General features: G+C 33.3%; 1 protein-coding gene across 3 annotated transcripts; it reads left to right on the top strand.

Moving 5' to 3' along the window:
* The first annotated feature begins 54,603 nt into the window (after positions 1 to 54,603).
* On the top strand, positions 54,604 to 70,324 carry LOC129307239 (uncharacterized protein YNL011C). 3 transcript variants are annotated; one of them, XM_054948138.1, is made up of 14 exons: positions 54,604 to 55,154; positions 55,262 to 55,378; positions 55,547 to 55,679; positions 56,530 to 56,626; positions 57,185 to 57,228; positions 58,086 to 58,242; positions 58,416 to 58,487; positions 59,951 to 60,034; positions 65,016 to 65,117; positions 67,403 to 67,450; positions 68,501 to 68,626; positions 68,925 to 69,017; positions 69,561 to 69,737; positions 69,833 to 70,324. In XM_054948138.1, the coding sequence occupies exons 1-13, from the start codon at positions 54,962 to 54,964 to the stop codon at positions 69,699 to 69,701; spliced, it is 1,407 nt and encodes a 468-aa protein (XP_054804113.1). In that variant the 5' UTR covers positions 54,604 to 54,961; the 3' UTR covers positions 69,702 to 69,737; positions 69,833 to 70,324. The 3 variants fall into 3 exon arrangements, 2 of the variants coding, with proteins under 2 accessions (XP_054804113.1, XP_054804112.1); XR_008592325.1 differs by having other exon boundaries at positions 54,606 to 55,154; positions 69,561 to 69,832; positions 69,924 to 70,324; XM_054948137.1 differs by having other exon boundaries at positions 54,605 to 55,154; positions 69,561 to 70,015.
* The last annotated feature ends 1,765 nt before the right edge of the window (positions 70,325 to 72,089 follow it).

Raw genomic sequence — 72,089 nt, 5'->3', positions numbered from 1 at the left:
ACATATGCCAAAAGTAATTTCTACCACCCAAAACACATTTGATGGACTTAGGGCTACCTGTATAACACATCACATGCATATAATCCTAATCATATCAAATTTTCATTGTCTAACTTCTTTAATACCAAAAATAAAGGGGGAGGTTTTAATATTTCATTTAACTATAAATATTCATAAGTATGATTAGATTAACTTTCCTATGCTTCCACTAGTATTTTGATCTTATCCACATTTACAAATCATATAAACAACAATCTAAGGCCTAAAATACATTCTAAAGATCATAAACCTCTATAAGTGCAAGTGTATGCAAAATATGACCTAATTGGCAATATACAACACATTCATAAGAAAAGGAGGTTTTACATTAGGAATTCCACGCATTCTTAAGCCTCCAGAGTCCTTTCCCTTTCTATATCAGAGTTAGAGCTTGTATAATATTGAAAGAGTAGAGTGAGTCTAGCCACTCAATAACCAAGATACATGTATCTTGTGACATCCTAAATTTCAATTCAAGAAACTAGTTGCTAATTAGAAGTAAATTAATAATTAGCAAATTGATTATAGTTTGGATGTTAGGTTGATATTTTGTATCTATGATTAATATGTTGATAGGATAGAATGGTAGAATAGTAAGTTGGGATGAAATGCACAAGTACTAGTGAGAATAAAAGATGGATACCTGAACCCAAATGATCATCCGTTAAAAAGATGGATACCTAAACCCAAAATGGTTCATTTCCACCTCAAAACACTTTCAAAGGTGTCCAACTCACAATACCAAATGCTATTAGACTTAGAAATACTTTGACCACATCAAATGGACCACACACAACATGAAAAATTATTCATATCACACAATAAGAATTCATACTCAAAATGACCACCAAACTCCTAATTCGCAACAACATAAAGGGGTGGATAAAACTTTACACACATATCAATTTGGTCATGTTAACACATAAATCACTTTAAATATATCATTTGTAATTGTATCTTGGCTAAGCACACTTATTCAATTACAATAGTATTAACCTTAAGCCAAGATATATACACATATCACAAATTTATACAGGTGATAACAAAACAATGTCATGTTTCTAAGTTGGCATAATAATATAGCATATTTATTACAAACCAAAAAAGGAAAAGGAAGAGTTGTACAACTATTGTTCTTCACTCTTCAGTCGCCCCTTCCTTCCCTTGCCTTTACCAGAGCCCTCACCTGTAAAATATAACCACATAAGGGAGTAAAGCTTTTAAACACTAAAATATACTTTTAGCATATAACAACTTACCCTTTTCCATGAACATAAGTTATTTACTACTAGGATGATCATTTTACTATCCAAGCCTCCACATCACCCCGATTGAAACCATAGGCTATTAGACTAAGTGCACATTCATAATGGTCCGAGCTCACCTTCAGTTGTAGGATCACCCAGCCAAAGGTGTCTTATCTCACTTCTGGACTATAGTCTCCCCTTATCGTGGGGTGTCATTAATCCAACATTGCATCACTAATACTTAGGAGTATCACTTTCTAATGCCATATCTCGTATGGATACTAAGGAGAAAATCTTCAACACCATGTCTCACGAGATACTAAAGAGATACATATCATATGGACTTCCACTACTCCTTCTTATGGGTGAACTGCTACTCCTTAACATGATCATACTCATTTTGTCACATATTTCACACATGCTTATGAAAAAAATCACTATTTTTTTTCACTTAAGAACTTAAAAATCTTTATTGTTTCAAAAGTAATTTATAATGCACAAGTAAAATCATCTTTTACAACATGCCAAGCTCTTGAAACATATGTAAACAAATATGTTTATCTACTCACAAATAGTTAAGCAATATAATCAATTAGTATAAATTATTTTATTACCTCAACCCTTTGTCACAAAAGGGTTACTGTGGCTCAACGTTAGCTCCACACGCTTTATATGCATGATATATCTCAAGCAACATTTAATCTACACAATCAAGTGATAATTGTCAATTATCACTTTAGATAACCCTGAATTCACTAGGTTTTAAGTACCTATAACATCTAAATTCCTTATCTAACCAAACCAACCATTTTCAAACACTCTAACCATTATATTAAATATCCCCACATACCAAAATCACTAGCCAATTTCCCACATTGTCTCAAAATCTTTAAATTATGCCTAGGGTTCGTTCAAACCCTCAATGAAAATTTTGAATCATCAAAAACTCATAAACCTAGGGTTAGAGGCTTGATTTAACTTTTCAAGACCTCAAATAAACTAATGGGTTCGATCAAAACCTAAGAAAACCAAATCAAAGCCCCTATTACCTTAAAAGTCAGAATTTTCACATGAAAGAGGGAGAAGAGGAAATGTGAAACTTACCTAATGATGATTCAAGCTCTAAATGCTTCTAATATGGTCTAAGAATCGTGCCCTAGCAAATATTGGTTGTTTCCTATTGCCTCCTCACGATATCTCTCTTTCTTTCTCTAATTCTAGTCTATTTTTCATGAACTAATAAGTGTAAATTTTGCATGAGCGCCATAGCATATTGACACACTCACTGCGGTGTATGGCACAGAGAGTCCCATCAAAATTTAAACTCCCTTCCATGCTATAGCCCTCTCAAACATGACCTAACCTTCTTTTAAGGCTATCCAAGGATCTAAAAACTATATTAGTCTCCCATAAACATCATTAATCACTAACTTATCTTGATTAACTAAAATGCCCTTGTAAATATTGCTAATTCCTAACTTGAAAACTTAGGATGTTACATGTAAGGCTTGGAATTCCTAAAGGTCTTAAGCGTAAAGCTTGATCCACTGGGAAAGACTTAAGAGAATGATCTATGAGTATACTCTAGACTATGGTAAGGGGTTATGGTCCACTCTGTGTAAGGCTAGTGAGGACTCAGAAGACCACCCATATTGATGATTCCCAAACTGAGACAGTAGTTTGGTAGGCCCTATTTCATGTAAGGCTAGAAGTCCTAGTTCAAGCATAGAGCCTTCTCCATTAGGGGAAACTGGAAGTGCATAAGCATAGCATAAATTGTGAATAATAACTTGTGGTTGCATGCATATATTATTTTATTAAAGAATGCTACTTTATTTCTTATTTATGAGTTTTCTTACTAATAGGTAAATAGGGTTTGTCCAAGTTACTGGGACATATATCTCACTTTATCACCTTTGTATATAGGTGAAAAGAGCACGAGAAGGTCAAAAAAGGAAACAAGAAAAGAGTACCCTTAGTTGCTAGTAATATGACTACTTTTATGTAGTGAATGTATAAAATGTGTTGTTAGAAATTTAAGTTACCAACTAGGATGCATAAATGTATATAAATGTGAATATGTGATTATGTTGTTGAAAACTTGTTTGTATATTTTGCAAGCATCTCACTGAGTGTATCATAATGGTGGATATATAGGTAGGCCTAGATGCTAATCAAACAAGTGTATTTTATATTGTATAATTTATTCCACTAGTATTCAATATGAAGTTATTGTGAAAACATATGTATGTATGGGAAGCTTGACCAAATGGTGAGGCTTGACCCCATTTATTTTAGTCAAGTATATTTGTGATTCCTAACTATATCATGAGACTTGGCTCCATATCTATGAGTCGGATGATTGGAAATGGAACAAGTGTATTTATGTATGTGTTTATGCGTTTGTGCCTCATATAATTTCACAAGTATAAAATGTGGCATTAAGAAGTCAAAATGAGTAATTTGATGTGATATATGTGATTTGATGTGTTAATCAACTGTATGTAGTTATCTTGGACTTAGTTCAAGGCCTAAAGTGGTCTAATAAGACAAGAAATGAGAATTGAACACTTAAGGTGCCATTTTTAAAAGAAAAATGATTTTTTGCACTCGAGTATCTAATTTTAAATTGGACTATTGGATCGTATCCCAACTTATCTCATTAGATAGAATGTGTTGGAAGCTTCATGTAGGCACTTGAATCACTTCAATCAGATATCGAATGTGGAATTGGCATGAAGTGAAAGTTTGCTCCTGCTAACTGTCATTTAACAACAAAATTGCTGTCATATATACCATGGCACATTATGTGTCATGCCATAATGTATGCTACAAAGAAGAGAGCTTGTGGCTCTGTGCCACATGTTTTGGTGTATAGTGGTGTATGCCACAATGCATGGCTCATTTTTTTAGAAAAATAATTATTTCTTTGTATCATGAAATTATGTTTACGTTTCTATTAGCCCTCTTATTTAAACTTACTTTTACAAAGTTAAGATCCTGCAATTTAAAAATAATTTAAGGGCTATTACTCTGATATTGTATTGTGAATGTTTGTTTGGGATGGTAAAGTTCAGATGAGTTAAAGGGCTTTACATATTTATAAAGTTGTATATCAATTTAATTAAACACGCAAGAGTAAGTTGATTAATCAAAAATATTCAATTACATGTGACACAAGTTATAATTTCACAATTTAGCTCATTTTCATATTTCTAATTTCAAATCATAGAGTACATTGCCACAATACACACAAACATGTGACAACTACCCAACCCATCAATTCTATGCACATTATCACTGTACAATCAACTATGACAATGACACATTCACTATCACAACTTGCCACAGACTTAACAACCATGCAATGTATTAGAAAACCACATATACATAATCAATTCCTTCTTATACCCTCCTTATATCTTCCAATTGAAACTGTAGGCTATAATATCAATCAAGGCTCCGTTCGTATGATTGGACTACTCAAGCTCACCAATTTTGAGATGCAACTTGGCTAAAGATTATATCACTCACTCTTAAACTATAGTTTCCCCCACTTTTAAATTTTTAAGGTGTCGTATATCTTAAGCTATTCTCCTCGATAAATAGGTGGAGATAGCTAGGTCTTAGTCTCTTGACAAACTTTGGGATAATCCTTTAACAAATAGTAGAATAAGGCTATGCCTCCATGCACCGAAAGGAAGCCATATATACCATGTGGATTTTTTACTCCTTTTTATAGGTGAACTCCCACCAAATGATCATGTAATATAATATGCTAACTCATTTCACAAATTCATTTACTTGTTTTCTACACATTGGGTTTACGATGTTATGCTACCTAAGTGAGCATTCATACTATTTTAATAAACATTCTCCACTTCAATTTTCAATTTCATAACATGTTTCACATTCTCATTTAACCACACATGTATTATTCAATGCTAATGCAACCACATTATATCATCCATTTGACAATTTTCATGTTTCAATACATAATGATGAACTATGCACATTTTCCAATTCAAATCAAGGTTAATGTACTATTATATGGTTTATGGCATGCTTTCATATTCATGAATTCAATCTTATATGCAACTAAACTCTTTTACACATTAAAACTCAACTAACAAACAACTACCTAAAATAAGATTCCTTCAGTTACGTTAAACCTTTGAGAAGTTAAAGGTTTACTATTTAATATATGCTTTTAAACTTACTTTCCAAGCCCAATATGGTGCATGGGGTGATTAATCTACAATTAATCAAACTCACAATCATTCACATTACAATACATACAATATAACCTCTTTTTCTATTATCTCCAAAATACCCAAAACCCTTATTCCTCACATTTAGGCTTACACATTGGGTATATTAATTCTCTTTGGCTCTCATTAGCTTCAGTAAATATCTCTAGCATCATTAATGTCTGACCAACCCTCATGAATTTGAAGTTTATGTCTATTTTCAAACATTAATGTGTCTCACCAAACAACAACATGTAAAAACCTTAATCATTAGTTTAAATACCTCAAATAATTCTCATTAGCTCCATTTAAGTTAATAGGTTTGGACCTATAACCTATATGGATCAAAAATGGCCTTCCATTATCAAATCCTAACCAAAAAATTCAAGAAAATGGGTTGGGAAGGAAGAAGAAGAGGTTAGGAGATTTACTCTTGAGGTTTGGTGGCTTCAAAATGCCTCTAACCTCCTCAAAATTGAAGACCTAGTAGAGCTCTAAACCTCCTCATCCTCTTTCTCTCATTTTCTCTTTTCTTTCCTCTATTTTTCACATTAGTTTTGAGTTTAATTTTACAGAAAGTATACCATACACCACACGTTTATACCACGCACCGCAGCATGTGGTATAGAGAGGGATCATCATGTTTTGATTGGCTTGTGCACTGTGGCACGCCATGCATGCACTGCGACATATGACACAAAGCCATATCTCCTTGTTTTTCTCACTTTTTCATGCTCGGGAAGCTTAACTTCACTCTAAACTCAATCTTAGGGCTAAAATCACAACCCAAAATATTTGTTGGATCTCCATAACCATACACCACATAAATTTACTTAATTACCCTCATTTACTTAGCTAATTTAAGGTTAAATTCTCCTGAATGTTAAATCAATGGTCTCCTTTAACTAACCTCTTATAAAATTATTGATGGTTTAAATAACTTAAATAACTCTCATTAACTCCATTTTAGTCAATGGGTTTGGACTATAACCATTATGGATCAAAAATTACTTTTTCAATTTAAACCTTAACTGAACTCTTCAAGAAAATGGAAGAGAAAGAGAGGAAAGAAGTTTAAGAACATTACCTTAGATGTTTAATGGCTTTAAATTGCTCCCAAACCTCTAATGTAGCAAGCCCTGGTAGAAAATTTTGCTTGCTCTTCGTTTTCCTCATTTCTTTCTTCTGATTTCGCTAACTAACACAGATTAGTTTAAGTAGAAATTTGACCAAGCACCACGGCACATGTACCATGTCCCATAGCACATAGTACAAAGAGGTTCTTCCTTCTCAACTTGCCACACATGCATCGTGGTAAAGATGCTGCATGCTACGACACGTGGCATAAAATCATTCCTTCATATTTTCTCCTTCTTTGATGCCTAAGTGGCCCAACTTTACTTTAGCTGTAACATCTAGATTTTTTAATCCTGTAATTAGTTATTAATTAGGGGTGAATTAGTAATTAGTAAATGATTAGAAATTTGAATGATTGTTGGTGAATTGACATATTAGAGTATTGAATAAATAGAACTATGACTTAAAGCAAAGTGTTTGCACGCGGTGAGGATTTTCCTCATTATGTCGTGTGCTATGGCATAAGTTGCCTGGGCCATGATGCATGGCATAGAAAATAACTTCTTAAGTTATAAATTAGCTTGGAATTCAGAAGGGAAAAGAAAGAAAATCACAAGAGAAGAAGAGAAGAGAGAGGAGATCAGTTAGGGCAAGAAAGTTTGGGAGCTTGGAAGAGATTTTCAACTAGTTGCTTATCGAGGTAAGCTTCATATAGCCTTTACCTTTGATTAGACTATAATTTTTCTTAATATAAGTTATAGAGAAATTGAATCGAGAAAATTTGAGGGTTTAGTTTTTTACTTTATTGTAATAAAAAAGTTGTCGAGAGTTAAATTAAAGTTTTGTGACTGGTTTGGGGTTAAAAGATAGAGCTTTAAAGCTATAAGCTCCAATTGGCCCTAAATTAAAGGGGAAATGAGGTGGAAATAGAGTAAAAGTAGAATGGGATCACTGGAAGTGATAGAAAGGGGTCATTGAAGGATAATGAACTTAGATTGACTATTTGGAAAGAGATGGATGATTAAATGTAGCTTTAAGCAATAATTAACTAGTTTTAGTCAATTAAATCAATTGACTAATTACATCAATTGTGTGTAGATTGGTATATTGCATGTGTGAGCTGAGAATGGGAGATTTTAGAGACAAGTTAGTGGTTGTGAAAGTCCACGAGTAACCTTTCTAGTGACAAAAGGGTTGAGATAATTGAATAATTTCCTCTATTCAATTATCTATTATAACTATTTAAAAGTGTGAATATTAATGCATGGAAATATTTTAGAATAAGTATGTTTCCTAAATGAGTGTTAATGCATAAAAATGATTTCTAAAGAATTGACTTTATGGAACTATATGTTTTGCAAATATATATATATATATATATATATTTATATAATTATATGTGTATATATGGTTTTATATACATATGGAAATGTGATTTATATGAATGCATAATCATAGGAGTGAGAGTTAACCTATAGGGAGAAGTAGTAAAAGACTATATGGGATATTCTCCTTAGTGCTCGACAAGGTGCGCTATTAGAGAATTGTATCTCCTTAGTACCTATTGAGGTGTGGTTCATGTTGGAGATTATCTCCTTAGTACTTATTATGGTGTAGTATTGGAGATTTGGACTCCTTAGTATTGATGTGATATAGTGTAGGAGTTAACGACATCCCATTATGTATAATGGGGGAAACTATAATCCAAAAGTGAGATAGAACATCCTTGGTTGGGTGATTCTACTACTGAAGGTGATCTCAAGTGCTAGTCTAAGACGAGCCTATAGTTTCAAGTTGGGCTGATTCAGAGGTTCGATTGGTAGTAATCATGCTATATGCTATATTAGTGGTGAATTATTGTGAAATGACTTGTGAAAGTGGTGAAATAATATGTTGCTACGATTTGAGGTGAACTTTGCATTATATTTCCTATGTTCAAATGTATATTGTATAATACTTGCTTATGGTTGTATGTGATAGTGAGTAGTAGAGAGTTATTTTGTTACTGAGATTATTATCTCTTCCCAGTGGTTACATTTTTATAGGTTAGAGTTGTGAGCTAGATAAGGGGAAAAAGTCAGGACTAGCATAGTTGTGCTATTGCCATGAAAATTCTTGAATTTGTGTAATGAACTCAAATTTAATGTAAGTATAGTGTATATAATTTGCCATAGAATTTGCATGCATGTTTTGAGTTATGATTTGATGAGAGATATAGTGATTTTGTAAATCCTAGCCTTTATGTGTGAATATATGGTGAAATGAGCATTTAGGGCTAAGATTTAGTTATAAACATATTGTAAATATGCTAGTGGTGAATATGAAGTGGATTTGTTGTAATATTGTAGTGAAAATGACTAAATTGTTTGTTTATGCTAAATTGTCAAAATTGAGATGAACTGTTGAACAGTTAAATCTTAATTTATGTGTATATATAATATAAAATATGGTCAATCAGGTGCATTAGGTCCTTTTGGACTTGGTTTAAGGCCTAGAATGGTCAAATTAAAGTTGCTTGTGAAAAGTTGTGTAGTTTTTTAGGTTTGATTTCTATTAAAAAATTGTCACTGTTGCTAATAGGGGTGTTCACGGGATGAGATGGAATCGAGACACCCCTATCTTGTGTCCTATCTTGAAAAAAGATCAAGATCCGTGTCTCATCTCGTCCTAAAAGTCATCATGTCTCGTTAGAAATTGGGACAAGATAGAGACATCCTACCATCTTAATATAAATTAGATATTGTGCAAAAAAATTTTGGATAATAACATTCATTAAAATTTTAAATTACATAATTTATTAAGTTTAAAATTAAAACAAGATGAATATATAAATCACAACAATTTAAAATTAATGATTGAATTACATGAATTACAACTACAAGTGTAAAACACATTATGATAACAATTATAAGTGATCTCTAGGCTATAAAAGCAATAACAACAGACAAGCTAGTCACAACATCAAGTTGTTATTCTTCTTCTTTAGTTGAAATATGCTAAGTTAGTTACTCTTTTTTTAAAAAAAGCAAGAAATATGATATAAATAGAAATTATTAAATATATAGATATAAAAATAAATTTATCAATATTATTAATATATTGTAAAGAAAGATATTACCATGTATTGCTTACTTTATGTCATTAAAGTTATCAATATAAAAATATTTTAGTTTTAGATAATAATTACACGTTTTGAAATTATAATTGATAGAATTAATATAAGTATAAATTATATTAATATAATTAATGTATTTAATGTATATTTTTAAATAAAAAATAATATATATATATATATATATATAATATTCGGGACGGGATGGGACGTTCTGAGGGCAATTCTATGTCTCATCCCATCCTAAACCCCTTTCCCGTTCTATCCTGCAAGGCCCTGTCCTGATTGTTTTTGAGTTAGGATAAGACTCGTCCTGATATGATCGAAATAAGATCAAGTCAATCGAGATAAGTACAAGTTGAACACATCTAGTCTTGCTAATACACTTTATGCTATATGGCACATTGCTATTGCTTGCCACGGTGCATGATGCTTTGTCAGTAGTGGCACCATGTTGTGTTGTGGCTAACATGTTAGTTTGCCCCATTTTGCCGTCATTTGAAAATTACTTTCCAGAATGATCCCTTTTGACCATTTTACCCTTTTGTAACTTAATGTTGGACAAATTAGCCCCTTGGAAACCATACTTCACTTTTCATTCAATTACAAAATGTTTTATTAATAATTCATTACTTCTTTTTAATGGGATCTCATTAAGTACTCCTTGATATGGACAATTCTTAATTGATCATGTTAGAGTTATTTTATTATATTTGATTCTTTCTATCATGGTAGATCTTTCTCTACTATGGTAGTCTAAGTGTGAAATGTTTTAATGTACGAAAATCCTTTTCTACCATGGTATGTTTTTATGATAAATGGTTTATTTCTTAATTTACCATGGTAGCCCCTTTTCTACCATGGTAGGATTTGAAATTTACAATCCAAAGTTCTTTCTACCATGGGTAGGGTTTTGAAAAGGAAGTTTTAAGTTCTTTCTACCATGGGTAGGGTTTTGAAAAAGGAAGTTTTACTCTTTATTACTATAGTATATTTTTTTTTACCATAGTAAGGGTTCAAAGTTATTGAAATGGCTTATTCAATTGTTAATTTGTAAAAAATCGGTATGAAAATTTGGAGTATTACACTACAACTGAACATATACACAACATGCTTTCATTGAAATAATATAATCATTTACATTAGATATAGATAATTTTAGTCACAAAAAAAAAAAAAAGATATGGATAACTTCATGTTGGTACTAGCCATTCTACTAAAACAAGTATAGACATGAAATTTTACATCGCATTTCATGTCTGATATATACAAAAAGTGAGCAACTATATCCAAATCAATATTCCAGTGCTTGAAGGTAAAGAACTTCCATATATGAATGCCAATAAATGGTCTATCCTATAGTATTAAATTATTACCACATAATCAGTGCTTTGTATTGCATAATTGAACATTCAATATAAACAAGCTAATGTTTATGTTTTCATATCATGTAATCCAATATTTTTGGATATGGCATTTTTTTCATATTGAAAAGGTCATGAATTCCTCAATTCACATATGAAAATCCAATATGAACAAGTAAATAATCATTATTTTACAACAAATATTCCAATCCAAAACTTTTACAACCAACTTGTAGTTCAGCAACTAAGTCATATTATCAACAATTAAATGACAATAGATTGTTCAATTTCAATACTGTTACATTGCATTTTGCACAACAAATAATCCATCCCATATGCACCCTACTACCGTAGGTAAAACCCCTATGGAAATTCCTGGTGAAATTTACAATAGAATATTTGTAAATAACATTAAAAGGTTCACATATTAACGACACAAGGTTCATACTTTATACATTGTCCATGTGATTTAGTGGAAGGTGGAATTTACACCAAAACATTTACAAATAACATGACAAGGTCCATATATTAATAACAAAATGTTCAACTATATAGCACACCTAAACATCTGCCCAAGTTAATCATAAAAATTTATACAATATAAACTTTGTAAACAACATCAACACAAGAATGTAACATCCTAAAAAAGATTAAACTCCCGAATTAATTATATTAATAAGGGGTAATTAGGTGAATTTAAGTGAAATTGTGTTTGAGAATGGTTAGAGAGGGTTAATTGACCTATTGGGCTTTATCTATAGCCTTTTGATCATTTTGGAGTTGTATCAAGTCATTTGGGCCCAATTAAAGAACTAAAGTGGAGCAACCTTCTTTATACTATCTACTATGGTAGACGCTACATGCATTGCAGTGGATGGTCAATTTTTAACTTAAGAGGACACAAAAAAGAGAAAACAAAAGGCTAAGGTTGAGCTTTGCTAAGGTAAGATTGTTAGACCATTTTGAAGAGATTTAGGTCTAACTTCAAGGTAATCATCTATCCTTCTTCCCTCTTTATCTTTACTCCATTTTTGAGTTGGTGTTAGTAGTGGGAGGTTAATTTTTGTATCTACATGAATATGAATCTAAACTCTTTAACTTAAATAAAGTTAATCGAAATTGTTTAAGCTATCTAAGCCTAAGTTTGACGGTTTTACAAGTCCTTAAGATTGGAATCTCATAAATGGACAAAAATGAGTGGTTGGGTTTTATAAATGTGATGGTTGAAATTGTTGGAAGTAATTAATGGTATTTATCAAGTGTCACAAAGTTACATTGAGCTAATACGAGTTAATGTACTTAATGGGTATGAGTATGTACTAGTGATTAAGAGTTTTATGTACTTAAAGTGTTGAGAGTGGATGTTGGAAGTGTGTAATTAGTGGTAATAATGATGAAAATGTAGTTAATTGTATACTAACCACTTGGAGCATTACTTGAGCTTGGTTCTTGCTCAATTAACATTGTGATTGAGAAATAAATCTTTGACCTCTCAAAAATTTGAGATAATCAGAAGAATCTAATTCGTATATTTGCTTGTTGATTAGTTAGAGTTTTATAAAAACAATTTTTAAATATATGAATGTATTTTCATATTTGTTATGACATGAATTATGTTTTCAAAAATTATAAATGCAAGTGTAGCTTTTTGTTTGAAAGTTATTGTGATTTGGAGAAAATGGGGTTAAATGGGTTTGTATAACAAGAAGTGGTATTTAATATCATTAATGAATAATGTGGCTTACATAAGAGGAAATTTGTATTTGTGAACTATAATGTCCACCTTGGTATTACTAAAATATAATACATGAACACGCAATACTGTTATGTTAACCAGGATTAATTAATTCCTTATATAAGGTTAACATAAAGCAAGGGTTTAAAATCAAGTTTAAAAGATTTAGAATTCCAAGAAAACTCTTTTTGAAATGATGTTTAAGCTCAAATGATGGTTTAAAACATACAAAATAGAGTAATGGAAGCATGGAAACAATAACATCACTCTCAAGCATAAAAAGGGCATTACTTATAGTATGTGACATAGAGGGGTTAATTCCCTCATTATGCAGTGCACTGTAGCACCCCTGCTATCATTACAGTACTCCAAGACCAACTTCCAAAGTGAATCATTTCTTCATCTAATATCTAATTTAAGTAGTTCAAGTATCCACACATAGCTTTTTAAGCCATCTAACTATTGGTGTAACCCTCCCTCATATCTGCCAAATATAGAAGAAAATTAACTAAAATACCACACTAAAACATCACACAGTAAACAAACACTTTGTTTGAAAAGCTTAGGCCTAAGATTCATTTTACAAAATCATCAAAACCATAACACATTCAAGCAATACACAGTGAAAATAACCTATATGCATTCAAAACACTAATTGCTTGTATCAAAAACTAAAAAATCAGATAAGATAAGGAGCCATGTACCGCGGTATGCATTACATGCATTGTGGCATGTGGCATAGAGCCACATGCCTAACCATCTCTATGTCATGCGTTGTGGCATGAGACACCATGCGTTGCGGTGCATAAGTCCAATTTTGCTAGGACGTTTCCACTTTAATATTGCATCAAACTTATGTGGATCTACTAAAATCCCATCTGCAGATACCACGTGTCCCATAAATCTAACTTCTCTCACCTAAAACTCACGCTTACTGAATTTGGCATACAACTTCTTATTTTTTAAAACCTAAAGCACGACCCTCAAATGCTTTGCATATTGCTCCTCATTCTACGAGTAGATCAGGATGTCATCAATAAAGACCATTATGAACTGATCTAAATACAGCTTGAATATGCAGTTTATATAATCCATGAACACTACAGGCACATTGGTTATACCAAATGGCATAACCAGAAACTCATAGTGTCTATATTGAGTTCTAAAAGCTGTCTTAGGTACATCTGTTACATAACTCTCAACTGATGATACCATGATCTCAAATCACTCTTAGAAAAGACTAAGGCTCCAGTTGCAATGTCTGCCTTGATATTACCATGACAACGTATTTACACACCATTATGATAATCAGAATTAAATAAAATCCCAAGTAGAAGTTATCATAACCTAAGGGTTTAAAATTAATTAGTTTACAACAATGGGATCCTAAGAAAACCCTTTTTAAATATTGTTTGAGCTCAAACTATATAGGTTAAAATCAATCCAATATGATAATAGAAGCATGAAAACCATAAGCATCTAAAAATAAGATAATATGATCTAGAATTTTTCAAAAATTGGCTCATCCACAGTGGCATAGGCCATACCCACTGTGGCAGATGGCATAAAGGGACGAGTCCCTTAGTGAGCATTTGCGCTGTAGTGCGCAACTACTATCATGACAGCACTCCTAACTTCTAGAATAGTATAAATGTCCATATAAAGCTCTTCGAGCCTTTAGCTAATGGCAGTAGTCTCACACTTAAATAATCATTCGTTAAAAAGATGGACACCCAAATTCAAAAAGGTTTGTTTTCACCTCAAAACACATCTAAAGGTGTCCAACTCACAATACCAAATGTTATTAGCTCTGTAATCACTTTGACCACTTCAAATGGACCATACACAACACACATGTGCATTCATATCACACAAATAACCAAATATAATCAAAATGACCACCAAACCCTTAATTCACAACAACACAAAGGGGTGGATAAAACTTAACACAAATATTGTGTTGGTCTTTATCACACATAAATCATCACAATTATATTACTTGTAATTGTATCTTGGCCGAACACACTTATTCAATCATAATAGCATCAATCTTAGGCCAAGATACACACCCATTTCATGAATTATCATACAAGTAATAATAGAACAATGTCATGTTCCCAAGTTGGCATAATTTGTAATATCCTCCTCCTTCTAATCCCATAATTAAACCTAAATCCCAAGTAATTAGGAAAATGAGACAATAGTAATCATCATATACAGAATTCTCATTAGTTAACAAAATGGGGACCTCAAGTTTATAAAACTAAAATCATTTCAAGTCTTGCAATGAGACAAATCAAAGTTCGCAAATACGTGAAAGCAAGGGATCATTGCATAAGTGAGTACATTAGTGCAAGAATTTGAAAAAAAAAATTGAAAAATTTTAAGGCATACGCCATAACTTGTTGAACATACGTTGTGGTGTTTCTGCCTCTATGATACGCACCGCGATGCAATTGCACAAATTTTGATAGTGAATTCTGCTATCAATTTGATAGCTTTAGGGCCAACTTTAGATGTGCCCCAAAACTCAGTCCGACTTCCGACTAACGCGAACTAGGAGTCTACGGAAAGCTTTTTCTGAACTCTAACTAATGGCATTGATCTCAGAATCAAATTCTTTTTAAAATAAGAATTGTACACCCTTTTCAAAACTTACGTTATTATGACAAATTTCACATTCTCAAGTGTCCAAACTAAATACCAAGGACCATAAGCCACCAACAACAATATGACCATATACAAATCATCAAAACTAACTCGTGTAGTGCACCATAACACAAGGAATATTTCCATATCAAATTTCCACTACTTAACCCCTTAAACAAAAAAATATAGGAAGGGGGAGTTTACCATAATTTTCATTAAGATTTCTTAGATCATCACATAATATTCTCTACCCTTACTTATATTAGTATTTTGGCCCTATCATCATAACATATATTAATTAACTCTCTCCCTAAGGCCCAAAATACCATTACAATTTACATTTCACTTAATGCAAGTAAATAACAAAAAAAAAATCCTAGTTGATAATTGAAATTGTCATACACATAAGTTACCCAAAATAAGGAGGCCTATTACAAATGGATCGCAATCCTAAGCCTCAGGGTGTTTTCCTCTATCCACACTTCTTGAGCTATTCCCTATAATATTAAAGATAACGAGATGAGTACAACTACTCAGTAACTAAGGTCCGACTAGCCCATACTAATGCATATCAATTAGTTTAAGTGTAAGTGGTAGTTAATATTAATACTTTAACCCATGTGAGACAATTGAAATTAGAAATGCACAATTCAACTCACCTAATAGCATCTACTTGGAAAATAATACTTTCAGCACTTTTCATATAAATAGAGTTGATCACACAAATCATTGACCAGCACAATGGCAAAAATTAATACTCAACTTAAAATGTCATCGTTATGGACTCAATATAGACTACAAGTGCCTTTACTCACTATATATATGATCACACCTCCCTTATATCCTCCTTATTCTTCTGACATGAAACCGTGGGTTATAATTCAATGGGATAGTCTAGATTCCTTGACTTCCCTAGCTGAACACTTGTGAGGGGATTACCCAACCAAGGCATACCCAACTCACTTATGGATTACAGTTTCCCCCATTTCTCACACCATAGGGTGTCATACACCTTAGACTAGCTTCCTCATTGAACCGGTGGATAGTTAGCTAGGTTCGAGTCCCTCGTTAAACCAGTAGGATAGTCTCTTGTTGAACAAGTGAGACAATATGGATAGAATCAATTCAGGCAAACCATCACACGGATGAGACCTTACCACATGGATTTTATCGTCTACTCCGCTTTCTAGGCAAACTCCCACCTCTCAAGATCATGCAATGCACATTCATGCCATAATTCACATATAAACAATTCATAGAACTTCACATTATCAATTTTCATTTAACTTTATCATTACACAATCATTGAACTTCTCAAACACATTTCATAGAACTTCAAAACCAAACAAGTTGTTGAACTCCCAATTCATAATCATTGTACCTCACACTTTTAAAATCATTAAACTTCCCTATCTTAAAACATCATTGAACTTCTCTCGAACAAGGATTCATTTTACCTCTCAATTTACAAAATCATTGAACTCCCAATAAACATTAATGTGAAAATCCACCAATATTGTTCTCAAGGAAAATTTTGCATCACAATGCATAAAACTCACAAATTTGGTCTAATGGATTTCTTCATAAATTAAGCCACACTTGCATTCCTTTTTATTTTATACATGCCAATGATAAACCATAATACAATAAACTAATAAATACACACAAGCATAAGATAGAATTTTTCCAGTTACCTCAAACCTTTGAGAGGTCAAAGGTTTCATCCCTCAACTATTTTATATTACAAGTATTTACCATGCAAAACATCAATATCCATTTTGAGCTATTTTCTACTAACATTTGATCATTTTTTAATACTCAAGATTTATTTTAGACTCATGTAGAAGTACTCATAAGGCTTATTAACTTCCTTTAACTCTCATTAATAACATTGAGCTCTTAAATGAGCATTAATGAAGCCACATTATTCCTAACCACCAAATTTATGAGAATTTCAGACATTTAATGTCCTCCAACCACCAATTATCATAAAATCATAAATATCAAGTTTACTTAGCTCAATCTACTACCATTAACTCTATTTGAGTCAATTAGTTTAGGTCCATAACTTCTATGGACCAAAAATCACCATTAACAATCAAATCCTAACCTTTACCATTAAGAAAATGGAAGAAGAGAGGAATATTTAAGTAAGGAAGTTTGCCTTTGGTGTTTATGAGCTCCAATTTACTCCCAATAATCAGTTTCTTCAAGCCCTAGCTCAGCTTTTTTGCCACTCTCATTTTCTTTTATTTTTTTCTTCTTTTTCAGTTCAGATTCATGACTTAATACTGCAAAAATCTGACCATACACTGCGGTGGACGCACAATACATCGCGGCGCATGGCACAGAGAGCCTCTTCCAAGCGTGTTATCATGCATGCGCCATGGTGGACTAACCACAAGCAACGGTGCGTGGCATAGAATTAGTCCCTTCAGTAATTCTTCCTCTTCTATTCCCGGGTGACCCAATTCTCCTTCAGACCTGCGTTTAGAACTAAAGTCGAGACCAAACATACTTGTTAAGCCTCTCTGGCCACACACCTCATAGATATACTTAATTAGTCTATTTAAGCTTAATTAATTTGGAATTGACAATTGAGAACGTTACATAATATTTATGGTATATTTGTTACAAACTAAAATGACAAGGAGAAGAGCTATACAAATGAGCTCTTCACTCTTCGTTTGCCTCTACCTTCTCTTTGCCTCTACTAGAGCCCTTACCCTATAAAATATAACCACAGGGTGAGATAAATATCTTAGGAACAAAATAATTCACTACTATTAATTAACATACACAACCATATGGGAGTAAAGCTTTTATACACCAAAACATACTTTTAGCATAGTTCAAGATAGTCTTTTTCATAATCAATATTCATTTCTACTCTAACATATTCAATAAATCCTTTCTATAAACACAAATCACTTACCACTGGCATGATTATTCTACCATTCGAGCCTCCATATCACCTCGACTAAAACTATAGGCTCTTGAACCAAGTACACATTCACAATGGTCTGAGCTCAACTTCGGTGGTAGGATCACCTGGCCAAAGTGTCCTATCCTACTTCTGAACTATGGTCTCCCCCTATCGCACACAAATCAAGGTTTTGTTACTCTAACATCGCATCACTAATGTTAAGGAACGTCACTCTCTAATGTCGTATTCCGTATAGATACTATGAAGATAATCTCCAACACCGTGCCTTAGTAGATACTAAGAAGATACATGCCATATGGACTTCTACTATTCCTTTCTGCGGGTAAACTCCCACCCCTAATATGATCATGCTTATACTTTGCATACATTTCTCAGACTTGTGAAAAATCACTATCTTTTTCATATAAGGACTTAAAAATCTTTATCATTTTGAAAGTAGTTTCTAATGCATGAGGAAAATCATCTTTCGCAACATGACAAGCTTTTGAAACACATGTAAACAAATATATTTATCTACTCACAAATAATTAAGAAATATAATCAATTAATGTAAATTATTTCATTACCTCAACCTTTTATCACAAAAAAAGATTACCGTGACTCAACGTTAGCTCCACACATTCTATATACACGATAAAGCTTGAATAATACTCATTCTATACAATCAAGTGACAATTGTCAATTATCACTCTGGATAAAACCTAAATTCATTAGGTTCTAAGTACCCATAACACTTAAATTCATTATCTGACAACATCAACCATTTTCAAATACTCTGACTATCCTATTAAACATCCCAACATACTAAAATCACCATCTAATTATTCACATTGTTCAAAAACTCTTAAATTATACCGAGGGTTCGTCCAAAACCTTAAAAAAAATTCTAATTCACCATAAAACTTATAAACCTAGGGTTAGAGGCTTGATTTAACTCTTCAAGACCTTAAATAAGTTAATGGGTTTGGTCTAAACCCAAGGAAACCAAGATTAAAGCCCCTATTACCTTAAAGTCAAAATTTTTGCATAATGAGGGAGAGGGAGAAGAAAGGAAAGCTTATCCAATGTACATCAAGCTTGTAAGGCTTCCAAAATCACATTGGAAGCAAGCCCTAGCAGCCACAAGCTCCTCTCCATCGCTCCTCTCGCATTCACCCTTTCCTCTTTTAAAATTTTTAGTCTAGTTCGTGAATTTGATAAGTACAAATTTTGCACGTGTGCTGTAGCACATTAACACGTTTGCCGCAGTGCATGGCACAAAGTGTAACCCTTCCCTGTATCCACTCAATATAAGAGAAGATTAATAGAATTACCACTAATACACATCAATCAGTAATTAAAAATTTTGTTTGAAAAGCTTTGGCCAAAGACTTTTTTTTGTAAAATCATTAAAACCATAATATATTCAAGTAACACACAGCAAAAGCAAATCACCCATTTGTATAATGCGTAGTAGACATAACCCATAAGCATTCTTATTTCAATTGCATGCATTTGAATCACAAAATCAGGTTGAGAATTGGTCTATGCATCGTGGCATGTAGTAAATGCACTACAGCATGTGGCACCAAGCCACACGCTCAATATTTCTATGTCATGCATCGTGGCATGTGACACCATACGCCGTAGCTCACCTATCCAAAATTTCTGTTATTATTTTGACAATAAAATGAAGAACTTCCTATGTGTGCTGTTTTCATATATGACATCCAGTCGAAGTGATTTAAGCACGCACATGAAACTTAGTTTATAAGCTAGCTAATAAGACAGGTTTAGACATAATCTAATGGTCTGATCAAAATTTGGACACCCAGGTGCAAAAAGTCACTTTTTAAAAAAATTTTGCGGGCCCAGCGATCAAATCGATCGCTTTCTCTTATTAAACCACACAAGGCCTTGAATTAAGTCCAAAAGGACCTAATGCACTTGATTGACCATCTATAAAACAATTATACCCATATATCAAAATTTAACCCCTCAACGGTCAATTTTCACATTTCACAAACTTTCACAAATTGCCATCACTTGGCATAACCCAGCCCACTCAACCTTTTTGTCAATATAAACACATATATTCACATTTATAACATATGTATTACTCAATCTTAGCCCTAAATTACTCATTTCCCCATAATTTCTCACTTGGGCTTAAGATTCCACTAACATTGACAACAATTCCAACATAAACCTACTCAAATCATAGCCCCTAATTCATTTCATCACAAATATACACAAATGGGCTAAGATTTCATAAAATTACTACTTAAAACAAATATGCAATCCTATGACAACTTATTTACACATATATACATATATACACAAGTTTCTTTGTTTATTACATAAACTCAAAGACCTCCACGATAATAGCACTACTATGTCAGTTCTATCTCTTTCCCCTTGCCCTGATCACTACCCGATCCTATAAAATGTAACCACTGAGGGTGAGATAAAAATTTCAGTAATAGAATAACTTACTTTTAATGACTATCATATATAACTATATGAAAGTAAACCATATGATACCATTCAATATAAAATATCACACTCCATTTTCAATTTACAACTACATGTATCCATACACCACTTTTCACCACTTTCTCACATATAATAATATATTGCATCATATAGCATTTTATAGCATGATCATTACCGATAGAACCTTTAAATCACCCCGACATGAAACCATAGGCTCGCCTTAGACCAATATACACTCTCATTGGCCTTAAACTCACTTTTAGAGGTAGAATCACCCAGGTAAAGGTGTTCTATCTCACTTTTAGACTATGGTTTTCCCCAATACACATAATGGGGTGTTGTTGACTCTAACACCATATCACACAGACACTAAGGATTCTCAAATCCCTAACACCACACCTTAAAAGGCACTAAGGAGGTATAATTCTCTAACACTGTACCTTGTCGGGCATTAAGGAGAATATGCCATATGGCCTTATCACCACCTCTCCACTCGAGTAAACTTCTACCCTTATGATAATGCTTTCTGAACCATTCAAGGTTCATCATTATCACTTTATATACTTTCTCACACATAGCATATATATACAAATTACATTCCATTTGAAATCACCTTTTTCTAGTGCTTTTATTCAATTAAAAGCTATTTCATGCAAAATTCACATAATGCTATAAAACATGCTTAATCCAAAACAAGTTCATGTACTACATAGCATACTCACATACAGTTACAATAAATAGTCAAATAAAGAAAGTTATTTGGTTTACCTCAATCCTTCTGTCACTAGAAAGGTTACCCATAGATTTCAACTACTACTATAGCTTATTTCAAGCTTCCTTTCTCTACTCACATGTTCAATATGCCAATCTGAACACATCTGGCACATTTTAGTCATTTAGTCCATTTTGACCAAAAATTCATATTTACTACCTAAGGCTATTTTCATCCGTAAACTTTTTTCATTTATTCTTTCTAAGTCCATTACTACTCGAGTACTACTTTACATTACCTTAATTGGTCTTATTTCACTTGCTTCATATTTCTGCCCTAAATTCTTTCTCTCTCTAAGGGCTAAATTGAGCTTACGAGTTCAAAGCTCTACCATTCAACTTTAAACATTGCAAAGCTCTAATTTAACTCCTGAGAAATTTTTTATTACTATTTAGCAAGAATCAAACCCCTCAAATTTCACCTATTCAATTTCCCTATAACTCATTTTCAGAGAAATTTGTGTAGAATGGAAGGTAAGAGTTATACGTAGCTTACCCGCTAAGTTATCAATTAGAAGCACCTTTCAATGACTTTAAATGGCTTGCCCTAACTCCTTAGACCTCCTTCTCTCCTCCCTCATGTGTTCTCAAATTTTCTCTTTTGAAAATCACCTATATTTCATGACTTAAGAAGTCATTTTTTGGTCTATATGTCACGGCGCATGTAGCACAAGCCATGGTACATGGCACAGTGAGATTTATTCTCACCACGTGCACTTGCTTTGACCTAAAATGCACTTTTTCCACTTGTACCTAGTCATACAACATCCCAATGAGTCAATTTATTAAACAATCATCCAAATCTCTAATCCCACACTAATTACCACTTTGCCTTCGATGAACAACTAATCATGAGATTAAAAAATTCAGGATGTTACACAGAGAGTCATTTATCAATTTAAACCTTTTTCCATGCCATGATTTTTACCGTATTTCCCTCTTGATTTAGGGCCAAATCGAGCCTACGAGTTCAAAGCTCTATCGTTCAGCTCTAAACCAGTCATAAAACCCTAATTTAACTCTTGAGAACCTTTTTATTACTATTAAGAAAGAAATAAACCCCTTAAATTTCACGATTCAAGTTTTCTATATCTCATATTCAAAGAAATTTAGGTAGAATGAAAAGTAAAGATTAGACATAGCTTACCTGATAAGTTATTAGTCAGAAGCGCCTTCAAATACTCTAGAATCTCTTGCCTTATCACACCTCAGCTTCCTCTCCTCTCCTTCTCATATGTTTTTAATTTCTCTTTTTGAAATTCACCATAATTTCATGACTTAAAAGGTTATTTTTTGATTCATGCACCGCAGTGCAGCCAACATCTACCATGGCACATGGCACAGTGAGGAGTATCCTCGCTGCATACTTGCTTCGACCCAAAATGCAGTTCTCTCACTGGTATCTGCCCATTCAACATCCAAAGAATAAAAATCATCAACTAATCATCCAAATCTCTAACCCTTTACTAATTACCACTTTACCCTTAATTAACAACTAATCATAAGATTAGAAAATTATGATGTTACAATTGGCATTAGATTCATAACCAAATACTTAACCATTTAAAAGTTAGATACTTGATCATAAAATTACCCTTTCCAAACTCACCAATCAAGTGCCAATAACTCTAAGACTACTTGAACCAACTCAATTGGACCACAATACATCTAATAAAGCAATCATATATCAACAAATGCAATCTAAAGATAAATTGGCCATCTAACCTTGATTTCACTATAAATCAAAGGGTGATAACAATCTCTTGGCCATCCAAACATACAAAAACCACAACAATACTACTTGTATTAGTATCTCAATCTCTTACAATAATTTCATCACATTTACATTCTCCTAGGCCGAGATACCCACAAATTACATATTCTCATGCAAGTAACTCCAAAGAAACACGTGATCTTAAGGTGGTATAAATTATAAATTATTCATTATAAACTACTAAAAGAGAGAGAGAGAGAGAGAGAGGACTATACAAACATAAGCCTCTCAAATTTTAGTGACACCTTCCATCCCTTTGCCTCTGTTGAAGCCTTCACCAATCAAATGTAACCATGGGGGTGAGTTAAGGACCTAGCAACCAAATAATCTAATCTAATGATTTATGTGCAATAATAGTATATGAGTATGTGAAGGGGAAATAAAATGTGTAATTCAGTTATCAAATGTACATATACACATGGCTATACAATCATAACAAATATATGATCAACACATCACCTTATAACTTCCTTATTTCCTTTAACTGAATCTACAGGCTAGCAATTCAATAGAACTAAGTTCATGTGATTGGACTAGCTTAAGCTTACCAAGGATGCATTTGCCTATTCTTAGACCACATATTCCCCCTCTCAAATATACCAAGGGTGTCATATGTTCAATCTATCTCAAATAGTACTGAGACTTCTAAACAAGATAGGACTAAACATTGGGGCTTCTATAGTGCCAATATACCATATGGTTTTCATATAATATAATTCTCACATCTCTAGGGTGAACTCCTACCTTCTCACAATGGTCATGTTCATATTATTCAATTCAACATAGCTATACACATATGGATTAGTCTAAATTATTCAATATCATAACAAGTCGTATAATTTTGCAATTACATACACTTATGACTTTAGCCTAAATCCTTTTCAAAACCCAATTAGGTAAATATTTATGTACATTCACATAGTATTTCTAGATTATAATTAAATACATACTAATAATATACTAGTTCAGAATAATAACATTGGTATTTTAAAATTCTCATAACTATCCAAACACACAAATAGTAAATTTAGATCATTTAGTTATCTCAACCCTTTTGTCATAAAAAAAAGTTACTGCGGCAATTACTAACTCCATACTAGTCCATTAGCTCAGCGGGGCCTAATCAATATTTAATCTACAAGATTAAACACTAATAATCAATTATAACTCTAATTAAACCCTCTTTTCATCCTAATTTTGGGTACCCATTATATTCAAATTTTCTCTTTAACACAATTAACACTTCCAACACCCTTTATTAAATCCATTTAACACTCAAACACTTAGATAATATCAATTCTTCATCCACATTGCTCCTAATATCTTGAATTTCATCTAGGATTTGCCTAAACCTAACCAAAAATCTCAAATCACTATAAAATCCTCAAACCTAGGTTTAGAAGCTTGATTTAACTCCCTAAGGCTCTATTTAAGCTAATGGGTTCTATCAAAATTTAAGGGAGAAAGAAAGTCAACACCAATACTATCCAAATCTACCAAAATTTTGGTGATAAAGGAGGGGGAGGACAAATAGGAAGCTTACCTAATAATAATTAAGCTCAAATTACTCCTAAAGTGGCATTGAAGGTTAGCCCTAGCAACCTCAAGCTCTATCTTCATCACTCATTTCGTTTCCTCTTCTCCTTCTCTTTATTTTTGTGGCACACAAGCTATCAGATTTAACCTAATTTTTGCACATTCACTACAACACATGGCACGTCCACTATTATAAATGGCACAGTGAGGCCAACTTGAATTTTGAGCCTCATTTGATGCCCGATCCACATAAACTCCATTCTAACTTTCTTCTAAGGCTATCTAATAACCCAAAAACCTCATTAGTTATCCTAAAACATCATTAACTCATAAATCACTTAATTAAACTAATTTACCCTTATTAAACACTTAAATTTCAAAGTTTGAATTTGAGGATGTTACATGAACATGAACATGAGATATGATGTTATAGCATGTGATTGTATGGAATCATGATAAATAAGTAGCATGAGGTTTTATGAGATGATGACTGCATTACTTATGGTATCATATATGCTAAATGTGATTGAGCAGAATGATATGAATGTTAGCATGCTAGATATGTTAAGCATTTGTGTTTCCTAATCATGTTTAGCAGGGGTTCTATAGCACCCTAAATTTCTAATTCTAAAACTAATTACTAATTAAAGGGTAAATTAGTAATTTAGTAGATTAATTAGACAATCAGGATTTTAAATGATGAATTAAGATTTTGACTTTTTAAGATGTTGAATGAATAGGATCGAGTGGAAGGATAGCATTTTAAAGTGAAATGTGTGATCACAATGGGATTTTCCCTCATTATGCCACACGCCACAGCATGTGATGTGGCTCATGCATAAAATTTTAAATCTAAATACATGGCTTAGGCATGAAAAGCATAAGGAAGGGAGAGAGAGTAGAATGAAGGAGAAGAGAGGGAAGGCTCTTCTGCTAAGGCAAGGATCTACAGTTACATGGGAGATATTTTGACCTTTTACTTACTGAGTAAGTTTCATACCGCTCTAAGCTCCAATTTTACACTAATTTCTCTTACTTTAAGTTATAGAAAAATTAAATCAGGGAGTTTTAAGGGGTAGTTTTATTACCTTCTAGTAACAAAAAGACTCTTCAGAGTTGAATTAAAGTTTACAATTGATTTGAAATTAATGGCTAAGCTTTGAAGCTATAAGCTTAATTTGGCCTTTCTTAATAGATTAAAATAGGTTGAAAAGGGTGGAGAGTTAATTAGGAGCTATATTAGGGTTATTAGAAGTAATAAGAGGGTTCAGTAGGATAATAAGAGCTTATAATGGGTAGATGGAAGTGTTTGGATGTTTAATTGTGACAATTAGTACTTTCAGTTAGTTCAATAATTAACTTATGGTTTTAATTTGTATCTATTAATATGTTTTAAGCGATTGTTGAGCAAAAAGAAATTAAAGGTTTACACAACACCACAGGTAACCTTTCTTGAGAATAACAGGGTTAAGATAACTAAATAGTTTGTTATATTTATTAGCTAGTATAACTGCATATAAGTGAATGCAAAAATGTGCTTTCATGGTTTTCGAATTGTTGTGTTTAGTAATTTGCATGTGTTAACATTCAAAGTGATTTGATAATATTTTCTTAGTTATAAATGGTTTTAAATGAAAACTGGTATTATATATATAAGTGTAGAAGTGCAAAAATATTATTATATGCATGTAAAAGTAACATGATCATGATAGTGAGTAGGATTTCACCCTCCATGTGTGAGGAGATATGTGTGAACAAAATCCATATGGTCGAGCTAGTACCACAAGACCTCTAGTGTAACATATTAATTGGGACTGTTACTATGGAACATCCAGGCAGTCTAGCAACTCCTTAGTGCTTATGATAGTGTAGTTAAGACTCAACAACACTCCTATCATGTGCATGAGAGGAGGAATCCATAGTCTAAAAGTAGGATAGAATATATTTTTAGCCAAGTGTTTCTACCACTAAAGATACTCTTTACTAACGTTGACTAGAAAAAGGGGCAAAAATACCTATGAAATGGTCAGCTAGGGGCATCTAGTAGCCTAAAATAAGAAAAATAGTAAAAATAACCATAACGTTGCCATAATAGGTGCAAAAGTAACTAATTCATCAAATCCCTTAAATATTGACCATTTAGTTGACACCTAAGCAGAAGTTGGTCATTTTTTGCTAATGTAGAGAAAAAATATTCCTAGATAAATTTCTAAAAGGTTGACCGATCATCATATGAGTACCCATAATGTTACTTTAATAGATGCAATAGTGACTAATCTGTTAAAATCCATGCCATGTGGCTTCTTTCTATCGCCATGTATCTCACCCCCTCCTTTTCGCTCTCTCCACTCATTTTTCTTATATGCAAAACTTGAGATTCAACACAGTAAGATAGGTTGTACACAATAGAAGATTAAGATTAAGCATACTTCTTATGCCACCACCTTAAGAATATTGTCACAATCTTAAGAAATTTTATTTATGATAAGTTCAAAATTTTCAAATGGTTTTCGTCACTGCTGTAAAGAAGCGAGTGATTTAATTTAATGTTTGATCAAAACGATATTTTCCCATATGATATTCATATGATGACTGATTAATCTCTATAGAATTTCACCTAGGAATATTTTTTGTCCATATTAGTGAAAAAAACAGTCAACTTTTGCTTAGATGTCATATAAACAGTCAACATTTAATAGATTGGTCACTTTTGCACCAACTTTGATAACGTTATGGATATTTTTATCTTTTTTCTCATTTAAGCTACTAGGTGTCTTTGGTTGACCACTTTATGGATATTTTTGCTCCTTTTTTAGTCCACATCAATAAAGAGTAACACGTGAAATACACAGTCAGCATTTAACACCGAAAACTAACGACATTAGGGCAAAGTTAATGGTTTAGTCACCTCTGCACCTACTTATATAATGTTATAGGTATTTATACACTTTTCCTCATTTCATGATACTAGGTGCCCTTAGTTGACTACTTAATATGTAAATTTTCCCTTTAATCCTTATATCTATAATTAGTATTTGTGAATATTATCATGGTTTTGTTTACCTATAAGTGGTTATTCTTGTTAGTAGATATTTAATGAATTATTTAAGTTACTGAGATCTTTATCTCACTCATGATTATTAATACGTTTATAGGATATGACATTGAGAGCTCAAAAGGGAAAGAATTAGGTCAAGAGTAGTGGATCTCTTACTTGCCATTGGGGTTAGTTTAATGAACATAATTGTTATAAATAACATGTTATGTGTAAGTTGTCATAGGATTACATATGCATATAAATACTAGGGAAAATAGCACTAAAGGACTAGTAGAGGAAATTTATATCAGTTAATGACCAGTTGTTGTCAAAATTCAAATGGAAAAACACTCAAATGGATTGTTGTTAATTTAGAATAAGTTTTTGTTAAAACTTAAATGAATACTTGTTGATAAAAGACTAACCTGAATCAACAAGAATCCATTCGAGTTTTAACAACAAGTAATCCTTGATTGATATAAATTTTCTTTAACAGTCCTTGATTGATATTTTCCTTAAATACTAATGCGCTAGTGTATGTGTGTGTGTGTGTGTGTGTGTCTATGCAACCTAGCTCGGTAGTGTGTGTATGTGCGTTTGTGGTGATTTTATGGGAACTAACTTAAAGATGACACTAGCACACAGAGTGAATTAGTTGTGCTTCATAAGAATATGTAGACTACCACATGAGACCTTGACCTAAAAACCTCTACCCGATGCCATTCATGAGTAAGAAAATCTCTTCCCAATGCCATTCATGAACTAAAGCTCTATGCATGGAACACTATGGCTTCTTTCTCAAGCTTAAGCACTCCACCACAAGCATATCTTCACAGATATCAAGCATAGGAGCCATGCAGGTGCACATGTTTGGGTTCTACTTTAGGAACTCCTAAGTCAAATGCATTCCCCTCTTTCTCCCCGACTCTCCCTACCTCTCCTTCCTACTCTCTCTGTTTCACACATCCACCTTCCTTTTCTTCAATGGTGGAATGAAGTGGTACATAATGGCCTCCTCTATCACTGAGTGACTTATGACCAATCTAGTGTATTACCACCAACTCCAAGTCCATTTTGTTGATCTCCATCATTTCCTAGCTTAGCAACACTTACTTCTCACTCGGTACCATCATTGGGGGCTTTTACTATCTTGTGTAAGCCACCAGCACGCTCTTTCTTTGCTCGTTGATCATATTCAGGAATATGCCACTCACAAATGAAGCTAGGATTGGAGAAGTGTATGTAGTTAGATTTTTTTTTGAACTAGAGAAGGTAGGAAGAAAGAGAGTATGGTTGTTGAAGATAGGGGAAAGAAGTCGATGAAGACGTTGGTAGAGAAGAAGAGAGAGGAAAGGGAGGGAAAGACAAGAACATTTTGATGAAGAAGAGGAGTTATGATGCAACATCCTAGATTTTAATTCTTAGTTGATTTAGCAGAATAATTGGGTTTAATCTGTTGAATAGAGCTTAAAGAATGGTTAGTGAGTGTTAAGATAATGTGGTGTGTGGTAATAGAGAGCTAACAAATGTTTTGGGTGGTGATTTTAGTAGTAAGATTCGGTCTAGAGAGAAGTTGGGCCACTTGGGTGTCAAAAAGTAAGAAAAACAAGGAGAAATGACTCTATACCACACACCATGGCTCATGCACAATAAGTTAGGGCTCAGGGCCAATTAGAACACAAAAAGCCTTCTTTGTACCACATGCCGTGGAGCACAGTATGCGTTCTGAAAAAATAAGACACAACAAATAAAAAAATAAGTAGAGAAAGAAGGAGAAAATAAAGCTTGCCTTTTCTCTGTTAGGGCTTTTCCCTTAGAGGTTTGGGAGAATTTTAAAGCTTTAAAACATAAAAGGTAAGGTTCCTAACTCTTTTCCTCCCTTTCTATTTCATTTTCTTAAAGATTTGAGTTAGGATTTGAATGGGGAAAGTGATTTTAAGACCATTTGAGTTGTGGGTCCAAACTCATTAGCTAAAGTAAAGTTAATAGGAGTTATTTAGAGTATTTAAACTTAGTATTAATGGTTATAAAGGTTGTTGGTTGGTGAATGCCATTAATGTCCAAAATTATGAAGGTTGTTGAGCCATCAATGATAATGTGAGAGTTTAATGAAGCTGTTGGGTGCTAAAGAGAGTCAATATACCCAATGGATAAGCCTAAATGTGAGAAATAAGGGTATTGGATATTTTGAAACTGGAAATGAGAGTTGAAAATGTGCTTTCAATAATGTTGATTAAGTTTGGACTTGATTAATTATAGATTAATCATCCAAGCACCATTTTGGCTTGGGAAAGCAAGCTTGGAAGCAAGATAGTGACAGGTGAACCTTTAACCTCTCAAAGGTTTGAGGTAACTGGGAGAACCTTATTTTGGGTAGTTATTTGTTAATTGAGTTTTAATTATGAAAATGTGCATCTTGGCATGTATGATTTAAAATGTGAAAGCATGCCTTAACCCTTGATGATTGATTGAATTATGAATGTGCATGTCGTTTGTTTTGAATTGAAATGTGGAGTTGAATTCAAATTGATTTTCAAAACTATGAATATATAGACAAATTGGGATAAGAAGTGTGATGATATGTGATGTGATGATTATGTGTTAATGAAGAAATTGATGATTTAGTAAGGGAAAGAACGTTGGGAAAACAATACAGATGCTTACTTAGGTAGCGTAATGTCGTAAGCCTAATATGTTAATATTTAATAAATGAAAATGTTAAATGTATGAACATCATATATTACATGATCATTTGGCAAGAGTTCGCCTAGGAAAATGGGTAGATAAAATTCATATAGTATTTATGGCTGCCTTCTAGTACATGAAGGCTAAGACTTGTCCCATTATTTGTTGAGAAACTATTCCATAGTTTGTTAAAAGATTAGAACCTAGCTATCTCCACCTGTTTATCAAGGAGGCGAGCTTAAGGTATATGATGCCCTAGAGATTTGAGAGTGGGGAAAGCCATGGTTTGAGAGTGAGTTCTATGATCTTTTACTAAGTTATACCTCACAATTAGTGAGCTTGGATAATCCAGTCACACAGATATAGCCCTATTTGCTATTATAACCCACGATTTCAGTTGGAAGATGTAAAAGGTGAAATTGATCGTGCATATATGTTTATCTGACGTGTCTCATGGTTGTTAAGTTTATGAAAAGTCGTGATAAAGAATGTGCCATTGTCACATGGTTGTCTATATTATGGCAATCAGTAGGGAACAAATGAATTAGGTCATTGTCACATTTTTGTATGTCTTGTGGCAATGTACTTTGTGAATTAAGATGCGAAACATGTAAATGAATTAAGTTGAGAAATGAAAATTTATGTGTTACATGTAATAGTATATTTTAGGTGATTAACCCCTTTGTATGTGTTTAAATTAATTGATATACAACTGCATAGAATAGGTATACATTGGTTATTAAGTGGCTATACTCACCCTTTTATTTCAATACTTTACAGGCTCTAGCTCTAGTGCAAACAAGGAAAAGGCTCCTGAGGCTTAGCAATCTAAGATTCCTACTATATAGCCTCTTAACTCCAATTATTTTTATGTAATATTTGATATATTTCTAATTAAGTTATATTTTTTGCATACACTTATGATTGAGTCTTATCACTCAACCTTTAAAATAAAACTAAATTAACGATAATGTAATATAGGGCCAACCTAAGTCATCTCCCAAGGAATGATTTTAGTTCAACTAAAGAGGTTATCTAATAGAATAAATGACTCAATGTATCATATGTTTGGTTACCTAATTACCTAGTTGACAAGTAATTAAAATGCTAGCTATAGTGGATGGTATGGACTTCCCTTTTTCAAGAATGTGGAATCCTAGAGATTAGTTGATTTTAAAATCATTATCCTCTTATGATTAGGCTAAATTAAACTTTCCTTTCCTCTTAATCAAAGCTGTCTTGACCTAAGAAGAATATCCTAAGCCAATTAACTTAATTAGCTAAATTCCTTAGGTCTTAGATTAAAGTTCCTAGTTCAATTAACTAATTGGTACAAAAATTAGCCAAGCGAATTATTCAAATTCTCCCCTCAAATGCTATGGCCAAAACAAAGAATGAGCAACCACAAGAGTATGTCAAGCATTATCATCACAAGATTATGTAACATCAATAAATGCAATTCACTAAATGAAAAACACAAGACTATGTGCTCAACATAAAGTGGCAAATTCACCAAGGTAGCAAAAGGAAGAAATTAAACAAATAAATCCTCTTCTCAATACATCAAGATCAAATTCAAATTAGAATTTACAATTCAAGATAGTCAAACTCTAGATTAAGAAATCTAATCATCTAGTAAAAAGAGAAGAAAATAGAAAACAAAAGAAACTTAGTCAAATGAAATTCTAGATTCATCCTTTATCTTCATCTCTCTAGGATTCCACCAAAAAACTTAGCCAACCATCTTCATCTTCAAGAATCCTAGGAAAAGCTTGTGAAGGCCGAAATCCATAGAAGCTTGGATGAAGAAATTAAGCTTAGATCCTTATGAGAATAGAAGGGATGGGACGAGCAAGGTGAAAGAGGAAGAATGGTAAGGTTTTTATGGAGTTTTGGTAGCTGAAAATGGTGGTTAGGGTGCTGGAAAATGAAGAACAATGGAGAGAAAATGAAGAACAAGATAAACTAGAGAGAGAGAATAGAAGGGATGATGAAAGTGAGGTAGTGAATCTCCAATTGAGTAGTATGGGATGTGCATAGAGTGTTGGCTTTAGCTAAGTCCTAATTAAAATAAAAGAAAACAAACTAGAAAGGAATTTTGGAATCTTGTCACACTTGCTAGGTGGCACTCTCCTATTAACTTGTAGATTATTTCAATGTGTGTCAAATTAATATAATGTATCATTCACATTTTAAGCTGATCTAGACCACCTAATATGAAGCAAAACATACCTAAATTCATCAGCTTTGACCCCATGAACTTTTGACTTTATTTGCCCAATTGATACACAAGTCACATGTCACCTATGTAATAAAAATCACATAATTCAATTAAATGACATGTGACATTATAAAATCTAATTAAAGTGAAAAATTAAATTCATATTTAGGAGGAAGAATTTATAAAAATAACTAAAGTTTTTGGTGCACAAAATCATATAAAAATTTTCACACAAATGCAAATAGAAAAGTAGGTCAAACTAGCGCACTCGAGAAAGTGTTGACTTTTTATTTAATTACTCTAAAACTAAAATAAATTTATAAAATTTAATTTGATCACACTTCTTATGCACTTAAAATAAATTTTGTCAAATTTTCTTATACATTTTCTCAAAAATTCATTTTTAGACCAAAATATCCCTAGTATACAAAACCTAGACACTTGGAGGCAAATTTTCAAATCTAATGCAATGTGTGTGCACTTTGGCTAATAAAACCTTAATAAATGGTTGTAATTGATATATAAAAGTATGTAATTAATGTGTTCTATCAACTTGTACTTATTGATGTTCATGATTTTTGGAATGTATTTTGGGCCCTGGGATATTATTTGCAAGTTGTTTGAGTATTTATTAGGTCCAAAATACTAGTATAAGTGTAGAGTGATTGATTTAATTTTAATTATAGATGTTGATTGTAAAATGCAATGCTAAAACCTCCCCATCTTTTTTTGTATTAAAGGGGTTGAGGAGTGAAAATTTAATATGAGTGAGATTATGTGTGTAATATCCTGAATTTCTAATTCTTGTATTAATACTAATTAAGGGATGAAATAGTAATTTAATGTGAGGTTAGGGTTTTGGATGGTAGAATATTATTTTAACCCTTTAGGGTGTTAAATGAATATCGGGAGTAGAAGAACAGCATTGCAAAGCAAAGTGGGTAAGCATGGTCAGGAGTTCCCTCATTGTGCCATATGTCGTGGCTAGTGTTGGATGCACCACGGTGCATGGTGCAAAATTCTGATAGATAAGGACATGTTTTACTCATGAAAATAGAAGGAAAATAGAGAAAGAGAGCATGAGAATGGAGAAGGAAAGGAACTTTGCTAGGGCATTCAATCTCGAGAGTAAGGACAATGCTTTTGACCTATTGCTTATAGGATAAGTCTTGTACTGCCTTAACCTTCAATTCTACCCTATTTTTTCTTAGTTTAAACTATTGAGATTGGAAGTTTTAAGGAGTTGATTTCTTACTCTATAGCAATAAAAAAGTTCTCTAGGACTAAACTAGAACTTTATGACTAGTTTGAGTCAGAATGATAAAATTTTAAAGTTATAGGCTCAAATTAATTAGATTTAGAAAGAGGAAAATGGGTGAAGTTTGATAATAAGCTTATTGATGGTAAAATGAGAGATGATTGGGTATAATAGAGGGGAATGAACTTAAGATTGATAGTTAGGATGGTTTAGGTACTTAAGTGTTACAATTGGTATTATTAGTCAATATAGTAGTTGACTCAGAGTGTTAATTTTGTGTAGATTATTGTGTAAGGTGCGAATTGAGCGGAAGAAGGGCGATTGAGTAAGAGAAAACATACCTTTCTTGTGAATAGAAGGGTTGAGGTAACCATATAGTTCGTTATGTTTATTAACTATTATAACTGTGTAGAAATAATTATGCATTTATAGTTTCAATGTTTGTAAGTTCTTGTTGCATGGTTTCGAAAATGGTTTGGCATTTAAAGTGATTTTGAGAAATTTATTGAATAACTATTATTTATAAATGAAATGAACACATATTTTTGTATATATGGTGTGTAAAGTATGGAAAAGTGATGAATTATATGTAAAAAGCATAATTATAGAGGATGAGAATTCACCCAGGGTATGCGTGAAGGTGTGTGTGGAGATGTGAAAAAATAAATCCATATGACCGAGCTAGCACTGTGGGACATTCGGTGCTACAATATACTAGGACTATTACCATAGGATATTTAGGTAGTCTGGCAACACTCTAGTGCTTGTAAGGGTGAAGTTATGAGTTAACAACACTTCTATCATGAGTGTGTGTGAAGGAGAAACTGTAGTCTAAAAGTGGAATAGAATACTTTTTATCAAGTATTTTTACCATTGAAGGTGTGCTCGAGTCAATGTGTGATTGATTTATTAGAGCCTATGATTTCATGTCTGGCAACTTTAAAGGATTGGTGGATAGTTAGTGATGCTAATGATTATGATTGTGAAAATGCTAAGAAAGAGGAAAGCTATTTTTAGTACTTATATATATATATAAACTATTACTTCAGTTTTGTTTACTTATATGTGGTTATATGTGTTAATGAACATTAAATGAGCTATTTTAATTATTAAGATTTTCATCTCACCCATGGTCATTTATATTTTTCAGGTTATGACATTAGTGATGCGAAAGGGAAGCATTCGAGCAAAGAGTAGAGATTTCTCATTATAGCCCATTGTAAGAGTTGGTGTAATGAACTTGTATCATATAAGCTATGTATTATATATAAGTTGCCATAGGGGGTACACTATAGTGCATGAGCTTGAGGATGCAAATATGTGTGTGATTTTGGTATCCTAGTACCTTATGTGTATATATGTGTGTTTGAGATGAAATTTCAATGTTATAGGTTAGAGATTGATTATAAATGTTTGTGAACAAAATGAATATGTGATGAATGAGAAGTTAGCCAGTGGGATCAATCAATTTGTGATATTTTAGAAATGCTCGAAAGTGTGAAATGGGCAGTTGAGTGGCCAATTGTGTGTATGTGTGTAATATTGTGTATATAATTATTCAATCATGTGTGGTTCGTCCAATTAGATGTAGTCAAGGCCCTAAAAGTGGCCAATGACTTGTGGTTTCAAATGATGATGCTTAAATGGTGAATTTTTAAATGAGACATCATATTGAAATGAAACAGTGTCATTGGTTAGATCTTGAAACAAGCTTCGTGTGAATGCTTGAATCATCTCAATTAGATATTGGATGTGAAAACGGCACACTATTAAAGTTTGCATCAGAAACTATTGTTTTAACAACAAAATCTGATGTGTGTGCTGTAGCACATGTGGCAACATATCGCGGCACACTACATAGAGCATGAGCCAGTGCCTTTATACCACATGCTGTGGTGTATGTGGCATATGCTACAGCATATGGCTCACATTTTGGTTAAATTTTATTGTTTTGAATCAATTTCTTTTAAAGTTTTCTTGCACATGCTTGAATGCTTCCACTATGTACTATTTTTAACAAATCAAGAGTGTTGGAAATCATTTTCAATTATTTTATGTTGGGATCTCAACCCTTCAAATGAAATAGTTTTAAATATTAATTAGTAGATTGTGTGAAAAATTGAATGGTAACTTCAGTGAGGGCATTACAATGTGTGTGTGGTGTGTTGTATAGATAGTCCTTAGTCTATTGAATGTATTTTAGGTGTTAGGAATTGCTTTTGGCATATGTGTAAGGTTTTGGACACCCTTGATTTGTACAAAGTGAGAAAAGATGTGAAAATGTGTTTGGGTGTCCAACTTCTTTGTGTGACTTAGTTTGGAAGTAAAACACATACTATTAGCTAACCTATAAAAAAAAAGCTTTCCATAAACACCTAGATCACTCCATTCAGAAGTCAGACGGAGAAATGAAGCACATCAGAAATTGCTTGGTGTAACTTCCCTAATATCCACCTAATATTAGGAGAGGTTAATCTAATCACCACATTCTCATACCAAACTGAATTCAAAAAATTTATTTGAAAAGCTTAGGACCCAAGGCTTGCTCGATAAAATCATTAAAGTCCTTCATTTATTAAAGTAATGCATAGCAAAAAATAATTGCATGCATTCATCACTTCTAAGTCACAATTTGAAACCAAGAAAATAAGGTAAGAAATTGGGCCATATACCACGGCATGTGGCACAAAGCCACATGCTCCCCTTCTCTATGCTATGTGCCACAGTGTGATACGTAATACACCACGGCACTTATGACAAAAATTTCTACTGTCATATGATAGTTTGTAGAACAAACTTCTCTTGTGCACTGTTTCTATATATGATGTAACCTTTCCCTATATCTCCATGATATAAGCAGAGGATTAAGCTAATTACCACCATTCAAACTAAACTTTAATCAAATATTTTGTTTGAAAAGCTTGGGCTTAAGACTTTTTTTGAAAAATTATCAAAATCTTAACAATCATAGCTATACACAGCGAAAACAAATTATATGCATTCATATCAATTATTGCATGCCTTTAAAACAAAGAAATAAGGTCAGATTATGAGGCATATACTATGGCGTGCACCACATGCACCGTGGCATGTGGTACAAAGCCACGAGCTTTGACTTTCTCTATGCTATGCACCACGGTGCACAAGCTCATTTCTACTACTGTCTTTTCACAACACAAATGACAAACTTTAGGCATGCTCTATTTCCACATACAACATCCAATTGGAGTGATTCAAGTGCCCACACGAAGCTTATCTCATAAGCTAACTAATAAGATAAGTTTGGACACGATCTAATAGTCCAATCAAAATTTAGACACCTAGGTGTAAAAAGTCACTTTTTATAAAAAGTTAGTGCACCCAAGCACATAAATCACATATATTGTCTCATTAGACCGTTCTAGGCCTTGAACCAAGTCTAAGAGGACCTAATACACCCGATTGACCAAATTATATAGCATTTACACTCATATCACAAATTGGCCATTCAACAGCCCATTTCCACAATTCACAACATTCACAAAAACATTCATTTAACTATTTTTCACCACATTATCACCACAAACTCACTTTACATTCACCACTAAGACATTTACAATGTATTCACAACTAAATCCTAGCCTCAATTAATCATTTCATCATACATGGGCCAAGATTCATAAAATTACTACAATTTCTATGATTTCAATAAATTACTACTTACAACCATTCAAAACATACATGTATATGCTATGGCAACTTATTTGCACATTATCCATAAAAGCTTCAGTTCATTACATAGATTGAGTTCACACAAGTTTAGCAATTCTAAGTCGGCCCTGACTCTATCCCTTTGCCTGGCTCACCATTATGACCTGTAAAAATATAACTATGGGATGAGATAATAATCTCAATAACAAAATAACTCTCTACTATTAATTATCACATGAAACCATAAGCAAGTATAGCATACTATATAGGTAAACATAGCATATAAAATATGTTTTACTCTAAATCACATCAATTTTGTCTCTTTTACAACTTTATTCACCACAATTCACCACTTTTCTGGCATATAGCATGATCACTACTAACCAAACCTCCAAATCACCTCAATTTGAAACCATAGGCTCGCCTTAAATTATTATACACTCTTATAGGCCTTGAGCTTACCTTTAATGGTAGGATTACCTAACCAAAGGTGTTCTATCACACTTCTGGACTATGATTTCCTCTAATACACACAATAGGGTGTTGTTGACTCCAACTCCACATCACATTGATACTAAGGAGTCTAAATCTCCAACACCATACCTTAAAAAGCACTAAGGAGATACAATTCTTTAACATTACACCCTGTCGGGAACTAAGGAGAATGATGCCTATAGTCTTTCACTACACTCCATATGGGTGAACTCTTATCCTTATGATCATGCTTTCTGAACCAACCATAAGTTTCCAATCACCATCATACTTATATATACATATATAATACTATCACACGATTTTACTTGTTTGTTTGGGCCAAAGTTCATTTTCATGCAATAATTATGCAATAACACAAAACATGCTTAGTTTAAAATAGTTTCATGCACTAGATAGCATACTTACACACATTTACAATAAATAATCAATAAAAGAAGTTATTCAATTACCTCAACCCTTCTGTCGTAAGAAAGGTTACTCGTGGATTTTCAATTAGCATAAAATCTCGCTACAAGTCTCTTTCTACTTTACACTTGAAATATGCCAATCTACACATAATTGGCTCAATTAGTCAATTAGTTCAATTGACCAAAAACACTCAATTGTCAATTAAGGCTATAACTAGCCATCCATTACACTCCACTTAGTCTATCTAAGATAATTATCACTCAATCACCACTTTACATCACTTCAAACAATACTATTTTACTTTTACACCATTCCATCCTATTTTATCTTTGATTTAGGATTGAATTGAGCTTAGAGGTTCAAAGCTTTATCATTCAAATCTAAACCATTCACAAAGCTCTAATTTAACTCTCGAGAACATTTTTATTATTATAGGGTAAGAAACTAACCCCTTAATTTTCTCGATTCAATTTTTCTATAACTTATACTAAGAGAAATTATAGTAGAATTGGAGATAAGGGTCGTACAAAGCTTACCCGATAAGTTACTAGTTGGAAATCTCTTCCAATACACTGAGAATAGATACACTAGCAACCAACACCCTCTTCTCTTCACATTTTCGTGCTTCACCTCCTTTCCTCATTAAAATCAAGAGCTCCACATTCATAAATTAGGTTATTTTTTATGCCATACATTGCAGTGCAAGCAGCTTGTGCCACAGCATGTAGCACAGTGAGGAGAATCCTCACCGCGAGCATATGCTTTATTTTAAGATGCAATTCCTCTACGCACATCTATCCATTCAACATTCCAAGGAGTCAAATTATCAAATAATCATCTAAATTTTTAATTATTTACTAATTACTAATTTACCCCTAATTAATAACTAATCAAGATGTTACTTATGATGTCTGATCGGAGTGATTCAAGTGCCCACACAAAGCTTATTTCATAAGTTAGCTAATGAGACAAGTTTAGACATAATCCAATAGTCCAATCTAAATTTGGATGCTCAAGTACAAAAGTCACTTTTATCAAAATTGTCATGTACCAAAGTGCTTAAATAACACACTTAGTGTCATTAGACTAATTTGGACCTTGAATCAAGTCCAAAAGGACCTTATACACCTAATTAACCATAATTTACATCATACATACACATAAATCAAGATTTAGCAGTTTAACAGCCCATTTACACATTAGCCAACTTTTCACAACTCAATACAAAAACACTTGTTTAGCCATATTTATCACATGTTCATAATAAATTCACACATTTCCACATTCACAACATGTTCACAACTAAATCTTAGTCCATGTTACTTATTTAATCACATAGTCACACATATAGGTTATGATTTATAAAATCACTATAAATCATAGTTTTAAACATGCATATATTATCCTATGGCAACTTTTCATATACAAACATTCACAATATACTAAGTTCATTACACAAACTCTGATTCTTCCCGGCTTTACCAACACTAAGCTGGTCCTGAGTCTTTCCCTTTACCCAGCTCAGTACTTTGACCTGTAAAAATGTAACCACGAGAATGAGATAATAATCTCAGTAACATGATAACTCAATACAACTAACTATTATAAGTAACTATAAGCAATATTATATAATATACGCTTGAACATAGCCAATAACATAGAATTAACTTCATCACTATCATATTTCACCATTATTTACCACTTACACAAGCATGATTATTACCATCCAAACCTTCGAATCACCCCAACTCAAAATCATAGTCTTGCCTTAGACCAATGTACACACTCATGATCCTTGAGCACACCTTCAGTAGTAGAATCTCTTAACCAAAGGTATTTTATCTCACTTTTAGATTATGGTTTCCCCCATCACACACAATGAGGTATTATTGGCCCTAACATCACATCGCACTGATGCTAAAGAGCTCAAATCTCCAATACCGCACCTCAATAGGTACTAAAGAGATGAAAATTCTCCAACACCACATCCCACGAGTACTAAAGAGAATATGTCATATAGACTTTTACTACTTCTCCCTACGAGTAAACTCTTACCCCCTATAATCATGCTTTCGTATAAATCATATACATAAAACCATGCAATTTCATAAACTCAAATCTTTAGAAATCAATTTTATACATTAAACATTTATTTAACAAATATGTTTACTCTAAAACATTTTCATGCAATAATACTCATAGTCCCATACAGTTATAATATATAATCAAGTAGAGGAAGTTATTCAGTTACCTTAACTCTTTTATTACAAGAAAGGTTACCCATAGATTTCATAATCACTAAAGCATCTTTATAGTCTTTCTTCTCACTCTACAGGTGAAATATGCCAATCTACACACAAATGGCACAATTAGTCAATTAATAAAATTGACCAAAAATACTTAATTATTACTTAAAGCTACGCTTAGTCACTTACGCACTTCTACTTAACCAATTTAGATCTATCACCACTCAATTTTTACTTTTTATCACTTTTAACGATTCCATCTCACTTTTACTCAATTTCCACCCTTCTTTACCATTGATTTAGGGCCAAATTAAGCTTACAGATTCAAAGCTTTATCATTCAAAATCAAACCAGTTGTAAAGCCTTAATTTAATTCCCGAGAACCTTTTTACTACTATAGAGTAAGAAACCAACCCCTTAAATCTTCGTGATTCAATTTCTCTATAGCTTATACTAAACGAAATTATAGTAGAATTGAAGCTAAAGGTTGTACAAGATTTACTCAATAAGCTACAAGTCAAAAATGCCTTCTAATGCTCCAACAACTGATGCCTTAGCTAAGACACCTCTCTTTTTCCTCTTCCTTTCGTGTTTTCCTTCTTTCCTCTCTGAACCCACAAGCTAATTCATGACTTATCAAGTCATTTTCTATGCCATGCATCGTGGTGCAAGTAGCTTGTGCCGTGATGTATGGCACAATGAGAAAAATCCTCACCACATGTGCACACTTTATTCTGAAACATAGTTCTTCCAGCCATATCTATTTATTCAACATCCCAATGAGTTAGAATACCAAACCTTCATCTAAAATTCTAATCATATGCTGATTACTAATTTACCCCTAATTAGCAACTAGTTTAAGGATTTGAAAACTAGGATGTTACACCTGGACTTGTTGCCAAATGATAGTAGAGATGTTGTTTGAAAACATGCAGCATGCTATAGCATGTGGCATAGAGAAGAAGCCACCGCAATGCATGTGTACATGTCACGTCGCATTGCTCTATTCTTCATTCCTTAATGCTTTTCAACTATTTTGAATCTTTTTACTCCTCTAAGATATTTCATGCTTTTAAAATATAATTTTACTCTGATTAAAAGTTTATTAAATGATTTTGATTTATTTTAAACTATAAAAATTTAGGATTTCATTTCTAGAAAATTACAAACTTAGTAATGCAATTTAGGTCAATCCAAAAATTACCTTGGATTTAAGTGATTAATCATGTTTAGTAAGAAAGATATTTCATGGGAGTTGTAAAGGAAAGGAGAGAAGGAAATGAGAGAGAGGATAAAAAATATAAAAAAAAGTAATGTGGAGCCTACAAGTAATATTTTATGATAAAAATATTTAAAATTTAAAAAGTAGGACCCACACTAATGGATATTAGGAAAATTAACATTAGGGTGTTGGGAGAATAAATATTTTAAGTTGAGGCAGTAAAATGACCCCAAGTTGAGTTGAATCTACAGTGATCCTTCACACACACTTGAGGGGTAAAACTGACTCTTAAACCTTTAAAATATATCATTTAATAACATGAGTATGTTGCATAAGTATGATAATGTGATTTGAAATGTTGGTATTTAAATTGCGAAACTTGTTCCTTGTGAGGATATTGCTATTAATGAGAATACATGTCACATGATTATGTGATCATGAAGTTTTGTGTTTAAACTGGGTACGATGATATATGTGTTGAGTAATGCATGAAAGTTCATGGATCATGATATTATTAAGCCATTAAGATATGGATATAAGTATGATTATGCATATATATGTTGAACTTGCACTATCATGATGGGTGGGAGTTCACCCAAGAGTAGTTAAAGGTATGATTGGAAAATCCACATGGTAGGGCTTCCATTGAGATTATACACAATAGTTGGCATAACTAATTATTAGATGTGCTTAGTAATGCTAATTGTAACATTTTAAATTTCTTGATCATGTGATTAGCTGCTAATCAGGACTAAAGTGGTAATTAGTAGAGGATTAAACATTGGGATGATTAACTGATAATTTAAGCCTTTAGGATGTTGAATGAACAGATGCGGGTGGGAGAACCATGTCTTGAAGCAAAGCATCTATGCACGATGAGAATTTTGCTTGTTGTGCCACGCGTCACAGTTAATGCTGCCTGTACCATAGCACATGGACTAAAAAATGACCTCTTAAGTTGTGAAATTAGGTGAATTTCAGAAAGAGAAATCAAGAACACATGAAAGGGAGAAGAGAGGAAGCTGATGTTGGTTAGGGAAAGAGATTTCAGAGTATTAGAAGGCACTTCCAATCATTAACTTACCGAGTAAGCTTCATATAACCCTTACCTTCCATTGTACCATAATTTCTCTTAGTATGAGTTATAGAGAAATGGAATCGATAAAATTTTAGGGGTTACTTTCTTAACCCATAGTAATAAAAAGGTTCTCAAGAGTTAAATTAGAACTTTACGACTAGTATAGAGCTGAACGATAGAGATTTGAACCTGTAGGCTCAATTTGGCCTTAAACTAAGAGGAAATTAGGGTGGAAATCGTGTTTATCTAAAGTGAGATCATTTGTAATGACATGAAGTGGTAACTAAGTAGTAATGAACCCAAATTGGACAAGTAGAAAGTAATGAATCACTAGTTATATCCATAGTTGATAATTAAGTACTTTTGGTCAATTTAAATCAATTGAATAAATTGAATAATTGAGCCAATTGTATGTTGATTAGCATATTTCACATGTGGGTTGAGAAAGGAAGTTTGTGACATAATATAGTGGTAATTGAAATCCACAGTTAACCTTTTTAGTGACAGAAGGGTTGAAGTAACCAAATAACTTTTCTATTTGACTATTTATTGTAATTGTGTGTGAGTATGCTATATAGTGCATAAAATTAGAAGGCATGATCATAAGGGTGAGAGTTTACCTGAGTGGAGAGGTGGTGATAAGACTATATGATATTCTCCTCAGTGCCCGATGGGGTACAGTGTTGAAGAATTATGCCTCCTCAGTACCTTTTAAGGTGCAATGTTGGAGAAGATCTCCTTAGTGCCTATTGAAATACAGTATTGGAGATATGGGACTCCTTAATGTCTATGTGATACAATGTTGGAGTCAACGACACCCTATTGTGTGTATTAGGGGAAACCATAGTTCAGAAGTGAGATAGAACACCTTTGGCCGGGTGATTCTACCATTAAAGGTGAGCTCAGAGCTAATGAGAGTGTACATTAGTCTAAGGTGAGCTTATAGTTTCATATCGAGGTGATTTAGAGGTTCAGTCAGTCATGATCATGCTATGTGATGCTATATGTTGCTATATGTTATAAAAGTGGAGAAAAGTGGTGAAATAAGGATAATAGTATTGAAATGATTGATATGGGTGATATGTGAAATGAAATATGTGATGTGAAATATATTAAATGGTATATTATGCTTTACTCTCATATAGTTGCATTTGATAGTCAATATGAATGAGTTATTCTATTACTGAAATTTTTATCTTGCTCCCATAGTTACATTTTTACAAGACAGAGTAGCGATCAAGGTAAGGGAAAAGAGTCTGGGCCGTCTTAGAGTTAAGAAGCCGTGTGATTCTAGAGTTTGTGTAATGAACTAGAAAACTTGCATGTATATATGTGTAAATAAGTTGTCATAAAGTTGCATGCATATTTCGAGTAGTGATTTTATGTGAATATATGTTGAGAAAGGGCTAAAGGGGCTATGTTGTGCTAAGTGATGGTAGATTGTAAAAGTTTATGAAATGTGAAAATAAGCCATTATTAACCTCTAGAATTTTATATTATTTCATCATATTCATTAGATTCTAATCCATTTTCACTCAATTTTATATGTTTTTATTGCCCAAATTAGGAAAATGTGTATTTTGTTTTGGGTTTGTATTCTTGGCTTTAATTTGATATTTTTGGCCTATTTTTATGTTATTTTGGCTGAAGTTTTGATTAGAAGCATTTTTAGAGCTTTGTAAATGTTTTTGAAAGGCTTTTAGATGAAGAAATCAAGCACAAAGTAAATAATTTTTGTTAGCTACAAAAATAGTATAAAACTACTAAAGTCGTCCCAAAGTCATGCGACTTTCACTACTGTCAAAAAATGCTACGTTTTATTAAGTTTGAAATTAGTTAGGTAGGAAATATATATTCAGAGAGCTCGACCCAGAAGCTATTCTACACACTTGAAGACACTTTGGGAGCTTTATTGTGCTAAGGTTTGAGCTTTGGATGAGTTTGGTCCAAGAGTTGAAGCTTTAAAGAGATTTGAAGCTTCATTTCTTCAATTCCTTTACTTCTTGTCCATTCTCTTCTTGTAATCTTGTAATGGCTATGAATGTCTTGTGTATTTGTAAACTTTTGATGTTTATGAGTAGCTAAACTCTTTGCTTTAGGATTATTTTGAACTCTTGTATGGATTAACATTATATTCCTCCTCTCTTTTTGTGATTAATGATATGTATGTGTTTATTTTACTCTTTCCTTAATACTTCTAAGTGATTCGCCACCATTTAGATGTTGGATTCACTTAATTGATACTTGAGAGGGCTAGGTTGAGTCTAGAACTTGGGTAAAATTGTGCAAGAACTTGATATTTGCATATTAAATGGATGGTTTTGCTAGTAAGATAGAAATATACTTGCTAGCTTTACATAGACATATTAGGGTTGGTGTTTAAAATTGAGTTTTATTAATTGTAACAAGAGATTGGGCAATTAATTTAACTAAACACTTGTTTATGACTTGAGAGAGCTTGTCCAAGTATTTTTTAGAACCCTAGGTTAACACTTATTTTCATTAAAAGCATTTATGAGATGAGGTAATTTTGGTATTATGAAATACAAGAGGGATAAATAATCTTAGGACCCAATTTATGTTTGAAGTTTGTGAATCAATTACTTTGCTTTATTTTCTATTGTTAATTTAATTTACAAAATCATTTTCACCTAACTATATATAACTCAACTTGATTGAACTCACTTAGTCTTTTGTTTAATCATTATTTTTGAACAAATCCTTAAGAGAATGATACTTTACTTTCATTATATTACTTGCTTCAACCTATGTACTTGCGATAAGCAACAGCTATTGAGGAGTCAAATTTCCATATACGTGTATGTTTGTGATATACTGTGGTTAATCAGATATATTAGGTCCCTTTGGACTTGATTTAAGGCTTGGTGTGGTAGCGCTTGGGTGCACAAAATTCTTAAAAGAAGTGACTTTTTGCACCTGAGTATCTAAATTTCGATTAGACTGTCAAATCATGTCCAAACCTATCTTATTAACTAGCTTATATAGTAAGCTTTGTGTGGGTACTTGAATCACTTCGATTGAACATCGTATGTGGAAACGATGCACGTCGGAAGTTCATCATTTTACTGTTAAAATGATAACAAAAATTTTGTACTGGCTCGCCAAGGCACATGGTGTCTCACACTACGATGCATGTCATAAAAAGATTGGGTGTATGGCTCTATGCCATATGCCACAGGGCACATACTGTATATCACAGTGCATAGCCCATTTTCCAATTTAATTTTAAGGTTTTGAATGCTTGCAAGGACTGTGATAAATGTATGTGATTTATTTTCGCTGCATATTACTCTAATGCATTGTGGCTTTGATGATTTTACAAGCAAGTCTTTAGCTAAAGCTTTTCAAAAATATTTGATCACTGATTGTTGTGTTTAAATGGTGATTTTGTTAATCTTCTTTCGTATCTAGAGGATATAGGAGGAGGTTACAAGATACAATTCTCTAACACTGCACCTCATCGAGCATTAAGGAGAATAATGTCATATGGCTTTTCTCTACTTCTCCCTATAGATGAACTCCCAACCCTATAATTATGCTTTTGTATAAATCATGTCTTTGTGTGTATGTATATATATATATATATATATATTCACAAAACATGCAATTCCATAACCTCAATTCTTTAGAAATCATTTTCATGCATTAAATATTCACTTAACAAACATGCTCATTCTAAAACATTTTCATGTAATAATACTCATACTTTTAAACAGTTATAATAAATAATCAAATATAGAAAGTTATTCGGTTACCTCAACCCTTCTGTCATAAGAAAGGTTACCTCTAGACTTTCTCAATTGCTAACTTGTCTCTACCAAGTTCTCTTCTTACGTTATGCGTGAAATAAACTAATCTACACATAATTGGCACTATTAGTCAATTGATCCAATTGACCAAAAATACTTAATTGTTGCTTAAAACTATATCTAGCTGTTTATTCCTTTCCACTTAGTCACTTTAGGACCATTAACCCTTGATTGTCACTTTCTATCACTTCTAGTGATCCCATTTCACTTCCATTCTGTTTCCACCCAATTATTTTTAGAATTAGGGCCAAAATTAAGCCTAAAGCTTCAAAGCTTTATCATTCAACTCTAAACTAACTACAAATCTTTAATTTAACTTTTAAGATCCTTTTTATTACTATAGGGTAAGAAATTGACCCCTGAAATTTCCCCTATTCAATTTCTCTATAACTTATTTTAAGAGAAATTGTAGTAGAATTGAAGGTAAGGGCTATATAATACTTACCTGATAAGTCACTAGTCAAAAATGCCTTCCAAACTCCAATAAATGCTTGCCCTATCAGACCTCTTCTTCTTTTCTTCTCCCTTGTGTTTTCTTTATTGTTCCCTTCTAAAATCTAAGCCAAATCATGACTTATCAAGTCATTTTTTGTGCCACACATTGTGGTGTAGGTAACTGGTACCATAGTGCATGGTACAATAAGGGAAATGCTCGTCACGCGCACATGCTTCATCTCAAAACACGATTCTTCCACCCATATTTGTCCATTCAACACTCCAATGAGCCAAAATATCAATTAATCCTCCAAATTTCTAATCATTTAATAATTACTAATTTACTTCTTATTAATAACTAATTACAAAATTTAGAAAATCAGGATGTTACAACATGAATTAGTCTTATATCATTTGATAGACCACAAATTTAGTGAAAAGATATAGGGAGAGAATAAGGATGATTGCATATGATCATGCAAACTTGTCATCATTAAGGGAATGTCATGTGATTAATTATAAGTTGTATTATGATATGTATTGAGTTTCAATGGAATGTTAGAGTGAAACTATGCCTTAAATGCCTGTATTTGTCATATTTTTATGCACTTGAATTTATGTACCTTTGTTACTAAGATTATATAATCTCACTCCTGATTGTTAATATTTTTTTAGGAATGCTAAGAGTAATGCAAAGGGGTAAGGATCGAAGACTAGAGACTCTTAACTATAGAAGTAAAGTCTCTAGCTATTTAGTTTATGTAATTGAACTCATTATTGCCAACATTAAGGATTTGTACACATTTTGATCATGTTTTAATTGCATAAGCCTAGCATTTAACTTGGGCATTTTGATTGCTTGATCTTATGTATTGGAAAAGACAATCCATGTAAATGTATTGACATGATTGATGACCCTTACATCTTGTTATAATTTGGTATAGTAATTTTAGAGTAGCTTATGCATAAGTTTAAATTACTTATATTTATTTAGGAATGGTATTCCTGCTATTAACATTATCGTATTGATATTGCAAAGTTCATCGATTTGGACATGTTAGGCCATATCAAGTATGTTTGTGTTGGTTATGATAAGGAAGGCTGTAGGCTATGGCGAGAAGGTCTTTGTGCCACGAGCAGCAATGTGAATGTCAATAGCTACAAAAAATGTGTCAATGTAGGGTTGACCATGCTAAAGATAACGTCCACCACTATAAGTGTGTCAATATTTAGTTGGTTAGGGCAAACTAGTACAATTTTCCTAAAAATGTCAATTCTACCCTTTATCAAATCCTTGTTATGGTTTTCTTTTTTCCCATGTTTCCGCATATTAAATATACTTTAATTTTTCTAAAGAATAAAATAATCATGTTTTTAATTTGCAATTCTCATCAATGGCCAAAATATAAAAATCACATATCCAAACCAATTTATCAACAAATCAATCTCCATACTAATATATGAACTCAAGATTATGGTTGCAAGCCAATAACATCATAATCCAAGATTGTGGTCTTATAATGTTAAGTAAATGGAGAAAGACTAAGAGGAAGAAAAATGTTACACAAATTGAAGATCAAAATGATTCATTAAGTCTTGATCCTCCTTTTGGAACTAAGGGAACCTGAGCCTTCAAGCTCCATTGAAGTCTTCCTCAAGTTCTTACTTTGACTGAAATGCTCCATGACTTTAAGTACAGATTGTGGCTTTAGATGAAAGATCAAATAGTAAGAATGTGTAAAGGATGATGAGAGGAGAAGAATGATGGTGGTTTTGTAAGGATCTAATGATTAGATGTGGAGGAGTAGGAAAATTCTAGAGAGAAGAAGGAGGAGAAAAATGAAGAACTTTAAGAACTAGGGAGAGAAAATAAAAGATGAAATGAAGAAGATGATTTCAAATGAGTTCCATCTGATTCCTTATGTGAAGTGGACAAAATTTATGTTAGCAATCAGATGTGGTTCCTAAAATAATTTAAAATGAAAGTCAAAAGTTTAAAAGAGCTTCACACTTAACACACATGCCTTTTTAGATAGCACCTTCTCATTGGTTGGGTGATAATTCCTATATTAATATAAATAAGCTCATGTTTTGCACTTAGGAAATAAGATCTACCCCATCCTTAAGCCTTCCATCATGCCACATATGGTCTCCCAAGTCCTCTTGCATTACCTTAACCAATTGATGCAAGTCTAAGTACACATGTTACCTATGTCACGTAATGAACAAGATTTAATCAAATAAATTACATGACATAATAATTCATATTTGGCACATGAAAGTAATTATTTAAATGAAAGATAAATAATAAAATGCAGTTCAAGGGCTGTCACACATGAAAACCATACACACATACATACACAAAACCTTAATTAGGTCAACAAAGTCAACAACCATAATTTTGTAATTTTTAGTTAATATCTTCCAAACCCAACTGAATTTTTAAAATCTAATTTCATATTCATTTTCCTAGACATAAAATACATTTGGATGAATTTTTTTGTATATTTTTTCAAAAGTCAAATTTTTAAACCAAAATGCCTCTAGTGCAATAATTTGCCCCTTAGACAAATTTTTGCTATTAAGACATGAACGCACCAAGAGGAGGAATATAACATGTAAAATAGGTCCTAAATGGTTATATAAAGTGTGTATATAATGTGTCTTATCATGGATGTACCTAAGTTTTCAAAAATGTCTGTTTTACCCCTATTTGAATATGTTTTAAATGCTCAATTTATTTCCCACGTTTTTCCATACTCTTATACTCTGATTTTAAGTAATTTCAAGAGTATTATTTTTATCATTTATTTTAAAAGGTTTTTGGGATCCATTTTTTAAAAATATTTTTTAGAACTTTGACTTAATTAACTTTAGCCATGATTAATCCTTAATGTAAGGGTTATTCGTGTTAGATGAGTTTAGTGTTGGATAATGACAGAAGTCATTATATGTAGTAATTAGTTGGGTTAGTCCTTAATTACCATGATGGTTTTGGTTAAGTAACGGCGTAATAAGGGTGATATTGCAAAGAACATGTATATTTATTAGAGCAAAATATAAATTAGAAATGGAGGCAATATCTTCATCAAAAATTGAAAAATTTAAAGATCCCATGAAGGTGAGAGCTGTGATTCTAAGGGCATTCCTCAATCAAGAGAAAAAGATCCCATCCTAAGATATCAAACTAAATTATAGATGCTATAATTATTTTAAGAATCAGTAACTACTTTGTGTTACTTTGTTAAAACATTGAAAGAACCCAATCCCTTTTAATCTCAGCACCTTTTGGGAGAATAATGTCACTAAAACTAGTTATAGGATCTTCTTAGATTATTAAGTCCTTAATTAAAAGTCCAAGCTCTGACACCAGATGTTAGAATAGGCTGGCACCCAAGAAGGGGGTGAATTGGGTGACACTTAAAAACTTTTGAAAACTTGAAAGAGTAAAGAACTTAATTATGAAGGAAGAAAATGAGATATACAAGATTTATACTGGTTCAGCCTCAAACTTGGCCTACGTCCAGTCTTCAAGATCACACTTGAAATTTTCAACTAAGTTCACAAGTTTCAATTGGTGCTTGCCACCATAGTATAACTATCAAGACTTAACTTGCCTTGAATTACTCAATAAACCTTGCTACAATTCAGCAAGCTGTTACAAACACATGAAAAAAAATACTTTTTTTAGATTTTTGAAGAATGAAATAAGCTTTTGCAGAAAACTCTCTTAAAGAATAAATGGAATTACAATTGAAATCTTATAAACTTGTAAGAGCTTTTTACAATTCTTTTCAAGAATAATGAATGATTGCAAGATGTAAAAGCACAATTTGAAAGCTTTTCAAATGCTCAAATAAAAATTAGTTTGCTCAAAGAAAATTAATTCTCATTTTGGCTCAAAATGAATCACATATATAATTTTAGTAGTTAATAGATTATTGGAACAGTGATTCTATTCATTGGTGCAATTTCTTGTGAGTGACTAGTAGAATCACGCATGAAATTGCACTTGGCTTATTCCAGATATGCATATATGATAAATCACGTGTGAACTCTATGAACTCTCACGTGTGGTTTTGCACTTATGAATAAGCATTCAGTTTTATGTGCCAAAACTTGTGTGAAACCTCTTTGCTCTCACACGTGATTTTGCATATGTGAATGCATTCATTTCTATATGCTAAAACTTGCGACTGAACCTTCAGCTCTCATGTGTGGTTTTGCACATAAGAAACCATCATTAATTCTGAGTGACAAATCACACGTGGAACCTCTTTCCTCTTAGGTGTGAAATAACTAGTAGAATGCCAAAGCCAATTATTGTGAACAAAACTCACGCGAAACCAAAAGGCTATCATGCGTGAAATAGCAGGCAATAATGCACAAACTTCTCTGAGTGCATTTTCATGTGTGGAATAGCATAAGACTCAAGTAAGATTTTGCATGATCAAGAGATTTAAATTTGTGAATCAATGATCATACAAGTGAACAAATTGAACTTGGCTTGAGATGACTTAAGATTCAATAAAGAAAAATATGATTGTGCAATAAGTGATAAATCACGTGTGGCTACCAACAGACTCACACATGAAACAATACTTTGACATAATGTAATGAAGCATAGTTGCTAAAACTTACATGGACAACAATAGCTCTCACGCATGATTTTGCATACAAAAGCAAAGCTTAAGGCATCACATGACACAAGTGATAAATCACGCAAATCACTTCCTAACTCTTGCGTGATTTAATAGTCAGTGTGCCTAACCTGTAGAATCTCGTGAATGACTTGTAGAATCACGTGTGATTTTGCACCCCACATTGCAAGTAGCTACTATAGATTTCAACATGTAAGAAAGACATTGTTTACAAGCTTTAATGCACTTAAATGAGTCTTAATGCATATAAATGAGACACATGATCATTCATTTTAATGATTATGAAAAGTGATTAAGCTCTCAAAGTTTTCACATTGAATTTAAGATAATTTAAAATAACTTATCCTAAGCATCTTCTGTAATGTCCACCTTGACATTACCAGGACACACTTATACACGCCGTTATAATAACTAGAATTAAATAAAATCCCATAAAGAAGTTATCACAATCTAAGGGTTTAAAGATAATTAGTTTAAAATATTGGGATCCTAAAAAAACCATTTTTAAAATATTGTTTGAGTTCAAACCATGGTTAAAAATCAATTTAAAATAAATACGGAAGCATGAAAATCAAACCACATCAAATTAGGCTAAAGCAAGCCACTTTTCAACAATTTCGGTCTGTCCGCCGTAGCATAAGCCGCACCCTCCACGGCGGATGGCACAGAGGGAGAGTCCCTTGAAGGCCCCTTGCGCCACGGCACAACAACCATACACTACGGCGTGCACTTACTGTCATGACAGTAGATTGTTGTCATAATAACCCTCTGAACTTTCGAAGCATATCGTTTTGCCATCCGACTTTCAATTTGGGCGATTCAAGTGTTCACACAAAGCTCTTTAAGCCCTCTAGCTAATAGCATCGGTTTTATACTCAAACAATCATCCGTTTAAAAGATGAAAACTTGAATTTAAAATGGTTCGTTTTCACATCAAAACACACACAAAGGTGTTCAACTCACAATGTCAATTGCCATTAGCCCCAAAGACACTTTGACCACTTCAAATGGACCACACACAACATGATAATTCAATCATAACAAACAATTAAGAATTCACACTCAATATGACCATTAAAACCCCAATTCACAACAACATAAAAGAATGGATAAAATCTAACACACATATCAACTTGGTCATTTTAGTACATCCATCTCTTTAAATATATCACATGTAAGTGTAACTTGGCCGAGCACACACACTTAATCCACAACATCAACCTTAGACCAAGATACACACATACCCTTATCACAAATTCATATCAAAGGATAATTATAACAATGTCATGTTCCTAAGTTGGCATTATATATTGACAATATTCGTTACAATACCCAAAAAGAGGAAAGAGAAGAGCTATACAACTGTGCTCTTCACTTTTCAAACGCTTCTTCCTTCCCCTTATCCTTACCAGACCTAGCCCTCTTCTAAGACTGTCCAAAGATCCAAAAATTATATTAGTCTCCCATAAACCTCATTAATCAATAATTTATTTAAATTGACCAAATTACCCTTAAAAATAATCATAATTACCAATTGAGAAAATTAAGATGTTGCATCTTCATCTTTTCTTGATTCTTCATACTCTTAGGGTTTTGTCCTCATTCATGATTATTTATATATATGCATACATAACAAATACCTCTTCTCTTAGTTTTGTAATTATCAAAACATATGATCCAACATTAAACCTAGGGTTAGAGGTTTGATTTAACTCCCAAAGACCTTAAGTAAGTCAATGGGTTTTGCTCTAAATCTAAAGAAATCGAAATCAAAGCCCTTATTATCCCAAAAGTTAGAAATTTCGCACAAAGGGAAAGGAGAGGGAATAGGGAACTCATCTAATGATGATTTAAGCTCCAAATGCCTCCAAATCTCTCACAATGTCGAGCCCTAACAGTCACAAGCCCCTCCTCCGTCGCTCCTTTCATTTTCTCTCTTTCTCCTTTCTGATTTCCAGTTTGTTTTACGACTGATAAGTGCAAATTTTGTGTATGTACCGCGGCGCATTGCACAAAGAATCCCTAACATTTTGGGTCTCTTCCTCCATGCCACGGCTTATTCAAATACTGACCTAATCTTCTTTTAAGATTATTCAATGATTCATTAAGTACATTAGTCTCCCAAAAATATAATTAATCTAAAATTCACTTAGAAATTACCATTTTACTATCCTTATAAAACACTTAAAATCTCCAGATTAAAGGCTTAGGATGTTATATCACGTGAGGCAAACAAGATTGAGGAAGGGATGTGTGACAAAATCCATGGAGATACCCACCCATATCACGCCTCACGAGTCGCTGTCTCTATTCTAGGGGTAGAGGATGTGAGGTGGTGGTATTAGACAGCCGGCGACAACAATTAAGGTTTAAATGGAAAATCCAAGAATGAGAGGCAAGGAGATGATGGAAGGGGGAGAGAGAGACATGAGATGCAAGTTGAATGTAGAGCGGCTGTCAATGCAAGGGGCAAATGAGTTAATTCATCAAGAGATATAATTTGCAAGAGAGGCTCTTGGCCGCCAGAATAGTGTCAAATTCTATTGGACTTTCTTTGCCAACATCCTGATTTTGGGTTCCTCAATGAGATTCCCCCTAAATAAGTGGAGGGAGTAGCGTGGACGTGGGGTCCGAGACACAACGGCAGTAGGATGAGGAAAGCGGTAGCAGGCAGCGAGTGTCAGTGAAACTAAAGTCTGTTTGCCGAAGACGCGGGAACATGGCCGATAGTTGGGCGGTTTCCACCCTGCGGAAGACCCTCCCTTTCTCCTGCCCCAGCCTACTTTCCACATCTTCTTCCCCTTCACCGTCGACCTCGTCTATGGCTTCGTTTCCTTCACAGTATCACCAATGTCGTTGTTCCTCGGACGCTAAGCCTAGTCACCCGCAACCCGCATTGCTCGTCTTTTCAGGTACCTGATGGCTTCATTCACTCGCTGCCGTCTGATTTACTCTTTTCTTTGCTTCTTCTCGCGTGTTGATTCGGACATTTAAGCGCTTTTCGGGGTTCGATGTGCAGGCGGGACAGCGTTCAATGGCGTCGCGGAAGAGCTTAAGAACTTTACCACTCGTGTCGCTCATGTTCTCCCTGTTTCTGATGATGGTGGAAGTACGGCTGAAATTGTCCGCGTCCTTGGTAACTATTTCACTTCCAGCAAGATCTGTTTTTAGTCAACGTTTGAGAAATTTTGATTTTATCTTCCTCCAAGATCTGTTTTTAATCAATGTTTGAGAAAATTTGTTACTTTTATGCTTATTAGAAATAGGAATTAGAAATTTGATTCGTTGATGGATTAATTTACAGGGGGTCCTGCTGTTGGAGACATACGTTCCAGGTGTCTGAGATTGTCTAATCACAGTACGGCGGAGGCTCTTGCGGTTCGCAGATTACTTGGTCATCGTCTATCACTTGATCCGCATCATGCTAAATCAGAATGGTACCGCTTTATTGATGCTCTGAAAAGCCTTCTTCCTGACGTGAATAATTATTCTTTGGCAAACTCAGAATGGCACTACTTTAATGTTACATCTCTTATATTTCCTTGATCATCATTCTAAATTCCATTGGATCTGTCCTTCAGATCGACTGCAGTTTGGATCGCACATTCACAGGGCCAAGAAATGAGATAAAAAATTGGTTACAAAATAGTGAGTCATATGTGCTAAACTGCTAATTACTTCCTGGAATATAAATCATTACCAATTAGTGTTGGTCCATAAAAAAACTTGGAATATAAATTTTGATCTATTCAGAAATATGTTTCAGAAATCAATCTAATAAGATAAAGCTGAAATGGTTATATTTGTACAATGAAAGGCTTTATCCCTTTGTAACTTCTGCCTTAGGAGGACGTCAGTCTTGGTCTAATTTCCTATAGTCAACGAATGTCTGTCTCTTTTCATCTCTCCCTTCTTCCACTTGTGCTGCAATTATGTAATCTCTTAGTTTATCATATTCCTTTTCAATTATTTGTGTTTATTTGAGTGAGTAGTTGACGAGTGCTATCTATCCTTCGCTTAGTTTATCATATTCCTTTTCAATTATTTGTGTTTATTTGAGTGAGTAGTTGACTAGTGCTATCTATCCTTCGTCTAGCTTTGATGGAACTCTTACTACTAACTTATGCTTTCCATTATGGGATGTGATCCCTCTAGCCAACTGGTCATGTGTCTCAATCTAATGGGAAAAAATTGTTTTGAATATTTTCTTCGCTCCTCGTGTGATTTGCTAAATGTTATTGTTGAGTAATACTGTTGGTCTAGCAGTAAGCTGAGCTCCCATTGTAGGTATTCTATTGTGGAGGGTGATCACTCTCTATGGAGAGGTGTGTCAAGACCCTATAGGGAGACTATTCGAGCCTTTCTTGCTTATTTCCAGAATCAGGTGATCTCCATGTGCAAACTGATGCTTTTTTCTCTCTCTTGGATTTCTGTTCTGTCAATTAACAGCCTTTTTCCATGTTTTTTCTCATTGTTTTTGAAATTAGCTAAATACATCGTATATATAATTGCTGTCTAGATGGTGGATTCTTGATTCAAATTGATAATTTCATCCTCTTTTTCTCCATGAGTTTTTTTTTTTTTTTTTGGCAAGAAAGGGGCTAGTATTTCTCAAGAGTTTAGTTTTCTCTCTCTAACTCGCATATTATGCCAATTTATCACATTTGCAATATGAGGTCTTTATTTAAAATACACTATTTTGTTAAAGGTTATTTATCACTACAAATATTATTTTTATTAATATTGTTATCTTTCTAATATTTTACCCTTTAGTATGTTGTTTTCTTCATCATCATCATCATCATCATGAGTTTGTTATTATAAATATTGCTACTACTTTTCCTATTATTATTTTCTAAGTTGTTCTAAATGCTTTGCTTATATCTTTTACGCTCTTCCAATATTTTGGCGGAAAATGTGGGCTTTCATTGTCTTTGTACAGATCATTCGGCGATCCAATGAATCATTTTGTTTCAGCAATGGCAGGTTGTTTGTCTATCATTTCATCTTGATTTTCTTCACTAGAGTGAGTTTAAAGGTCTAATTGTTTTAGTGCAGAACTGGCCTGACTGTAACATGAATGCTATGTAAGCTCAGTGGTTTGTCTGGTAGAATGTTAGCTTCATTTTATGGCAATGTTGGTGAAAAGAAGGATAGATACAATCTCTTTGACCATCCTTGATCCAAAGTTTGGATATTCAGTAAGATGCCAAAGTGATCAATAAAAGGCCCAGTAATTAATAAAAGCTACACAAAAATAAATTATTATGTATAGGCTACAAGAACAGCCCACCATCTTACCATGTGAAATAACATGCTTTCTAAATTGAAATGAATAACGTGCCAGGGACTTGATAAACTAATATCATTACCATGTCCACCAATTTATCCTCTTTGTTTTAGTGTAGTCTAACTGATTGCTTTAGTTCCAGGCTTTGCGATAGGATTATTATTTTGAGAGACTATGGAATAAATCTTCTTGAAAATTTGGACATAGGAAGGAGTAACCTTCTTTGCAGTAATTATTAGAAAAATTGAAGCACAAAGTTAGATATGGATTCAAGAGCCTTCATTCAACCTCTTGCCTTCGAAGTAGTGGAGATAGTTGTCAGTAATGGGATTTTTGTTTTCTTACTTTCCTTTGCAAATTATAACCTACTACGTGTGCAGCTTGTATTTTATTTTCATGACCAGTTATTATGAGCTAAGCAGGTTCCTCATCCTATAAAGTGGCAATATACATAATCCATAATTACTCTTTGTCTTTGGCCAAAACAGAAAAAAATACTCTTTGTCTAATACCATGCTACAGCAACTTTACTGACATCTTATAAACCTTGCAGTGTTGGGAATTTCTTTTTTGCAGGAGCACGTATATTTTTTCAGTCCCTGGATGCTGCAATATTTTTGTTTTCTCGTGTATCAGAAATTCCCTCTGATAGCCTGGTCTTACCAGTGATTTCAACCAATGATAGGCTCACATTAGGATGTGAATTATGGGTATGGTTGATGGTTCTATATCCGATTAACATTTTACCCATGATATGGTTCCGTAGAGTTATTATTCTGGGTGTATATTTTTCTTTGTAAAAGTAATAAATCTAAAATTTCTTGAAGGTGAGTTCCAGAAACATTTTTAATCTGTTGCATTATCCCTTTCATTCATATTTTAGGATGGAACTATAATACGGGGACAGAATGAAATTTCTCATCCAACCAGTGGATCCATGGAGCCCGTTAAAAAGGTGCCCTAGTATGATATCTATCTATGATAAGATTTTTACACTTCTGTCCGTGGAGTCTGTTTAATAGGCGTGCTAGTATGTTATCTGTGATAATATGCTTACACTTACTGTCTTACAGCATTTTGGCTGAAGTTCTATTGCCAAAAAGGGAACTTCGCTGAAATAAATTATACATACCATGCAGCCACTGAATGACTACCTAGTTTGGCATGAAGATCACCTGTTAGGTTAAAGATTTATCAAAAGGAGATCATTACCTTCTGATTTCTGTGGTCTAGTGTTGACACTTAAGTCCTATCATATGCTAAGGACTCCATGCTGAAGTACTTTTACTTCCTGAAAAGCCAGTGAAGGAGCCTAAAGTGGAAAATGGACTTGTGTTTGAGAATAAATGAAGATAGGAGTTGAAGAAGAATATTAACTAAGCTTTGCCACCAGTCGCATATAGGAATTTATTGGATCCTAAACCAAGATAGCAGTTTGCTGAATAAATCATATAAACATTGAACTGAAGAAAGCATTACAAGTGTTCCCACATAAACCTATACTTATCTCACAAAGACACAGTCAAAGAATAAAATCTGATTCCTATGAGGATTGACATTTTCTTCAACTGATAGATCCATTATTAAAACATGGAACATGAGAAGATCTAGTAACACCTTATTAACACAAACTCATGCAAGTTCAAGTAATAAGATGAGAGCCAATAACTACAAAGTTTGCTAATTTTTGGATTTTAACATTTCTAAAGTGTTAATTCATAAATCCTAGTAACCCTTAGTAATTATAATCATCATTATAAAAAAATTAAGGTATACTGGATATCACAGTGAGTTCCATGTGGAATAATGAATCAGAATATTGAGAGGATTTAATCTCTATGTTTGGCCTTTATTTCATGTCAATAACCATGCTCAATTGTATGGCGTGGAGTGCATGTTGATATTGTATGCATGGCGGTATGTCAGTGTTTGTGGTGTATTTTAGTTCAGACTTCAGATTGATGCAGCCTAGAATGCCTGTTTAGTTTGAATGTTAGAAAATAGATTTTTAGGGTTAGCTAAGTCCTTTGATTTTCCTCTTCTTATATTAAAGTGAGTGATATGAAGTAACTTAGTTTGATAAGCTTGGGTTAATATCCAAGCCAATGAATATTGGTTTTTGATTTGAATACTTACGAAGTTTACTTATGTAGTTATATATATATATATATATATATGTTTTAAAGTTTGATGCGGTTATAGTGAAAAGCAATAAATGATAAGTTTGTTATGCTATTGATTGTTTAGTTTTTCATTTATGGTCTGGGGGCATTCCTTGTCCTCACTCTATTTTTTTATCTTCACCAATATATATTTTTTCTCTATATATGAAATTACCAGGTATTTGTACTGTGCTACTGTTTCTTGGCTTTTGTATCGTGCACTTCTAATGTTTAAGTTTTATGCATTCATGGGCAGGAAAACTCTTCAACTCCAGCACTTCCTTCAAGAATAAAGCGAGTGTTCTACATGTCAAGTGAAGGGAAAAATTTGCTTCATGAGGTTAATGGCTTGTCTTATTATGTCTAAGTATTTGCAATGTCATATGAGAGTTAGTGGTGTATGATTCTTTCATCTTTTTTATGCATTGCGCTATAGAATGAGAAAAGAAATAAAGTTAAAAGGATTAAATAGATTATGCAATTATAGAAGCATTTATCATTAAACTGGTTAAAGTATTGGTTCATGGGTCAATGGTCTGACTGTGGTTGAACCAGGATTGAACCCTGTATGATTAAATTAATATATTGTAGATTTTTTTCCATGTTAGGTGCCATGTGTATTTTATTAATCTACCATGGAAAACTCTATTAATAAAATGACAAAGTTATTAACATGGTAGGGGTTTTGAAAAAAAAAAATTAAGAGATTGAGGAGGTTAATTTTAAACATATAAAGGTGAGGTTGTCATATGCAACCCCCTTAAAGTTCAAGGGATTTTTTTATATTTTAGCCTACTATTAATAAAGTATTTCTTTTCTGTTGGGTAATGGAAGAAGAAAACTTCCATAGAAGAGAAATTATTAATCATTCTCTAACCATGAAAGAAATAGTTGAAATAAAAATATATCAATAAATTAGAGAGCTTCACTCTTATTGACATCAGAAGAAACAACAACAATAACAACAACAACAAACTTTTATTCCACTAGGTGGGATCAGCTACATGGATTGCAAGATGCCATTGTGCTCTATCATTTATCAAGCTTTTAGGAATATTATTAATTAAGAGATCGCGTTCAACAACTTCCAAGAGTGTTCTCTTAGGCCTTCTTCTACCTTTCTTAATCGGACTCAAAGTTATATGTTCCACTCTTCTCACTGGTGCCTCCCTTGGTCTTCTTTGTACATGCCCAAACCATCTCAACCGATTTTCTACCATTTTTTCCTCAATAGGTGCCACCCTCACTTTTTCGCATACATGCTCATTTCGAATTTTATCTTTACGTGTATGTCCGCACATCCATCGTAACATTCTCATCTCTGCTACTTCAACTTTATGCTCTTGCTGTCCCGTTAGAGCCCAGTATTCACTACTATATAACATTGCCGGTCTGATAGCAGTGCGATAAAACTTTCCTTTAAGTTTATTAGGCACCTTATGGTCACAAATAACTCCTTTAGCTTTTCTCCAATTAAACTCCCCAGCTTGAATTCTATGTGAAATATCTCCACTGATTTCGCCATCATTTTGAATAATGGCTCCTAAATATCTAAACTTTTCCACTTGAGGTATAATTTGATCTCCTAATTTCACTTTCAAATTATTGTCGAATATTCCTTTACCAAATTTACAATATAAATATTCCGTCTTACTTCTACTCAGACGAAAACCTTTCGACTCCAATGTCTTCCTCCATAACTCAAGTTTACAATTAACCTCTTCTCTTGTCTCTGCTATAAGAACTATATCATCCGCGAAGAGCATACATTTCGGGATTTTCTCTTGAATATGTTCCGTCAAAACATTTAAAATCAAGTTGAACAAATAAGGACCCAGAGATGATCCCTGATGTAGTCCAATCTTTATAGGAAAATTCTTTGTTTGACCATTAGGTGTTCTTTTACTAGTTTTTACCCCCTCATACATATCTTGTATGGCTTTAATATAAGCAAGCCGTACTCCCTTTTTTTCCAACGCTTTCCAAAGCACTTCTCTTGGTATACGGTCATAAGTTTTTTCCAAATCAATAAAAACCATGTGTAGATCTTTATCTTTACAACGATACTTTTCCATTAATCCCCTTAGTAGATAAATCGCCTCTGTAGTTGATCTATCTAGCATAAAACCAAATTGATTCTCAGAAATACTTGTCTCCAATCTCAACCTGTGCTCAATTACTTTCTCCTATAATTTCATTGTGCGGCTCATGAGTTTAATCCCTCTATAGTTAGTACAATTCTGAATATCTCCTTTATTTTTATAAATAGGAATTAATATACTTCTCCTCCACTCATCAGGCATTTTTTTGGACCGTAGAATCACATTAAATAACTTAGTTAACCATCTCACCTCTTTTTTACCTAAACATTTTCACGCTTCGATAGATATACAATCAGGTCCGTTGGTTCTACCATTTGCCATTTTCTTAAGAACTTCCTTTACCTCCTTATCACGTATTATTCGATAGAATGATAAATTTTGTTCTCCTTCACCAGTTACTAAATCCTCCAAGTTACTAGATGAATCTTCTCCATCATTGAAAAGTTTAGAAAAGTAAGTCTCCCATCTATTTTTAATTTCATCATCTGTAACTAAAATTCTTCCCTCTTCATCCTTAATACACCTTACCTGTTCTAGATCTCTTGATTTTCTTTCCCTACTCTTGGCAATCTTATAAATATTTTGCTCTCCTTCCTTCGTCTCAAGATTCTTATAAAATTCTTCAAAAGCTTTAGAACGAGCTTCACCCACAGCTCTCTTAGCTTCCTTCTTAGCCATACGATACCTCTCCCAATTTTCCTTATTGTTACACAAATGTATGGCTTTAAAACAGTTCTTCTTATACTTGATTTTGTCCTGTACACTATTATTCTACCACCAAGATTCCTTATCTCTCGGACCAGAACCTTTCAATTCTCCCAAAACTACTTTTGCAACCTCCCGTATCTTTTTAGCCATATCCTCCCATATGATGTTAGCACTTCCCTGAGATTCCCAAATTCCTTTATCCAAAAGATTTCGCTTGAAAATATCTTGCTTCTTACCTTTTAATTGCCACCACCTAATCCTTGGTGTTACTACTTGTCGACGTTTTTGGATTTTACTCATAATACACACATCAAGGACTAGGACCCTATGTTGTGTCGTTACAGCATCTCCGGGGATCACCTTACAATTTTTACAAAGTCTTCTATCTGTATTCCTAACCAAAAGAAAATCAATCTGTGACCTTGAGGCTCCACTTTTCTAAGTGATGAGATGCTCATCTCTTTTCTTGAAACAAGTGTTGGCAATCTTAAAATCATACGCCAATGAGAAATCAAGAAGAGTTTGTCCTTCATTGTTTAGCTCTCCAAAACCAAAACCCCCATGCACCCTCGCATACTGACCAGCTTTCCTCCCAACATGCCCATTAAAGTCTCCTCCAATAAAAATTTTTTTACTCTGTGGTATATGTCGAATCAACTCCTCCAGATCCTCCCAAAATAATTCCTTAAGACTAGCTTCTGTCCCGACTTGCGGCGCATAAGCGCTAACAATATTAACAGTCTCACATCCAATTATCATTTTTAGGGAAATAATTCTGTCTCCAATTCTGCTAACTTCTACAACATTCTTCTTCCACTCTTTATCTATAATGATGCCTACTCCATTGCGTGCACTTACTTTTCCTGTATACCAAAGTTTGAAACCTTGAATATCCTTAGCTTCTTCTCCACGCCATTTTGTTTCTTGCAGGCAAAGGATATTGATTTTTCTTTGAATCATAACCCCTACAACCTCTACAGATTTACAATTTAATGTCCCAATATTCCAAGTACCAAATCTAATTTTGCTCTTATGGACTAACTTCTTTAGCCACGTGCGTCCAGAATGACGCGGTAGCCCTTGCTCATTTAACACTACATCCGGGCGCTGATGCAGCGGCTCTAACTTACTTATCACTGTACTCGAGCCATGCAGCGCGTTACTTACGGGCAACGACCTAGCATTAACATTATAACGTCTATTGTCCATGTTCATGATAGATTCAACAAAGTTTTACATTGGCTGTTGATGGCCTAACACAACCCTCCTCCTTTACCCGGGCTTGGGACCGGCTATAAACATAGGCGGAGTTAGTTGTTGCAGAATTATAAGCAGAATTCAAGGATGTCTGATGATTAGTTGTTGCAAACTGATGCCTTAAAATTCTGGTGTTAACCTTCTATATTTTCAATTTATGGTCTAATTTTATGGAAATCTAGAATCTCTGGTTTCAGTGCAATATGAGTGCAATCCATATTAGCTTGCAACTTAGCGTAACTTGGCATGTATTCAATGTTTTCTTACAATACAAATATCAATATACTGATTTGCTATGGAATTCCTCGGTAATGAGAGTTTTTCATAGTTTTGGTGTGGTTCAATTTTGACCAAAACCAAATTGAATTGAGCAAGTCAATCTAGTAGAATACAACAGCAACAAGCCTTGTCCTATTAGGTAAAGTCGATTTTTTTGGTCGAATATTAAACCTATTTTGTTTAGGGTTATAGTCCATATAATTTGGTTAAGTGTTTCGATTTTTTTTTTGGCCAAATATTTATTTTCCAAATACTTAGATGATTGCTGTCATAAATACTCCTTCCATCCCAAATTATGAGACAACTTTGGAGATATTTTGTTGTCCCAAAATGTAAGATAATTTGATAAAAATAAGATTTCATCAATAAAGCTTTTCCAATATGATCCTTCAAGTGGAGAGAGAATTGAAATGATTGTAGTGAGTGCGTAGATTTAAATTTATATTAAATAAAGGATATTTTTGGAAGCTTATTTTTTTATTTTGAAAAAGTAAGTTTAAAGTGTCATTATTGAGCTTTATTGGTATGCATAATTTTGTATCAAATTGTTTTATAATTTGGGATAAAAGGAGTACATGATTATTGACTTAATATTATACCCATAGAATTTCTGAATTTGTATCTAACTGTTCAGAATGCGCACTCATGTGGGAATAGAAAAATGATGTTACATTGTAGGGGATAACAATTATTACTTCATATACTTGTGTTTTATTTCATCCATATTTTATTCTGGTTATTATCAGTGATCAGCTTTATTGGTCGGTGACATTTTCTGAACAATATCAATTTTTGCCATTTTTTAAGTTTGGAATTTAATCAAGCGAAACCATACCAAATCAACCAGATCAAATTGGTTTGATCATGTAAAAAACTGATTTGGACCTACTTTTTCAGTTTTAGTCATTTTGGTTCAGTTTTGAACATAAACTACTGGTTCATAACCGTTACTTCCTTCATCTTCTTTTCAAATAGGTCTTTCCTGCTGCTAATCCTGCTGTACTAGAGCAGTTGAATAATGTGGATTGCATTGTTTATGCCATGGGTTCTCTTTTTACTTCTATCTGCCCTTCACTGGTAAGTTCCTTTCTTTCTTTCTCTCTTTTTATAACAAGTAAGATTCTTAGTTGTTCCATAGTTATATGACATTTCTTCTTGACGATGTGATGTAGCTACTTTTTTTTTTTTTGGGCCAACGATGTAGCTAAATAAACGGGAAAATACCAAAGAAACCCTAAAGTTAGAGGGGGCCCAATATGATGAGAAAGGCCCACTCCCAACAATTGCAAAATTAATTGATATTCTGTGATTATTAAATCTTGATATCAGTTGTGTCAAAGAATGCTTATCTACTGAATAGATAAATATTTTATTTGCTACGGGAACTTTAGCATTTATGAGCATCAAGTAACAATAACTGTATATAGAGGAATTTTAGTGGGATGGTTTCAGCTCTTCAAGGGTAGGGTTTCAGTTGATAATGGACTTCAATCACAAGGGAGAGAAGTGATTGTGAACCGAACCATCTGGATTTCTCCCCTCTATTGGGGATGGTGATTGCAAACTTAGTACAGACCGTAGATTGATGCTTTTCACACCATGGGATGGTGTTGCAATGTAATAATGATCGAACCAATGTTTTCTCCCCAAAAATTTCTCCATATTTTTAAAAGGGTTAAAGATCAATTTTACCCTTAAATTATTTTTCAAAGAGCATCCAGTATCTTATTATGAACTGTTACAAAATAATTCATCAACCAATTAAACCATAGCACCCAAAGCCTATCGTTTATTCTAGACTAACGTCCATTTATTATAAACTGTGGTGCCTATATTCATTTTTCCATATCTCATCTTCTCTCTGACCCACTTGCCATTATCTCATCTCCTGCTTCTGGGTTGAGACCTTGAGAGCTAGCATCAATCACTTGCTCCATGCCAGAATATGCTCTATATTGGCCTTTGATCACATCAAACCCACATCAATCCAATGGGAAAATCCTCTCGCCTGAATTGATGAATACAGTGTGCAAGCAAACACAAAATGCCCCCGAAGCAATTGCATAAATAGCCAAATCCAAAAAGGTCGTGAGTTTTTCATCAGTCCAATAATTTCTACTTGAATCCAAGTAATTAAATAGACATTGGATAAGATTGAACCCAGAAACACCCAAAGAACACAATAAAATTTTCTTGTGCAGAGTTTTATTGAACTTCTCTCCTGAACTATCTCCATGTCTTTTAGTGATTTTCTTGCACACCCACGAGACGAACAACCTCAAAAGCAACAATAGGTGGAGAAAACCCATTAAGCCATGCAAGAAAATGGGTTTCAGGAAGATCTCAGAGACAGAATACATGTTTACGGAATACGGAAAGAGTGACAGCATGCCACAGATTTCAAGCAAGCCTTTGAGCACTAATTCATCCACACCGGCGGCTGTGCTGTGATTGACGAGCTGCAGAAGAACGTCCATTGTCATTTTCATTGAGAAAAGTTTGTGGGCATTCGGATTCAGGTGTCTTCTTCTCAATGGAAATAGCAGCTCTTACCACTAGCCCTACTCTACTCGACGTAAGGAACAGAGTTGGAGAGGAATAAGGAGAAAGATTTTTTTTTTTAAGGCATTATGTGGCATTCCAGCTTTTTTTTTTTTCCACCATATGTCATGCCACATGAACAGAGCTTCAGCCAACAAAGTTCTTTCACTTGGTCAACTAACATCCGTTGGTGCAAAATGAACAGTAGGTGTTGCATGCTATGATTTAATTAGTTGATGAATTATTTTGCATCAACTCATAGCATAGGATATCAGGTGTTCCTTGAAAAATAGTTTTAAGGGTTTTTTAAAATTTGACTTTCTGGGCAAGGGCAGAACCACATTAGTAGTGAGGGTGGCCAGGGTTCCACCCCCTTTGTGTGTGTGTGTGTGTGTGTTTGTGTGTGATATAGTTAAAAAGCTAAACCTGCCCCTTAGAATATATATATATATATAATGTACCTTTTACATATAATATACCCATTATATGTTATATATGTTATATATTATAAAATAAATTTTTCAGTTGGTTAAAATATTTTTATTGATTAATACTCCTTCCATCTCAATTTATAAGATATTTTTAGACAAAGTTATATATACCAATAAAACTCATCAAATATATTTCACAACTTTATTTTTCAAAACAAGTATATAAACTTCTAAAAAATGCTCTTCATTTAATATTCTACTTGTAAAAGAATATTAAAGAAAGAAAATGTAGTGGGAATGATAATATTGGAAAAGCATAATACCATTAGATGTTATTATTGCTGGTCCTATCATACCATTATATGTGTACTGACTGTCATATTTTTCCAGGTGTTGCTGGGGATTGGAGAGATCATATCTTCAAGATCCTGTCTAAAGGTATTTTCTTATCATGTTATGACCAAATGCTTAGCTCATTGGCAAGAGATGATGAGATTGGTAGATCGTCCGGCCCATTTTTTTTTTTTTAAGGGATGGGCTTTGAGAATTGGTTGAAAATGACAGATAGGGCTTTTGGGCCCGAGTTCTTATGGGGCATGCCCAATAGGACTTGCCTTGAAGAACTTGGGCTAGCCCTTATTTATTTATTTTTTAATGTTAAAAAAATTATTTTTAAAAGAAATCTTAAATTTCATGGTTTAAGTTTGTAGTGTAATGTTATGATGTAAAATTGATGTTTTTTGAAACATAAAGTTTATGTATTTAATGTGATTATATTTTCTCCCCCTTATTTACATGTAACAAATTTAAATTTGAATTATCAAATTTTATAATTTTTTATTGTGTTGTATTTTTTATTTATCCTCTGAAGAATTACACTTTAAACTTTAGATGTTATAATTTATATTTTGTTTTGCTTACTAATTTTGTATTCAATAAAAATTTTAAAAAATAAATAAATATAAGCTTATGGGTCGGGCCCTAAATCCTTACAAGAAGGTCCAAGCTTTATGAATGATACTTCTAATGTATAATAGGGCTTATGGGTCGGCTCCACCCATTTCCTAACTAAGTTTGGGGTCTCAATAAGATGCATTTTTTAAAAAAATTTTATTGCAAGACAATCAATGGGATTGTACCTTGTTCGCATCGCTGTGCTGCTTGATCGAGGCCAAAATGGGCATAGCCTTATTTCCTTTGATATGGTGGCAAGTCCCAAGTCCGATATGATGAGACCCAAAGAATTAAAAAGTTCAAGTGTAGCACGTCTCTTATCTAGATAGATGAAACTATTTTATTTAATGGATATATATATAGATATTCTTGTTTACTTGCATGGCACTAACCAAGCTCTTTCCTACGAAATTGGACTGCATTATACCTTGTTTTGGCTACTTGATGGTGGATTGGATTTGTGTCTCGTTCATTGAAACTTATGCGACTTATGTGCTAGATTGTTAATAATAATTTGAGGAAAAAAGTTGACAGGTACTTATGTTAAATGGCACACATGACCGGGAGACAAGTGGTTTTTCAGCTTCATGCTTTGTTGCTGCCATTACAGATGCTCTCAATCGAACATATGGAGATCCCTGTAATCGCTTGCAGAACCTGGTTAGTGTTGAAATCCGTTCATCAACAAATTACCTGGGGCCAAGTGCAATTAAAGCATATGATTTATAATTGGCTTCATTAAGAGAGCCATTATTCACTTATTTGTACTATTTTTTGTAGCTAAAGAAATCCCATAAAACCAGAATCCATACATTTAGTCAATTTGATTGCTTTTTGCTACACTAGGGACACGTCATCTATGTGCCTTTTCCCCCCTGTCGTGAGCATTTCTTATACTGCAAAGTCCTGTCCTCCTGTTCTTGACACAAATTTTTCTTCTATTAAAAAATTTGTGCAGCCTAGACAGTATATCAATACTTTGTTGGTCCCAAGAGATGGTGAAATTCCAGTTGATGAAGAATGTTTGGCTTCCCAAGGAATACGTGAAGTGGTATGTTGGTTTATAAGTCAAAGTAATAGTGACCGAGAGCAGGAGTATCATCTTTGCCGTGATCAAAATATAGACCTAGGGTTTTTAATTTTCGAGTGGACAAATTCAGAGACAGAGCTTGCGTACTTTTGGGCTGCATATGACATGTTGAACTGTCGAAATGACTTGTGATATGTTTGATTTCCTGTTGAAAACTACCAAAACATGGTTTTGGTGATTCCCAACTGGAAACCAGACATGCACTTAGTGTGGGAATTATGATATAGGACCATATAACCACCAAGTATGGTTATCCAGTTCAAATGATAAACTGAATAACCACAATGGTGATTGGTCCATATGAGTTAAAACCTTGACTACTGAGTCCTTGTTTACAATTTTTTCCGTGTCAAGTTGGCTTTCACAAAAGCTTGATTTTAAGATGTTCAATCGGGTTTTTGTCATTGCAGCAAGTGATTCAATGACATTTCTATGTATACTTTATGAAGTTTGGGTCATATCTATGTATACTTTATGAGCATCTGACGTTTGTTATTTCTGCAGATAGCTGTTGACTCGATACGTGATCCTAAAGTTGGAGTGATATATGACCCCAAATCATTGATACAAGCTCTTGCTGATCTAATAAACAGATACATGAAGTCACAGGTTACTTTGAGGCAAGCCAAATCTTTTGCCATGTGACTGTCGAGTCGAGTCCTGTGGCTCACTATTCCCAAGGTATAAGCAATCGGAAAATGTCCGGTGAACAGCAAATTTTCCATGGCGCAGCTTCCATCTTCTTTCTGATGTTAAATGACTGGTCTTGATTTCAGGTAATTCATCCTGCCACAACTATTGATTCAAGTGATTCTCAGTTTAAATATATGTTGATTATGTAGAATCTTACATTGGAACTAATTCCAGGTGATTCTCTCTGTATTCAGTTCAGACGCCGCTGATATATCCTGTTAATTTGATCATCAATTGTTGAGAAAGTATCTGTTTTACTTTGTGTACATATCGTGTACATAATCTTGAACCTTCGGTATATTTTAGCGTTCATTTTCTTTTTCCCGGTTTATCTTCCCCGTGGAGTATTTAATGAATCGAGTTTTGGTTCATTGATTGATGTCGTGTTTGGGATGGTGTTCTGTGCCCGTCATCCCTAAAACGTGCGTTTCTTTAAGCAATACTTAGACATGAATTTATTTATTTTTTTATTTCCCACCTAGTATCTTGAAAAGTGTGGGTATCTTGGGTTCTTTGTCTGCCCACTCTATTTCAGATTAATTCAGATCTCCATGTAGGTGGGGTCCTTTTTCAAAGGGTTTTGCAGGTACTATTAGCAAGACATACTTTGTATGTTCAACTGCATGGTTGCATATTTCAAGACTCGAACACTGAGATCCTAGATTAAGCTATCTAAGTCGCTAGCTATTTAAACAAGCGTTTGGACATGAATTGTTAATCATACAAATTTTCTTTTTCTTTTGGACCAACTTTATATAGAAGGAAAATGGACTTCCCTAGTATTGATTGTTATTTTTTTATTTTTTATTTTTTGAAATTAAAGGAATTAATTTAACAAGAAACTTATACAAGCATTCAGTAATTTAAGAGTAAGTTTATTTAATTATATATACATATATAATGACCATGACTAAATTCGATGTGATTTTTAACATTAATTTTACACAGGTAATAATTATAATTAAATTAACTTGCATAATTTTACACAAAAATTGCGGTACTACATCTACGGGACGACCGAAAACCGTATAAAATTATAAATACAGGTGACTTGTTGATTCATACAAGCTTTTTGCATGATGACGAATGAAATTTTCAATGAATCCTATGTAGCATATTTACAAAATACACAAATTTGAGGCAATTAATAAAAAAGTTGTCTGAAACATATTAAATAAAAACTGAAAAATAATCTTTTTATGCCACATTAAGTTTTTATAATATATTTTTGAAAAAAATAAAAATTCTAAAATGCTATTTTTAAAAAAATTAAATTAGATTTCATTTTGAAAGAATGACAATAAAATTTCACTGAATTATATAAATGATAATCAAGTCACTTGGAATGTTATAATTTCTTTGAAGCCCTTAGGTATTTTTTTGACATTAATAATGTTATGTTAAATGCTTAAATTGCCATTTGTTTAAAATAAAAAAGCTCATGTGAGAAGCATTTTTTTGTTTAATTTTTACAATTGATAGAATAAAAGTTGTAATTATGTAATTCAAAGTTGTAATCAGTTATTTATTAAAACTTAGACTTCAATGATAAAAGAAATTTTACACAAAAAGTTATAATTTATTGTTTAATTCATGCAATTTAAAGAATAAAAGTTGTGATTGCTTAATGTAACATCTCGAGTTTTAATTCCTTAATTAATTAAACCTAATTAGGGTAATTAAGTAAATTGAAGTGGAGTGTGGCCAGAGAAGTCTAATAATCTTGTTTGATGCTTTTTCAGCCTTAGTTGTGGGTCCAGTATCAATGCGGACCATTCTAGGTATCGAAAGGAGAAGAAAAGGAAGAGTTGAAGTTGCTGTGCCACACGCCGTTGCGAGTAGATCGTTTGCCGCAACGCACAGCCATCTCTGAGCGAGGGAAGACCTCTCTGTGCCATGCGCTACGGCGTGTTGTGCATCCGTCGTGACGCATAGTAATTTTCTGTACTTTATCAGACGCGAAATAAGATAGAAAAAAGAAAGAAAAGAAAAGAGAGAAAGGAGAGGCGTGCTAATGCTCTACTACGATTTGCTTGGGGATTACTTTGAGAGTATTTTGAAGGCTACAAACACCCAAGATAAGTATCATACTCATTAATCTCCCATTTTCTTCCACATTTATGAGTTTATGGTTAGAGTTTAATAGTGAAGGTGGGATTTCGGTCCATATAGGTTATGGGTCTAAATTTGTTGACTCAAATAGAGTTAATGGGGGTAGATTAGAGTATTTAAACTTAGGTGTGATGAGTTTTGGTGGCATGAGTTGTTGGGCACCATAAATGTTCGAAAATCCCATTTATTATGGGTGATTGGAAGTTTGTGATGCCATTAATGGAAATT

The sequence above is a fragment of the Prosopis cineraria genome, unplaced genomic scaffold (genome assembly GCF_029017545.1).
Source record: "Prosopis cineraria cultivar Desert tree isolate PC_DT_omini unplaced genomic scaffold, ASM2901754v1 PC3, whole genome shotgun sequence".
Lineage (NCBI taxonomy): Eukaryota > Viridiplantae > Streptophyta > Magnoliopsida > Fabales > Fabaceae > Prosopis > Prosopis cineraria.
The sequence above is the reverse complement of the archived record's forward strand: the minus strand, read 5'-3'. Positions and strand labels throughout refer to the sequence as shown.

Excerpts from the sequence above, each read along its gene's own strand:
- LOC129307239 (XM_054948138.1), top strand. The coding sequence starts at position 54,962 with ATGGCCGATAGTTGGGCGGTTTCCACCCTGCGGAAGACCCTCCCTTTC. Across the intron at positions 55,379-55,546 it reads TGAAATTGTCCGCGTCCTTG|GGGGTCCTGCTGTTGGAGAC; the intron begins GTAACTATTTCA and ends ATTAATTTACAG. Across the intron at positions 67,451-68,500 it reads CTTCAAGATCCTGTCTAAAG|GTACTTATGTTAAATGGCAC; the intron begins GTATTTTCTTAT and ends AAAAGTTGACAG.